General features: G+C 32.8%; 1 protein-coding gene across 1 annotated transcript; it reads right to left on the reverse strand.

The window, feature by feature from the left end:
- Window positions 1–28,728: 28,728 nt before the first annotated feature.
- Window positions 28,729–45,250, reverse strand: LOC114332593 (uncharacterized). The gene is made up of 7 exons (XM_028282416.2): window positions 45,221–45,250; window positions 40,046–40,134; window positions 39,790–39,918; window positions 38,545–38,580; window positions 34,164–34,275; window positions 30,175–30,242; window positions 28,729–28,837 (listed from the first exon to the last, which is right to left on the reverse strand). The coding sequence occupies exons 2-7, from the start codon at window positions 40,115–40,117 to the stop codon at window positions 28,820–28,822; spliced, it is 435 nt and encodes a 144-aa protein (XP_028138217.1). The 5' UTR covers window positions 40,118–40,134; window positions 45,221–45,250; the 3' UTR covers window positions 28,729–28,819.
- Window positions 45,251–60,948: the final 15,698 nt, after the last annotated feature.

Genomic DNA, 60,948 nt, shown 5'->3' on the forward strand with positions numbered 1-60,948 from the left:
TTTTTTTTAAGAATATGTACCTGCAGTGAGAAAATTTCAAGAGAAGAAACTGGAAATGCCGCCGAAAGAGGTGAATTGTTTATTGATTTTAGACAACACTCCTGCTTATCCCCCTGAAAATATTCGTCATTCAGAAGATGGTAACTTTAATTGAATCGTTTTCAAAAAAATAGATAGTTTATTCAACTCATGGATCAGTGAATAATTTTGGCAACCAAACGAGTATATTGTAGAAAGTTTTGAAATGAAGTCGAGAAGTAAAAAAGTAGCAAACAAAACTTAATTCCTCTCTTAACTTAAAGATTTGTACCCAGTATCTAAAGTACTACGGCATATATTAAAAAAAAAATTTTTTTGGTTGATTTTAAACCTATTTTTATATAACGGACTTTCGGCTTTACCGGACATACCGTCCCCCCAATTAGTCCGTTATATAGAGGTTTTACTGTACAGTATTGCCCAAAATAAACAGTACTGAAACTGAAACACAGATGTATCTTTATGCGCGCTCTCATATTCAAATTAACTAGTATAGACCTGTCGATTAATCTTTAAATAATTACCTATTAATGCCTAATTGTTAAAAACGGTGTTAAATACAGAGGAGAAAGTGTTTCTCGTGGAGCATTATTTTCGCTCATACGGAATCGGCCGACGTAATAGTGCAAGTCTGCTATACGTGTGTGATCAACTCACACAACAGTTTAATAAACGTTGTCCAAGTAATGCTGTAATTTTGAAGGTTGTTGAAAATTACAGCATTAGAACGTTTATTAAACCGTTGCGTTGTGTGAATTGATCACACACGTATTGCAGACTTGCACTATAAGGCAAGCCGCACACCAAAGAAACTTGAAACGAAAAACATGAAAGATGAAACGTGAAACATGTTTTATTGAAATAAAACACTGCTAAACAAAATCTCAAAGTCCGCCTACCAACGAAACGAGTGTGATTCATGCTCATGGCATATTTTTATTTTTGGAGAGTTTCATAAAACGCCGGACGTATATTTGTTTAGCAGTGTTTTATTTCAATGAAACGTAATTTACGTTTCATGTTTCTTTGATGTACCGATCGTCGGCCGATTCCGTATGAGCGAAAATAATGCTCCACGAGAAACACTTTCTCCTCTGTATTTAACACCATTTTTAACAATTGAAGACCTTGGGACCAGAAGGAGACATGCCACCAAACAATACTTTGGTGAAAACATCATTTTAAACTTATTTTCAAATCCTGAAATCCAATTTTTCTCGGAAGTAAGGCCCAGATTTGGAAATATGTTACTAAATTCACAATAAAAGTAACACAAATGTTTATTTAACGGTTTTTGAATTTTTCAACGTTTTTTGAAAAAAGTATGAGGCTTATCCCCTTATGTATAAAAAATTATATTCTAAAAATGAACATAAAACTCAGTAATAAAATAATTAAGTTGTCAATATTTTCAATAGCTGAAAAGGGGTCCAAATGTTCAGTGTCTTCCAGCGGTTTATTATTCTCAGAATCTGGTAGAATCTGTTGGCAAGCACCAATTTCTGTCTACACTATTTTGTGCAACCGCAAGGTGCACCTAATTTTTTTTGTTCTATTTTCTTCCCTTTTGTATTTATATATTCGTAACCTATATTTGTTTTAGTCTTACGCTTAATTTTTTTATGTCATTGGCTATCCTTGTGTCTCCATCTAGAAGGCGCCTTCCTTTCTGGAGTTGGCAAGACACCTGGAGAAATCTAAGGGGAATCAACCTATTCATTTTCCTACAAAAAAGTATTTTACTAAAATGGGATAAGCCACAAAAAAACTTTAGAACAATCCTAATATTTTTAGATTCGAAAAATATAACATAAGGGGACAAGCCACATATTTAATAAATATACCGTTCCTAAGTTTATGTTTTAGGAATCGCTGCTACTTGCGCATACTGTACAGGGTGAGGCAGATAAAGGGCCTATTAGAAATATCTCGAGAACTAAAGCTAAGAGAATCTTGTAAATTGTAATACAGGGGTTTTGAGGTATGAACTATTTAATGAAAATATTTTCTTCTCTTTGCTACCTCCGGTTATACCGGAAGTTGATTGTAACTTCGTTTTTTTAAAGGGGACAACCTATATATTTTTACATTTTTGGATTCTCCTCGATTTCTTCTTTCTTAAAATATAAGGTTTTGTAATATTATATAGGGTAGGTTAAAAGATAATTACGTTTTCTTATTAATTTCGTAGCAATATTAACACCCTGTAGGATTGTATGAGATTGGCATAATAAACTCAATTAATGTTCAAATGATTTTTAATATAGTCTACTATTGTTAAGAGTTATTGGTATAGTTAAATTTTTCATTTTAGTATACATGGTTGGTCGAAACTCGGAATGAGTATTTTCTGAGTTTTATTAAATAGAATACCCTGTATTTTAGTATTGTAATGAAATGCTATTTTATGGTACTTTTTAATTTCTTAAGCATTCCCTATACTTAACTTCTTTAATTTGTGAGGTATTGGTGATTCAAGCCAAACATTAATTGCAACACAAAATAGGTGAAACTGTATTAGGTTGGCCGTGAAAGTATTTAGTTACAAATAATTTTTTGGAAATAAATACATATTAATCTATACTGATACTTAAAATTGCCAATAGTGGTTCAGGTTTCAAAATACCTTCGAAGTTAAGATTGTTGGTGGGATTAACAATTAAGCAAAAACTAAGGCAGTTAGGTATAGGGAATGCTTAAGAAAGTAAAAAGTACCATGAAATATCATTTCATTACAATACCAAAATATAGGGTGTTCCATTTAAGAAAACTCAGAAAATACTCATTCCCAGTTTCGACCCACCCTGTATACTAAAATTAAAAATTTAGCTACACTAATAATTGTTAACAATAGTAAACTATATTAAAAATCATTTGAACATAAATAGTTTATTATGTCAAACTACTACAATCCTACAGGGTGTGAATATTGCTACGAAATTAATAAGGAAACGTAATTATCTTTTAACTGACCCTGTATAATCTTACAAAACCTTATATTTTAAGAAAGAAGAAATCGAGGAGAATCCAAAAATGTAAAAATATACAGGGTGTCCCATTTAAAAAAACGAAGTTATAAGCAACTTCCGGTATAACCGGAAGAACCAAATAGATGAAAATATTTTTATTAAATAGATCAGTCTTCAAAACCCCCTTATTCCAATTTTCATAATTCAGTTGTCTTTAGTTCTCGAGATATTTCTAATAGTCCCTTTATCTGCCTCACCCTAGTCTTTGGCATCTTCGCTTTCATTTAAAAACGGATCTTGGTCACTGTGTTCGGAATCAAATTCAGAAACGTCTATTTTCCATTTACATGCACGGGAATGTTCCGCCGCCATGTTGATTACTACTGTGGCTTGTCTCCTTCTGTTGCAATATAAAGTTATGGTGACATAACGGGACTTACTACAGCGGCGCCATCTATGAGAAATCAGCTGAAATTTTCTGTTTGTGACATTAATATGGTCTTAAAATGTGCGATTTCTACTTTAACTCATTTTCGACGAAATTGTGGCTTGTCCCCTTCTGGTCCCAAGGTCTTCAATTAGGCTTTAATAAGTAATTATTTAAAGATTACTCGACAGGTCTATGCTAGTTAAATTTGAATATGACAACACGTACAAAAATACATCTGTGTTTTAGTTTCAGTACTGTTTATTTTGGGCAATACTGTATTTTCGCTGATGTTGACTTTTAGTAAGCTAAACAAATGACATTTCGTCTTATTCTAATTTATTTGTAGAAAAATTGGTCACAGTAAACACATTCATTATACTTTCACTATTTGCAACAACATTTTTCTCGGCTAATGAAACATGAATTTCTAATGGAAACAAACTTAAATAAGCACAAAGTACCTCATCTTAATCACTGCACTTAATCTGGCTTCAGACGCCGATAAATTTGAATTTTCTAACTAGCTTAAGAGCGTTGTAAATATGACTCTAATCTAATACTGTTTGATTTATTTACGAGAAGAGCAGAGTAGTGGAATAACAAGCATGATGGAAAAATATGGTTTCGCATTATTTCAGGCAAAGTCTCGCCCAATTATTACATAATGTGTATGAGTAATTCATAAAAGGTTGTATCGTTTTAAACAAGTAATACCGTTGCTTGATGGAAATTCATTTTATCTAACAATAAAACATTGAAAACTTTTGGCTGGAACTTTCTTCTTCTTCACGTGCCATATCAGAATTATCCGACGTTGGCGATCACTATTGCGAAGGCTTCTCGATTTTCTGCAATATGGAATAACTGTCCTGCATTTGATATCTGAGTCCATTCACGAATGTTTTTTAACCAAGAAACCTGTTTTCTCCTTGACCTCTACGGCAATCTATTTTGCCTTTAAGAATCAGTTGTAAGATTTTGTATCCACTTCTTCTCCTTAGTACTTCTTCATAAGTTTTTCTTGCTGTCCAGGGTATCTTCAGCATCCGTCTATGAATCCACATTTCCAATGCTTAAATTCTTTTCATAATCGATACTTTTAGCGTCCACACTTGTGCACTATACAAAAGTACGGACCAAACATAGCACTTAACCATTGTTTGTCTTAGTTCTAAACTGAGATGAATATTGCAAAAAAATTACTTCATTTTCATCAAAGTAGTTTTACGTTGTATTTCTGTCTCATCATCCAGCCTCAAAAGTCCACTGCTGAACATAGGCCTCCTCCCCTCATTTCCAACCCCATCTATCCTGCGCCGCCCTCATCCAGTTTTTATTTACCTTTCTTAAGTCGTCAGTCCATCTTGTAGGCGGTCGACCGACGCTTCTCTTGTCTTCTCTTGGCCTCCATTCCAATAACCTCTTCGTCCATCGCCCATCTGTCATTCTGGCTACGTGTCCTGCCCATCTCCACTTCAACCTGGCTATCCTCTCGATGACGTCAGTCACCTTTGTTCTTCTCCTGATTTCTTCGTTTCTGATTTTGTCTCGCAGAGTTATTCCTAACATTGACCGCTCCATTCTTCTCTGCGTGACTCTTAGTTTGGTAGCCGAGGCTTTAGTTAAGGTAAGTGTTTCTGATCCGTACGCCAAGACTGGGAGGACGCACTGATCGAATACCTTTCTCTTTAGACATGTGGGTAACTCACTTTTAAAAGTTTCTCTCAGTTTTCCAAATGCTGCCCACCCAAGACCGATTCTTCTCTTCAGCTCATAAGTCTGGTTATCCCTGCCAATCGTAATTTTTTCTGTATTTCTGTCTGGATCTAGTTAATCTGTTATCACAGTTCCTAACTATGTCATTTTGTAAACTTTCTCTACTTGGACTCCGTTTAATTGAAGATTTGCATCGGAATGTGGGTCACTACTAAACACTGAAAATTTGATTCGGTTTGAGTTTATTTTAATGCCCATTTCCTCTCCTACCTTGTGAATACGATCAAGTAGAATTTGGAGACCTTCAATATTATCTGACTGAATTACTGTATCCTCTGCGTATCTAATCACATTAAGTAGTTCCCGTTTCATTTTTATTCCATATGGCTGTCTCTCTAGTGCCTTTTTAATTAACTGGTCCGAGTAAACATTGAACAATGTTGGCGACAAAATGCAACCTTGTCTGACTCCTTATTGTATGGAGATTTCATCGGTGTAGTTATCTCCAATTTTTATGATAGCACTTTGATTCCAGTACAGTTTGATGTTGGAACATCATTTTCATTGGTTGGAACACGTCCACAATATTTGTTAAAATTTATTTTCATTAAGCTGTTTCTGCAGAGTGTCTTAATCAAGTGATGTATTTTTACTATGTGTCTACACGTTATAGTCTTTAAGTGAATACGTTGTGTAGTAGGGATGGCGGTTTTTGACAAAACACCGGTTTTCGGTTATCCGGGTTTTTTTGCTTACGGTTTAACCTGGCGGTTAAAACCGGCCAAAAAAACCGGTTTTTCCAAAAACCGGATTTCAGGTTTTTTTAATCCAATAGGTTATAATGTTACATTTACAATGCACTTTAGTTCGCGATACTCCACTAGACTCGATACTCGATATAAATGTGATCAAAATTAGTACTATCGAAAGAACATCAATATCAATATAAATAAAACACAATTTTTAATAAAACCATTTTATTTAATTAATTAATATATTTATTTATTATTTTATTATTAGTATAGATTTTTGGATTATTATTAAATTATATAGCGTGAGATTAATATATACATATTGCAATAATATACAATTTAACCCAACCATTTCAACTTATAAAAAATTTCCCAGATTCTTTTAAATGGGATTTAAAAAAAATAATATCAACATAAATATTTTACTTAGAAATAAATTGGATAAAGCAATTTATCTTTTATTTTTACTACCATCAAAAATATTATCATCTATATCTTTTAACACGTTTGTATATTTCGACACCTGATATGAAAAACATTGTATCTCCACTTACAATGTTTTTCAACTATGGCTTAAATAGCATCTATAAACGATAACCTTCAATTTGGTCTAAGAACTTTTATCCTATCTTATGTAATTATAAAGTTATTTAACAAAATAACCTCATTGTAAGTGCAAATTTTTGATCACTGGGTGGAAAAAACATTGTAACCAATGTTACAATATTAAATTTTTTTATTATTGATGAAAATTTTTTAATAAAACATTGTAACATGGGATACAATGTTTTTCTTGAAACATTTATTGAGTAAGTTTTTATAACTGCATTGTAAGTTGTGATACAAGAAAGCAAGGTAGTGGAATATTACGATGAACAACATTGTAAGTCAATATAGTCAGGAGGTAAATTATATATTATTAACTGCTGAGCATAGTAAGCATGCCTCAAATCGTAAAAACTCACATAAAAATACTAGTTTAGAATTTCAAACAAAAATAATAACACCTATATCATTCACTGCTGAACTAACTTCTACTGATGAAACTCAGATAATCAATGGTCACAGTGGATTGCACGCTCAAGATACATCGACAGTGGAAAATTCTACATGCACCGAAGATACCGAAGTTCACCATTAGATACGTCTGCTAAGAAAAAACAATACCTCAAGAAGAAAAATCTTGGAAGGAAGTAACAAAGGGATCCTAGTGTTTGGAAAATGAATGTCTTGAAGAAACTGAGGAACTCTGGCTAAGAATATACTGGCAAAACTGGAAAATTATCGAAAATTAGAGAACTGGGACCTGGATGTAACGATAAATGTATCAGAAAATGTAAATCGAAATTATCTGAAAATGACTCAATTTATTTAATAATTTTTGGGCAATGGCTGATCATGACCAACAAAGCGAATATTTATGTAGATATTTTATGTTCTCAGACAAGAGAGGAAAGTTGCAAAGCTAAAAGAGTCCAGAAGACACTGGACATATGAATATAATTTGCAGTTGGCAGAACACCGACTTCAAGTTTGTTAAGAAAATATTTTTGGACACTTTTAACATAACAGATATGTGGTTAACTACAATATTCAAAAAAATTGATAGCCATGAAGGCGGAGGCCGTATACCTGGAGATATGCGTGGTCGCCACAGGAACGGGGCAAATGCTGTAGACGAAAGTATTAAAAATTCGGGTCTAGGACGTTTCATCGCCGCCGTTTCGATGCCGCCAGTTCGATGCCGATGCCGGCCGATTCATCGCCAGTCAATTAATCGCTATCTGATATATTTCCGAATTTTCGACAGTTACAATTATCAGTTATTTTTAGTATTAATTAGGAATTCTAGGAAATGCGAGATATGACGGCGATGAAATGGACTGGCGATGAACCGGCGGCATCGAAACGGCCGGCGATGAACCGGCGGCATCGAAACGTCCCATTCCGTAAAAATTCGATTCGTGCGCATATTAACTCTGTTCCAGCAAAAGAATCCCATTACGTAAGGCAAAGAACAAGTAAGATGTATTTTGATGAGTCTTTAACTTTTCCCAAATTGTATTCACTATTATAATGAATGGATGTTGGAGAATAACCCATGCGATAAACCAACCACCAAAAGTCAGTACAGAAACATATTCAATACTGAGTTTAATATCGCTTTTTTTTGCACCGAAAAAAGATATGTGTCTTACTTGCAATTTACATAACACTAAAGCAGAGAAAGACCAAATAGAAAAAGAATGTGCTTTACATATTGCAAATAAATGTGTTGCACGTGAAGCCAAAAATCGCGATAAAGAGGTTTCTAAGAAAACAGAAACGGTTGTAACTGCCTGCTTTGATTTGCAAAAAAATATTAACTACGCTCCAATCAGAGGTATCATTGTTTTATTATAAAAGGAAGTTTAAAGTGTATGTATAACTTTACTATCTTTGATCTTGGATCTGCAGAAGGCTATTGTTATGCATGGGATGAAACCACAGGTAAAAAGGGGCCTAATGAAATAAGTAGTGCGCTATTTGATTTTAGCTGGTGGAGCATTAGAGTTTAGAGTTTATTCAGATTGTTGTGGAGGACAAAATCGAAATTGAATAATATTTTTAATGTATATTTATGCATCTAAGATCATGAATATTAATATTACACACACGTTTTTTGAGGTGGGCCACTCTCAATCTGAGGGTAATTCAATGCACGCCCTCATTAAGCGAAGAAAAAAGAACCAAGTTGTTTATGTACCACAACAGTGGTATACACTGATAAGGTGTGCTAAAGTCACAGGAAAACCATACGATTTGAAAGAACTGTCAAAATGACATCTTGGACTTTAAATCAATGTTAAAGAAAATGCCGAATTGGGATTTAGATATAGATAAACGCCAAGTTTTCTGGTCAAAAATACAATACGTAAAAATATATAAAGAAGAACCATATATTATTAGTTTTCAGTACGATCTTATTTCTGATCAATTATCGTTTATAAACTTAGAATGCAAACCAAAATCGAGCAAAAGGGCTACCAAATCCAGGAATAAAAATATACACGATTTATGGGAAGTACAAATTCCTTTAGCATATAATGGGTTACTTCCCATAACCACTTCAAAATAAAAAGATCTTGTGGCTTTGTGCTCTGGTAAAGCTATACCAGAGCAATATTGCAGTTTTTATTTAAATCTTCCCCACTCTTAACAAACGGAATATTCGGATGTTGACTCTGAATAAAAGTTTGCAAGGGGTAAATTTTATTTATTTTTTAATAGAATATAAACTGTTTTATAATTTGTTAATGTTCATTTTGTAATAAATAAATCTAAAAGATATTATTTTATTTACCTACTTCTTGTTAGTATGTATGACGTAAATTCTTAAATACTACTTGTCTGAGCAAAAAAATCACGTTTCAAGTAAAACCAATAAAATAAATTAATTATAATCTCTTTATTTGGATATTTACTGATTAGTTACAATTTATATCCACCTAACCAAAGAAACATACTGTGTTGAAATATCATTGTATGAACCACTTACAATGATTTTCACCTAAAATTCTGAAAAAATTTGCTATTGTAACTCGACCTAAATCAGGACCAGTAATGTTGACAACAATGTGATATGTAAAAGTGAAAAGCTGAGAAAAAGTTATAAAATATGGATTAAGAACATCACAAAAAATGTAAAAGCTGACCCAGTAAAAAAATAAAATGTTTTGGAAATTTCTTTAAATCGCTCTCCTGTAAACTAAGCAAAAGTGAGTTACAATGTTTTTCATATCAGGTGTCGATTTGTAGGTACATTTTAAGTCATTTAATACTTCCTGTATGGGTGTATCGTTTTGAAAACGTAGGGAAATCCTTGGAGATTCGTATTCGTAATCGGTAATTTAATATTCATAGTCAGAACATTATTTTGGTAATCAGAAAAAGTCATTCACCCACTTTCAATGTCAAGTCGAGTGTGAAAAATAGATGATGCTTGCGTCTATTTAGTTCGACCAGATCACGTCTTATGTAAATATTATGATTACAAATACCTTTTCAATGAAATATTATAATAAAACTTGATTGTTTCTGGCTGATGTGAGTTTGCACTTTCAGTTTGCTTCTGTATTTATAAAATAAAATTTGAATCATGGTTTTGTTTGGAATAATTACTTGATAATAATAATTATGATTGGAATCCAAAATAATACCTAACCTAATCCTAATCACTCTAAAAGCCTAATAACCGGTTTATACTTAAAAAAAAACCGGTTATAACCGAGACCAAAAAAACAACCGGTAAAACCGGTTATTGCGAAGTAAAAAACCGGTTTTAGGTTTAAACCGGTAGGTTTTCCCATCCCTATTGTGTAGGGAAGATCTGTTTGTGTCAAGTTGGTCATTCAGGATTAATATATTATCTGTATTTTTCAACGAAAACTTTTCGTTTATATATTCATAAAATCTGTTCGTTCGTTCGTTCGTCGTCGCTCCTGCAATACTTAGCGCCGACTTACCGATGGATTCTCATGTAGTTTTATCTTCTGAATCCAAATCTGAAAACGGCGTTTCGATATCTCTAACCATCTTCGAGAAAACCGACTTCAAAATCAAAAATGTGACGTCACAATCCTTCTTCAAATATTTCTTTCCTGCTGACATAGCTAAACGTCAACTCAAATCGCTGCTAGTAGACTAGTATAGTAGTTTTACAAATGTTTGACATTTTCCTTCCAGAATTGAACGAGTGCAGTCGTATTTTTTTATTTAAGCTGTTACCAAATGATATGTATTGTATATAGATATAATACATATCATTTCACTTAAGTTGCACATATATATTATGGAAAACTTTTTTATTTTTAATTTTACGAAAAAAGTAATTTTTCATAAAAAGTTGTGCATGACCTAAAACTTAAGATTGGTCCATCATATATCAAATTTTATCTACGAGGTATGTGAAAAAATATGAATTTCCCTAAAGAGTAAAATATCTTTATTTATTTCACAATAATGAAAATTGTAATTATGAAATGTTGTTTGGACTAAAAAATATGTTCTAATGTGCAATTACATCCTTCGAGTAAAAAATATTTGAAGATTTTTCTCAAATTACGGATATTAACATCATTTTCATTTGTTTTTTTTTTGTTTTTCATTTGTTTTTAATTTGACGAAGAGAAGCTCTTCGTGGTCTAAGATCTAAGAATTAACCATAATTGATTAAATTTTATTAATTTTATACGAGGTACGTCAAAAATATGAATTCCGATCAATACCTAGTAGGTTAAGTACCTTTTTTACGACCGTTTAATATTATTCTCATTATTCGCTATTTTTTAATAGATAATAGCACCTATTATTTTACCCGTGAGTAATATTTCATTAGGTACACACGGGCTGAAGTGAGATTAGACTAGATTATGTGAGGTCGTTAAGGCTATGGAGCCTCTCAGCACTTCGACCTATAAAGATCTTTTGTGCATACATTAATCTAGTTAAAATCTAAGATGCCAATACTTCTGATGAAATTGATTAGCATCCTAGGCGACTTGTTTCCTATGACAGAGGGCGTTAGGGTGACCTCTTCTAGGAGTTTTAGTCGTTTGCAGAACAGCGCTACGCAATTGCATAGAATGTGTTTTGCCGTTTCTTTTTCGTTGTTACATAGACAAGGCGAAACCGCCGGGTTCGTTGGAAAAAATATTGCCATGAGATTTTTTTGCATAATCATATTCGTGAGACATTCCGGAATAAGGTTTAAGAAGTCGCCTACGTGAAAAGTGGTCCACAATTTTTTTTTTTCAATTTGTTTTAATCAAATTGCAGAAATCAATATTTTCGGCCCGTACACATTTTTTTTTAGATTTTTTGGACCATTCTGGATAAAACAGGTCTCTTATAATTTTTCTCTCAAGTTGCTCGTTTTAGAGTTATAAGCAATTTAAAATGGGCGATTTTTAAGGCTTAATAACTCGGTTAAAAGTTATTATTATGAAAGTCAGAAAGTGATCAAATAAAAGTTTAAAACCCGCCCTACAAGATCCTGAAGAAATTTTTGTCATTATTTTATCACTAAGCTGTTATTTTTAAGTAAAAATAATGAGAGAGATGCCATTCCGGCAGTCAATGGTGCATCTTACTCGCACTCACATTTACAGACGCGTCAATACGATCTTACGGCTCATTATTAACAATTAAAAATAACAGCTTAGTAATAAATTAATGACAAACGTTTCTTCAGGATCATGTAGTGGAGGCTTTAATCTTTGATTCGGTCACTTTTTGAATTTCATAATAATAATTTTTAACCGAGTTATTAAGTCTTAAAAATTGCCATATTCGCATTTTTCAAATTTTAAATTACTTATAACTCTAAAAAGATCAACTTTAGAGAAAAATTACAAGAGACCTTTTTTATCCAGAATGGCCCAAAAAAACACAAAAAAATTTGTTTGGACCGAAAATACTTATTTTTACTATTTTATTAAAAAAAAATGTTAAAAAAAAATTTGGACCAGTTTTCGCGTGGGCGACTTCTTGAACCTTATTTTGAGGTGTATTACAAATGATATTATGCAAAAAAATCTCATGAGAATATTTTTTCCAACGAACCCGCCGTTTTCGCCTTGTCTAACAGAAACGACAGTTCTCACTATCTGATTTGCCTTTTTTTGAGATGATATCTCAGAGGGCAGTGACCAGTGAGAGCGACGGGCTGAAGCTACTTACGGGTCAATACTCACGGGCTGAAGTTAGATTCAAGTGGCGCATGCCACTTTTAATATTAATCGTATATAAACTGCAAATAAAATTACTTAAACTTGTTTATTTAATACAATAATTATTGTAATTTATATCAGTAATTAACTTGGAAAAATTTTTAAAGGAAATTTAACTGTAACAAGATATAAACATAAAAAATTTGACGTTTTTCATTTATTTTAGTGACAGTGACATTAGCGTATTTTGTTTGTGTTAATTGGAATTTATAACTAATATTGTGTTTATTTTTAAGTTGTGTTGTGTTAAATATGTTATAGCATATTATAAATAGTTATATTAATATATTATATTGTATAGTTAAATGTAAATATACATAAAACTTTACGTCCACCGATAATAGCCATTTCCTATTTATTATATTCCTTAACAGTAGGTACAAATGTATGCATATAATTTTTCGGAAACGAATAGAACTTGGATTGACTATTTCCGGTTGTACTTTTACAATACATAAGAATTTTGTAAAAGTAGGCAACCAATTATTCGCCTACGTACTAGGGGTAAACAACATTTAGGCATTTTTGTAAATTATTATAATTTAAATCTCGAGTAGTTGGTAATTCTATTTTTTACTAATTAAAATAAAAAAAGGTCGTAGAAAAAGTATAGTATTCTAGTTCCACGTAATGGCTATTACTTATTTTGATGAATTTCATCATCGTTACTAATAGCCATCAGTACTTGCTCGTTAAATAATATACTATTATAGTTAACAATATTTAAATTAATATTATATAATTTTTGCACATTACAGCATAGTTTTTAATTCTAAACATCTTTTTAGAATAGCAATTTTCCATGTTATGAATTTAAATACGTAAATAAAAGAAGTTTTCGTTATGATAATTCTCGCATTTTCAGCTTGTTAATTTATCAATTTCCATTGACTCTAATAAATATGTTCCTTTAGTATTTTGCTATACATTTGCTAAAGGTTCTAGCAGTTCGAACGATATAATAAGATTTTAAACAATCACCCCATATTATAAGTTTGACTACAGCACTGTGTAAGTGATTTGTCGTTTTGGCTCTTATTGTTCTTAATTCCTTAAGTTGTTTTTGTCTGAAAGCTGGTGTTATTCCTATCTATCTATGTGGCGTGACTGCATGACTATTTTAGTTGGTATCTTGCCTGTATATCTTCTGATCGATTACATAATAATATACATTCAATATTCATGACAAGTAAATGTGTTTTAAATAAAAAAAAATCGTCGATTCAGAAAATCTGTTATAAATCTATTATCTAAATTATATACATTACGACGTTCAGCGTGTTAAGGAAGCTCTACAAAAGACTTAAGATTAAAATTGACCGATTTGTTTAGTGTGTAGATTATCTTATATAATTTAGGTAAATTCTATGGTTACACTTCATCCACCTTCATCAGCATTTTGAATGTCGCTCTACCTTCTCTTTGTCAGCATATACTTCATAGTCTTGTTGACGATTTGTCTCGGCTCTCAACCCTTCTGTTTGTTTTATTCTGCTAATATTTTTATTCGAATCTATTTTCCCGTTTCGGACCGACCATTAATGTCGTCTTCCTCACATGTATTTCTGTTGTTTTCTTTTGTTTCTCTGTTTATCATTTCTATCACAATTTTTGTTTACACAGATAAAAATTATTTTCTGGGTAATATATTGTTAAAATATTATACTTATCTCCCTCGAATGGTGGCTAACGGACCGCGTAAACAAAAATCAACAATAATTTTTATCGGCGTAAACAAAAACTTGTAACTGAAAGGGTAAAGAGAGTGACAAGTGAAAACAAAGAATTACATGTGGGTAGACGACAGTAATGGGTTGGTCCGAAAAAAATGTGGCTAACGGACCCGCATCCAAGCCATCTTCTCTCTCTCGCTCACACACAAACCTGTTGATTTATTTTTTTAACTTTCTCCCCTAGTACATGAAAAACAGTGTCCACAATAAATTATTGACTTTGGCAGCCAATGAAATAAATTTTAGTATTTATTGAAAAATAAAAATATAGTAAAAATTTAAATAATATGTAAGTAAAGCACGACCAGACTCACTTTGTATTTGAGATTTGGATGCACACTGGTGGTAACGTTCGGGTTTTCCACATTTTCTTAATTTTATTTTGGTACTGTGCAGATATTATACTTGGAGGGACTTTACCAAAATAAAATGCAGACACCAATTCAATTCGGATGCACACCAGCAGGCGTGGATCTAGAAATTCATAATAGGGGGGGGGGGGGCAGACTTACCTCAAATAAGTCAAATATTATATTTTCTAGATTTAGCGATACGACTCACACTTACTCTAAGGATAAAATACACTATATAATCCCAGATACTTACGGTATCAAAAGGATTGATAGACAATTCACGACTATTAATCTCACTGGTCGTTCTTTATTATAAAGATTAACCTTTCTACCACCAATGAGGTACACATGGATTATCTAGTAAAATACAAATTTTTATATCTTTATTGTATCGAAAATTTGAAACGTGACTTTTCGTGAGATAAAGTTTATTCCCAGTGTAATATATTTGCATTTTAAAATATCATTTTTGTTATTCTTTGAATTAAGAAAAGTATTTCCGTGGTTTCTGGTTCCACCGATACCCAAACAAATGCGCCTGCAGATTATTTTTCAGAGAAGGGTGTTTTATTAGATTTTATGGCGTCTTTCAATTCTTTGGAAGCGGTTGTCGTGTAATTTAGTGTTGTACTGACGGTTTAAAGTTTGGAGTTAAAAGAAAAAATAATAAATAATAAAAAATACTTATAATAGACTAAATACAATAGGGGGTCCATGGACCCGTTGTCCCCCCTTGAATCAGCGCCTGCACACCAGTGTGCATCCAAATTTCAAATACAACGTGAATCTGGTCGTGCTGTAAGCAATATAAATTGTATTTGTTTATTTTTAATTTTGCTTAAGGCACAAATGCACTTTGAATTTAGTGCAAGTCCACCTATACCTGCCCTTGCAGCCAACATTATTGTATCGTTCAGAAAGGGGTACCCCAGTGTGCTGAAGCATATGGTTTATATTGTCCAATCTTAGTACTGCAAGGGGCCTTACTTCAGTCCTAGTTCAACTCATTTGAGCAGAAGTGAAAGGTTTTGAACTGGCTGTTCTTCCAAGAACAAACTTTTGATTTAGAATTTGACATCCTGTATCCATATGATTTGATTTGTTTGGGATATATGTATATCCACAATTCAATAAATATCTTCATTACCTTCAGGATTTGGAATCGGATGTTCATGATCCATAATTATTTCCTCGATAAAATCATGGAACTCATCTGGTTGTTCAATTATATTCTCCATATCACCAGCTGAAGGTAGCAATCCATTTAAGAGATAATTATTAAGCATTTCTAAACTTTGGTCCACTCCTTATATGTTTTTCACAATTTTGGTTAGTGATTATGTGAAATTTGTTTTATGTTTTGTCGTAAGTTTTAATGTGCTAAAAAAGCTTACTTCTATATAATTCGAGGGAAGCTGGTCATCTCTCGTTTTAAACATCATTGTGGTGGTACCAGCTAGTCGTTCATTTAGGATTATATGTATTTTATGTTGGTAGAGGATTTTCTGAATTGAATGTGTTGTATTAGATTCTCTCCTCCACGTTTTAGTAGTCCATTTGGTATTCCGTCCTGTCCGGGGCTTTTTCTATCAATTTATTTCTGGAGGGCCGATTTTAAATCTTGGATTTCTATTTGGATATATTTATTTATTATTATTTCTGGTGTGCTCAAAAATTCTTCCGTGTCTTCTACCTTCAGTCCAGTGAGATAATTAATTAATTCTTCCTTAGGTATTTAATTCGTGGTAACTGGTTCATAGGGTTCTATCTCATAAATCGTCTTCTTCTTCTTCGGCTTTTTCTAATTATGAGTTAGCCGTTGTCGTCCTCCATAGCACTCTATTCTTCCAGTCCTCATCTCTGAGGTTTCTCTCTATCATAGCATTTCCTATGTAAGTTTTCCATCTCAAAGTAGGATTTCCTCTCCATCTTCTTTGTGGCATGTCTCAGTCCAGTATTTTTTTCGGCCACCCTGTACTCTGACGTTCTTTGTAAATGCCCGTACCATTGCATGACTCTGTTTTATAACTAGTTTGTAATTGGGCATTCTACTTTTATTCTGTTCCATATTTATTTCTCTGATGATTTCTAGGCATCATCTCATAAACACCAACTCTTTTTCTTCCTTTTTGTACGTAGACTTTAAAGCCTGTTTCTTCTTCAATATTAGCCTTCTAAAGTGTTTAAGTTTTCGCACCATCTTTTTTTTGATCTGCCAATACTTCTTCGTCCATTTGGTAACTTATCTCATGCTATTCGTACTATCCTATCCTCTGCCATTCTACTAATGTGTTCGCTCCACTCCTGTTTCCGTTTTGTCACCCATCCATTTATGTCTTCTACATTGCATGATCTCCTTATGTTTTCGCTTCTCTCCCTATCCAACAGACTTTTCCCTGATGCTCGTCGGAGTATTTTCATCTCTGTTGTTTCTAGTAGTCGTCTCGTTTTAGATGTGTCAGGTCTTGTCTCCGCCGTGTATGTCAATATAGGTCTAATTGCTGATTTATAGATTCTTGCTTTTGTGTCTTGTCTTAGGTGTTTGTTCTTCCAGATTGTGTCATTAAGAGTTACAGTTAAGAGTTAAGTCTGTTGGAATTTTATTTCGTATTGTTGTTGTCGTTGGGCATACTTCCGCTTCATGTAGGCTAATATTCTGTAGGTACTATGCTCTGAAAAACTTCTTTTTTGTTTTCTTGGTTAGAGTGTCGTTCCATATGGAGTGCTTTCGTGGCTTGTTTTGCCCATTCTTTTTTCATTTCTATATCTTTTATACAAGTATCTCGGCTTGTTATTGACTTTAAATACTTACACTTAAGTTCACTTTTAAACACACAGTTTTAAACTTAAGTTCAAATCTGCAACCTCGGTTCCAATACGTAAGTATTCGGTCTTACACATTTTTATCTTGAGTCCCCATACCTCATAGCTCATCAATCTCATCATAAGGAAATTAAAGGAAGAGAATGAGCTATCTCATAAATAAAAAATGAAATGTTTGCCCCTTTATTTAGATTTAACCCGGGAACAGTCGCGCTCTTTTCTGTCACGTAATCGGTCGCACGTTAGATTTTGTCTAACAATACGAATTTAGAAGCGAATTTACAACAAATCGTTATGGTATAGTATTTTTATTTACTTGTAATGTTATAGTATATTATTCAACGAGCATGTAATGATGGCTATTACTCACGATGATGAAGTTTGCGACACGAGCCGTAGGCGAGTGTCGTAATTCATCAGAGTGAGTAATAGCCATTACATGCGAGTAGAATACTATACTTTTTCTACGACCTTTTTTATTTTAATTAGTAAAAAATTTAATTATCAACTACTCGAGATTTAAATTATAATAATTTACAAGAATACCTAAATGCTATTTACCCCTAGTACGTGGATGAATAATTGGTTGCCTACTATTACCAAATTATTATGTATTGTAAAAATACAACTAGAATAAGTCAATATAAGTCCTATTCGTTTCCGAAAAATTAGAAGCTTAAATTTGTACCTACTGTCAATTAATCTAATAAATAGGAAAATGGCTGGTGTCGGTGGACGTATTTCAATAGTTATAATGTATATTTACATTTAACTATATATATAATATAATATTATAACTATACATAATATGTTATAACATATTTAACACAATATAACTTAAAAATAAACACAATATTAGTTATAAATTCCAATTAACATAAACAAAATGAGCTAATGTCACTGTCACTCAAATAAATGATAAACGTCAAAAATTTTAGTAAACAAGATATAATCGTAAAAAATAGACTCTGACATTGTTACAGTTAAAATTCCTTTAAAAATTTTTCGAAGTTAATTATTGATATAAATTACAATAATTATTGTATTAAATAAACAACTTTAAGCAATTTTATTTGCAGTTTATATACGATTAATATTAAAGCTGGCATGCGTCACTTGAATCTAACTTCAGCCCGTGAGTAATGACCAGTGAGTAACTTCAGCTCGTGAGTAATGAAATATTACTCACGGGTACAGTAATGGGCGCTATTATCTATGAAAAAATAGCGAATAATGAGCATATTATTAAAAGGTCGTAGAAAAATAGTATATTATTCAACGAGCATGAAATGATGGCTATTACTCACGATGATGAAGTTTGCGACACGAGCCGTAGGCGAGGGTCGTAATTCATCAGAGTGAGTAATAGCCATTACATGCGAGTAGTATACTATACTTTTTCTACGACCTTTTTTTATTTTAATTAGTAAAAAATTTAATTATCAACTACTCGAGATTTAAATTAGAATAATTTAAAAAATACCTAAATGCTATTTACCCGTAGTACGTGGCTGAATAATTGGTTGCCTACTATTACTAAATTCTTATTTATTGTAAAAATACAACTAGAAATATTCAATATAAGCTCTATTCGTTTCCGAAAAATTATAAGCTTAAATTTGTACCTACTGTCAGTGAATCTAATAAATAGGAAATGGCTGTTGTCGCTGGACGTATTCCATATATAATTATAATGTATATTTACATTTAACTAGGTATATATTATACTATAATAATATAACTATACATAATATGTTATAGCATATTTAACACAATATAACTTGAAAAACAAACACAATATTAGTTATAAATTCCAATTAACATAAACAAAATGCGCTAATGTCACTGTCACTAAATTAAATGATAAACGTCAAAATTCTTAGTAAACAAGATAACCGTAAAAAATATACTGACATTGTTACAGTTAAAATTCCTTTAAACATTTTTTGAAGTTAATCATTGGTATAAATTACAATAATTATTGTATTAAATAAACAAGTTTAAGTAATTTTACTTGCAGTTTATATACGATTAATATTAAACGTGGCATGCGCTACTTGAATCTAACTTCAGCCTCTGAGTAATGACCCGTGAGTAATTTCAGCCCGTGAGTAATGAATTATTACTCACGGCTACAGTAATGGGTGCTATTATCTATGAAAAAATAGCGAATAATGAGCATGTTATTAAACGGTCGTAGAAAAAAATATTATTTCTAACAATTATTAAAGCTAATTTCTTCTCACCAAAGCCATAAATTCCAAAAAAAAAGAAGAAAAGAAGAAAAAAAAATAAACCTACGCATTACTACACCCTTCCTTGAGGCACATATGAGTGGAAAGTTATGTTGCAAAATTTTTCATCAAGTTATCAGGAAAAAAGGTAAAATGTTAGATTTTTTCAAACGGCGCGACTGCTCGCGGGTTAAACATTTAATCATATATTATCTGTTTATACTTTTGTTCTGCGTTGAACACCTTTTCCCAAATTAAATTTTTTAATAAACTATTTGAAAATAATCTTAACAAAATTTGAGTTTTTTTGGTTAAAATTTTATATTATCGAAGTTTCTGTAGTATATTTATACTTTAAGAATAACAAGAAAATAGCACTCCCGGTTATATCCTTCGGCCTGGTTTGTAAGTAAGAAAGTAACATAATTAAAAATTTGCTTAAAGTCATATGGTTTTCTAGCAGAAACCTTCCGATTGCCATAATCTCAAATGCTCAAACATATTCAACCTAATGCGAGAGAGCAATGAAATCTATATAACGCTATTGATTTTCCTTTACTTGATATACCGTTTCCTCCCTTTATCAAAAGATGGCCTTGTAGTCGGGGATTGGAGTGAATGGGGGCGATTTAAATTGAAAAAGTCTTTATGATACGGATATCAAAGAATGGTGTATTTCAAAAATAAGAGTGAAAGGAATTTCAGGACCTGAGGGACACATTGGGCAGGTGAAAATAATAGTTTGTCGAACTTTTAAATTAAATCGAAACCCAGAAAGGGATGATCTAACATCAATATATTGAAATATGAAGAGCTAATATTAGGTACCTACTATAACAAAAATTACTAAAAGATACCTAGAAATCAAGACATAACCAAAAATTATTGAAATCAAAAAAGATTTGGTAAAATCATTAATCAGTTATACAGTGAAACGAACCTTCTGTTAACGCAACGGCTATGATGACGTGCATCCTCGTAAAATTTACCATACTCTTCAAATAGTTAAATATTACCCAGGCAACCAAATAACGTCTACAAAACGTTGAAAAAACGTCATGATTATCACCAAACGACGTCAGTTTATCACGTTTTTTAGACGTCGAAAATCACGTGAATATGTCCCACCATAATTCACGTCATTTTTATCACGTTCTAAATACGTGATATGAAAAACGTAGATTTTACGTCGTTTTTAGATTTATTTTTCATTTTATGGTTTTAGAAATACACAATAATTAAATGGGCCCGCCGAGTAACGTTGTAAGCGCCACATGGTTTGTTTTTGAAAAGTCAAAGAAAAAGTTTTAATATTGTGATAATGTTGAGTTTATACATTTTAAAGGTGAGTAATACAGTTTGTATTTTGTATTTAAAAACTGTATCACTAACACTTAAAATATATAATTTTTCTTTGACTTCTCAAAAACAGACCATGTGGCGCTTATAAGGTTATTCTGTAGACCCATTCAATTATTCGTATGGGCATTGTTGGTATTGCAATTTTTTCATTTAAGTAAAACCAAATGTAAGGTTCGTTAAAATGTATAGAAATAATTATATATAATAATAATTAATAATAGAATAAAATGTATAGAATTACAATATCCTCAATGCAACATACAAAAAACATAGAATTTTCACTTTTTATATTATATTTACTGTGTCAAAACTGAAACAACATATAAACTAATAAATCATTTATTAACAAATTAAACATTTAAGTCACAATTTAATAACAAACTTAAGTTTAAACGTTTTAAGTTATATAATATATATGTATAATTATTATAATTATACCACACACTTTAAAGGTATACGATTCCGACAACAACTGCAGACGGCAGTTACAGTTGTCACCACGACAGACGTCATTAGTTTGCACTATTAATTTGCATAATTATTAGCAACTGACGTTCTGTCGGACAGCAGTTGCAGTCAGATGTCGGAATCAGTCTCATACAAATAAATAGTGCAAAGTAGTAACGTCCGTAACACTGACAACTGCAACTGATGTTTGCAGTTGCCGTCTGCAGTCGTTGTCGGAATCGTACCTTTAGTCAGAAACGAATACATACAAATAAGGCAGGCCGCACATCAAAGAAACATGAAACGTTAATTACGTTTCATGGAAATAAAACAGTGCTAAACAAATCTACGTGCGGCCATTTATGAAACTCTCCGAAAATAAAAATGTGTCATGAGCATGAATCACACTCGTTTCATTGGTAGGCGGACTTTGAGATTTGTTTAGCAGTGTTTTAGTTTCATGAAACACATTTTTCGTTTCATGTTTCATGTTTTTCGTTTCAAGTTTCTTTGGTGTGCGGCTTGGCTAAGACCCAATGTATTGTATTTCAATGAAAACTATCTGCTTTATATTTATAAATTTTAAAGAAGAGGATTGAATGATAAAAAATAGGACAAAACTGTAATAGTCTGAGTTCTCACATATTATATTTCCATACTCTTATAATCCTCAAATTGATTTCAAATAATTATTACACATTTTTGCATACAAAAAGATCTACAGACACATGAAAAATATATTTTTTGATTAAGGGACTGTAATGACCAAATTAAAATGATAAAAAGGATTTACACGTGATATCTGATAATATACACTTAAAAAAGACTAATACCCATATAGCACACAACGTCCGATGTACGTCCATATAACGTACATTTAAAGTCCAAACGTCCATGGACCAAAATTGGACGTACTATGTACGTACATTACGGGACGTCCATTGGACGTTTGATTTCAACGTACATTGGACATCCATTTGTGGTCCATGGATATTTTACACAAAACGCGACTATTATATTAAGTCCCAATACAAACTAAATGAGAATCTTCTTGACAACGTTGTCGCTCTTCGTGCTATCGGTCGTGAAAAGCAGTATTAGGCAGGTACTTTTGGGGGATTATCGCTGTTAATTGTTGTGGAATACTGAAGGATGGTTTATTTATGATAATTCACAGAATGGCAAACGCGCTTGTAATATACAACAACGGTACTGACTCTAAAAATAGTTTGGAACAGAAACAGAACAGAGATTAAACCTCTTTTAATGTGCATGCTTCCTAGGGCGTCATTATCTGAATCTCGTGTTTTCTGTTTATCGTGCAAGTGCAGTCGTGCATTAATGAAGTTCCTAGTTCCTATAATAAAGTATATATTATAATGAAGTTACAGTAAAGAGAAATAAAAAGATCTTTTGTGTAATATTTTTAAGTATAAGTTTAGTATTATAAGGAACTATTTCCTATAAAGGCTTTTTGCTATGTATTCACAAAATTATGGATACTAGATTTCTTTCTGAAAAGTGCCCTACAAATGTCCATAAGACGTACATTGAATGTGCATAAGGTGTACACTGAAAGCTTCAATACAACGTACAATGTACGTTTGTAGCGGACGTTCTATGGACGTCCAATTTTGTGAACTCTGGACATTCGTTGGACGTCCATCGGATGTCCATTGTACGTTAGCGGGACGTCCATTGGACGTTCCAATGTACACAGATGTACGTCCATTGGATGTCCATAAAACGTACTTGTGCTATCTGGGTACATCAATACTCATGATGAAGAAGTGCATTATAATTAAAAATGAATAACCATTTTCATATCGCTGCAAGATGAAGCCAAAGCCGTCTTATATATCAGTTTATTTAGAGAGCGCAACAAGCACTCTGACTAAACAGTTTCAAAACTCATTAGTTTTTCATCAGAGAATGTACATAGCTGTAACAACTGTACATGCATTGGGTTCTTTTTCTTCTGTCTTATTGTGGGCATACTCAGCTACAAATAAGATGGCTGCAATATGGCTGCAAACTTCACTATTACCGGCCAGACACATACAATGTGCATTTGCTATGCCATTGGAACTGGCTATCACCCAAGCACCTAGTGGTTTAGCATTGGCTTTTTGGGAATGCTTCACCTAAAAAAAATATTTTACCTTTGTGGGAATGCTTCAACTACAAAAATTTATTTTTATTAGAGTATTTGCGTTCTTTACAATGATTGAGAATATTTTAAAATCAGACATTCATATAATATAATTTTAGAACAAACAATCATGACTGTTTATTATTCTCTTTTCTATCATAACAATTATATGTCGTCGACCTAATCTGTAAACTGCGTAACTCCATTTATCCAAATTTTACAGGAGACACAAAAAACTATTTCTCTAAATATGACTAATGTGAATACAACTTATCTCCCATTTTAAAATATAGGATGCTAAAATGGAATATTTTATAAATAGGTACACATATCACTAACATTTCGCCTTCTGGCAACGGTACCAGGACAACTCAAAAAACCGTGTTTCGAGAAAATCGAGTTGCAAGTTTTTGTCACTTTGCACAGCTATTGTATGGTTTGAGTTATATTCGTTTTTAACTAAAACTATGTTCTTTGTTTCAGTTGATATCAAAGATTGTTTTTCAGTTCATTTTGGCAATCTTTTGGTACCACTCGATTTAACAATTAGCAATTAATTGAAAAATTTTTGAATTGTCCCAGTATTGTTGGAAGAATCATTTCATTATTATGAATATTTTTGTGATCATTGTGGCACACACACTGAGACAATTCAAAAGGTTCACGACGGATTTTAGAGTTAACCCACTACTCGCGCTGCGTTTACCTCCTACCACTCTGAATGTAACAGTGGACCTTGTGCCCTCACTTGGAGAGTATTGCACTTAAAAATGTCCCAGCCGTCGCTTATTATAGAGCTTAAAATCCTCTATATGTTAGTGTAGACATCTCAAAAATGACCACCAATTTTGAGTTGTCCCGGTATCGTTGCCGGAAGGCGATTTGTACCTATATTGTTTAATGAATATTTAATATTATTTACCACCAACTTTTTCTTGAAAATATCACTTTCTAAACAGTGAGATCAGTCGTGTGGTATGACAAACTGGGGATTTACATATTTTTCATACTAAATTTGCCGCAAGGGAGATACGGTGCATACGAGGAGGTCACTATTTACTCTTCTGGTAAAAATATGCCTGTGCATCCATTTTTAAACGAGTAGGGATTTTTTCAAATAAATGGCAGTAATAACTCATTTTCAAAGAAATATGGAGTTATACAATTTACAAATTAGGACGACAATATGTCTGGTTTCATACAGATATATAAACGTAAATAAATCTAATATTTAAAACCAATTTATCCAAAAGACACTAATACTCTTATCCATATATTTCTTAATGGTGAATAAATAAAATAAAGGCATACCTTTCCAACAATAATATAGAAATCATTAACAACTTTTACTCCAACTTTCAAAACAAATCCAGTGGTGAAGGCTTTTATGTGCCTGAAGGCTTTTATATGCTTTCATCTGCTGCTTAAAGTAGTAATTGGTGGAATATGCACTTTACTGTAAAATCCAATTCTGTTGACTGAATTGTATATGGCTCTAAATCTCCAATTATTTTCAGCTTCAATGAATATCTAAAACAATGAAAGAAATGTTATTGCTTGCAAAATTCATCATTATTGATAAATATCAGGGAAAATGTACAGTAAATAAAAATTGTTTCGCCTACCTTTTTTTCCAACATTTGGAGATTCCAATAATAATTTCCTTAAATAATCACTTTGCATTGCGCTAAATTTATAAAATTCACAAATTAAAAAGTTTTAAAAAATATACAAAAAAGACAAACAACATCCAAATGAATCCAAAATATGAAACGACGATACAAACATAACCTATAACCGTTGTTTTATAACTTTTAAGCTTCTCACAATTTCGTGACGTCAGCCGTCAGATTTCGGCTGTCTGAAATGAAAACGTCTTTTAAACGTATTTTAACGTCATTAATTTTACGTATTTAAAATCACCTACAAAAGACGTCTGTATGACGTAATGTTCAACCACGTGTGTATATTCAACCAAAAACTAATGTTTCCTCGACGTTATTGACGTCTCTTGGTTGCCTGGATATTCCAAACTTTTACAAAGATTTGCAATCCTAGAGAACGGTAGTTCTCGCCAGTGGCGCATATCCTCCTACATGCGACACTATATATGCGCCAAGCTTTCGATTCTGGCACTTGAACGAATTAAGATGGGAAGGGGTACCCCATCTTAAAGTTTAGAAAAATACCCATCAATCCATATATCATCCATCCATTTTGCATGTGGGTTTTACAGCCCTCCCCATTTGGGGTGTGTTTTTCGTTCTTGTCCCCAAAAATTTAAAAAATTGTCCGATATTTACGGCTTCTGATAGTTTTGATCACTACTTTTCCATCGAATGTCCAATCTTTGAAAATCGGTCATACCATTCAAAAGTAACAGAGCTCAGAAATTTGACTAAATTTCTATTTCAAAAGGGGAAAAGGTTTGTGGTAGGAGAGCTGGGGGCTGGTTGGAACAATTTCATAAAATCAAATATATCTTGACAGCGATTTTCCCAATTATCACTTCTTCTTCTTCAGGTTCCTTCCCCTATCGGAGGTTGAAAATCATCATAGCTATTTTAATTTTATTCGCCGCACTTTTGAATAATTCTAATGAGCTGCAACCGAACCACTCTCAAATTTCTTAGCCAGGATATTTTGCGTCGTCCTGGGTTTCTCTTCCCTTGTATCTTCCCTTGTATAATTAACCTAAGTAATACGTACTTCTTGCCCCTCATTATATGACCCAGATATTGAATCTGTCTAATTTTAACAGTTTTTATGACTTCACATTCTTCCTTCATTCTTTGTAACACCTCTATATTAGTTACTTTTTCAGTCTACGATATTCTGTGGATCCTCCTGTAGCACCACATCTCTAAGGAGTTTCATTTTTTGATTTCAGACTGTTGTATTGTCCATGCTTCCATGCCGTATAGTAAAGTAGAAAAAACGTAACAACGTAGCATTCTTGTGCGGATCTCTAGATTAAGGTTACAGTTGCAAAGTAAGTTCTTCAATTTTATGAACGTGTTTCTTGCCATTTCTATTCTAGATCTGATTTCTTTTGTTTGATCTCCATCTTCGGTTAGCCACGTTCCTAAATATTTATATGTTGTTACTCTTCCGATCGTTGTATTATTGATGATCAGGTTATCTACACTTTGTGGTTTTTTTCAGAATATCATTGATTTCGTTTTCTTGAGATTCATTCTTTCACATGCGTTGTATACATGTTGTATTATGTACTGTAGATCTTTCATGTCACTTGCAAATATGACCGTATCGTCCGCATATCTAATATTATTAATGCTATTTCCGTTGACCAAAATACCTTCCACAATATCCAATAAAGCTTCTTGAAATATCACTTGTGCAAGTGCTGCCTCTGTGGGTCACAGAGGAGAGACGAATTCATTAAGAATAAAGTCAAATCATCCCTTTTAATGCCTAAATTTCATACTAAGAGAGACTATCGTTCACAATGTTATATTGACTATTTTTCTTGTTTTTTTTTTCTTCATAATATAGTCCTAATAGCTTAAATAAATGAAAAAAACATTATCGTTGACTCTAGTTGACTCTACCGAGTTTTTTTTAGAAAATTTTTTTTTACAAAATTCCAAAATTTCAATCACTGTGGGGCACTTTTCAGACTGAAAATACGAAAAAATATCATCTAAGTTTTTCATTCGAAAATGAAAGACGCATCAATTCCGCACCCCGCGAAAATGAAATTCGAAAAAATAAATTTGCGCTCCACCCTATGTACATCGCATAGTCATTGTTCTTGGGATATAGTGTAGTTTCTCCTTGCTTTTTACACCGCAGTTTTAAAGCCGATTGAATAGATATTGTGCCTAGAAATGTGTGATATCAAATCTATGAGGATTATTTTCCTTCAGCCTTTAGTCAGTAATGACATAGCTGCTGCCCTATGACATAAACTCAGTTGGTACACGGGCGCTTATTTGATAACACATTATTCACATCTGTCCTAAATATTCTTCTTCTAAAGTGCCTATCTTCTGGAGATGTTGGCGACCACATTGACCCATCTTATTCTATTAACAGCAGCTCGAAATAGATCAGTTGAAGTTAGACCAGTCCACTTCCTAAGGTTGGTCAGCCAGGATGTACGTCTACGTCCAAGGCCTCTCTTGCCCTCAATCTTGCCTTGTAGAATCAACTGTAGCAGTTGTTCTGTAGTAATTTTTCTGTTCTTTACGGTGTTAATTATTTCTTTGTATTTTATTGCCTCTGGAGAATAGTTATGTTAGTTGTGTGGTGTATATATGAGACACTCATCATACGTCGGTAGCACCACATTTAAAATGCCTCAAACCGTTCTATGGCATCTTCTGTAAAACTCCAGCTTTCAACTCCATAGAGGAGGACACTAAATATATAACATCTAAGAATTCTTATGCGTATATTGATACTTCAAGACAAGTTACAGATAATCGTCCTAAGACTGTTAAAAGAGCTTCTAGCTTTTTCAATACGATTTTATTTTTGTAGCTATAATCCCAAGTATCTTTAATGTTGCAGCCCAGATAGCATATTTTCTGTACTCTTTCTAGGGGGGTATTGTTTACGGTAATTTGGGCGTTTATGTTGGGGTTCTTTCTAATGATCAATATTTTTGTCTTCTTACAATTTAGTTTTAGGCCATATTGGTTACATGCTCCTACAACATTATCCATGATCTTTAGAGCCCCTGCGCACTATCTTCCTGAAATCTGCCAATAATCTGCCCTAAATATTTGTAGGGCATTTCTCTATCAGCAGTGAGATGCGCCATGTCGGAGTTGAGAACTTGCCGCAATTCTATATTCCGTAAAGTACAGAACAGCCCTTACTTAATTCAGAACTCCCAACTCGGCGCAAGCTGGAAAGGATAGGGATGGATTCGAACTCACGAGCACTATAATTATTTTAAAACTAATACAAGAAATACATCTTTCTGTAATGTTTTATTATTTATTTTATATTGAACATAATATATGAACAAAATCAACTACGTATCCATCATATATACTCCTTGGATCGCTTCAGAAATAGATGTAGTGCTAAAAAACGTAATTATTAATAGAACAATATTTTTAACAGTTAAAAATACGTATTTTAATAGTATATTATTCACCGAGCATGTAATGATGGCTATTATTCACGATGATAAAGTTAGCGACACGAGCCATAAGCGAGTGTCATAATTCATCAGAGTGAGTAATAGCCATTACATGCGAGTAGAATACTATACTTTTTCTACGACCATTTCTATTTTAATTAATAAAAAATTTAATTATCAACTACTCGAGATTTAAATTATAATAATTTACAAAAATACTTAAATATTGTTTACTCCTAGTACATGGCTGAATAATTGGTTGCCTACTATTACCAAATTCTTATGTATTGTAAAAATACAACAAGAAATAGTCAATCCAAGTTCTATTCGTTTCCGAAAAATTATAAGCATAAATTTAACTATATACTGTCATTTACTTATATACAGTGTCATTTAACTATATACAGTGATGAGCGTGCTAATAACTGGCAAAATAGCGCAAAAGATGAAAAACATACTAAATTGTAAGATAAAAAGAAATAAAACTAGTAGAGTTGTTAAATTTAGCGATAGTAACATATAAATTGACATTATATCGATTGTTTCCCACCTTTAGACGTATCAGAAGGGTATGTCAACTAAAAACTGTCACTGTGACAGTGGCATTTCTCAAATTCGTCCGATACGTCTAAAGGTGGGAAACAATCAATATAATGTCAATCTATAAGTTACTATCGCTAAATTTAACACCTCCACTAGGTTCATCTTTTTATCTCACAACTTAATTATGTTTTCCATCTTTTGCGTTATTTTGCCGGTTATTAGTGCGGTCATCACTGTATAATACAATAATATAACCATATAAAATAATTTGCTATAACATTTTTAACACAATATAATTTAAAAAATAACCACAATATTAGTTACAAATTCCAATTAACATAAACAAAATGCGCTAATGTCACTGTCGCTGAAATAAATCATAAACGTCAAAATTTTTAGTAAACAAGATATAAACGTAAAAAATATACTGACATTGTTACAGTTAAAATTCCTTTAAAAATTTTTAGCATTAAATAAGCAAATTTAAGTAATTTCATTTGCAGTTTATATAGGATTAATATTAAAAGTGGCATGCGCCACTTGAAACTAACTTCAGCCAATGAGTAATGACTCGTGAGTAACTTCACCCCGTGAGTAATGAATTATTACTCACGGGTAAAGTAATGGGTGCTATTATGTATTAAAAAATAGAGAATAATAAGCATATTATTAAACGGTCGTAGAAAAACAAAATTATCTTGTTTTACTAGTTTGATGTTTTAATAATCTACTCACTTTGTCATCAATATTTTTCTGGATACATTTTTGCATATTCCAAATTTTTGAGACCAGATCGTCACCAGCTGCAGGTAAAACAAAATATCATGTAGGTGTAACAAGATTTTAATAAAAATTCATTAACAAGCTAATCACAAGCGTAAACATTGAATTGCGTTCTGAGTTTGGTCTAGATCAAATTTTGTAATAAGACCGAACTAAATAACTCTTGTAAACTGTAAAGCACGAACTGATGGTAAAATACTTACAAGAGTTGGGACTGGATACCAAGCAGTGGCGGCTCGTGATTTTTACAATAGGGGAGGCTATACCTAACTGTAAAATATCTAGACAAATTTGCACTAGCAAAAAAATGCGCCAAAAATGTAATTTAAGGCCCCATATTTTGACCATTTTTATTTACATTTCACAATATCATCCTAATTCATAATTTCATTATATCATTTTAAAAATAGTTAGTCTAATAGTAAAAGTTTAATACCAAAGTTTTGTGTCGTTTATTTGTTAACAATTCCATCTATTTGTAAATAGATACCTATGCATATCAAAATAAATACAGATTTGAAGTTTTGCAGTCCATACATAATGAAGCTTCAAATTTTTTAAGATACTCAACTGAATTTTTTTAATTCTAAACGCGGCCTACTGCGAATTCAAAAACACGATAAATTACCGATATTTTGCTTTGAGTTAGAGATATCGGAAAAAGTTATTTGAGCAAGTTGTTCCAAATATTATTATAACCCCACATACCAAATTTCATAACAAAATTCGCACTTTTAGATTTTTCATTATTTTTAGTCAGGACCCTAAAATTCGTTGTCCCGAGACGCACCCAACCACCCAACGGAGTTGAGAAGCTACACTGCCTCCCTTGGTATATCTCCGGGCAGCGTGTGATGGCGCCGTAGATGCCACTGTTAGGAGACCGGCTCTCCTTAAACGCCTGCTGCGCTGCATGGAGCATTAGCAACGGAGAATGCTGGGCTTCTCGGCTCCGTTCGTGCATCTCGGGATAACCCAGGGTCCTGCCTACAATAATATGTAATAAAACTGAGACGCGATCATGCGTTCTAATGCTAATGCTACGTACGTATGGATAATTAGTGATAATATGGAATTTACACGTTGTATAATAGTGAGAGTAATTGTTGTTTTCGCGATTCATGATAAACAAAACAGTATAGAGTGTGTAAAAAATTTATGGGGAGGCTGAGCCTCCCTTGCCTCCTCTGACGAGCCGCCACTGATACCAAGGACATAAGAATTATCGCCAATCTGTATTGGAACAAGACAGCAACAGTATGTCTTCAAAATTTCAACGAATCCGAAACATCAGAAACCAAACAGAAAAAGGAGTAAGGTATACTGTTTCCAAAGTTGTTCAATTTATACGTCGAAAAAGCCTTCACAGAAGCAGTGTCAGACTCTAATAGGGGTATTAAAGTTAACAGGATATTTAACATCAGGTATATCGATGACACAGCCATAGTGGCAGATACCATCGCAGATCTCCAATGCCTTTTAAAATTTAAATGACCTAACTCTCGCAAGTGAAGCTCGAGGTTTGAAAATAAATATCAAGAAGACAAAAGCAATGATCACAAGTAGAAATAATTACCCCAATGTAAAGATATATGTCTTTGGAGAAGAAATCGAAAAAGTCAGACAATTTAAATACTTAGGCTGTCTGCTGAACGAAGGTTACGACCATGAGAATGAAATAAAAAACAGAGTGGAACAAGCCAGAAATGCTTTTTTGAGGCTTCGTAAATTACTGACTGATCGCAAGTTGGAATTTAACCTCCGATACAAGATGCTAAAGTGTTACGTTTGGCCTGTGTCCTTGTACGGAATGGAAGCATGGACGTTAAAGGTCAGTTCCATTAACAAACTTGAAGTGTTTGAAATGTGTTGCCTGCGTAGGATGCTTAGAATATCATGGACGGACAGAGCCAGAAATGAGGAAGTACTAAGGAGGGCGGGGTTACAGGATAGGGAGCCTTTAAATTATATTAAAAGTAAGAAAACTGCATACATGGGGCATACATTACAAGAAGAACGATACACTTTTCAGCAACTGATACTCGAAGGGAAGATAGAGGGTAAGAGGGGTCTGCTAAAAACAGAATTATTTAATTCTGAATATATAACATCTCACCAGACAAGACAATGTACGGTAGACCCCTTTGTGTTCGTTATTGCTACCATTATTTGTCTTGGGGATTAGCCGAACTACCTCTGAGAAGAGGTAGAGATCTCCATAATTGTCTTTGTGGTGACGAAGTGGAGACACTTTAGCTAAGGTTGACCTCTTCACGATTCTAAGCCAATTGTGGATTTCAAAAAGGTATAACCCATGTGGTTAGAACTTTACACAATGGTAATACGCAGAAATGCACAGCACTTTAAGAAGAAGAGAAACAACTCTTGTTAAACCGCTAATTTATAGAGATCTGATGAGCTTTGCTAAATTGACCGATTAGTTAAAAATAGCACAAGATATTTAAATCAACAAAATTCAAAGATGAATAATTGATATACGATAGAAAAACAAAAATAATAAACTTAAAAAAGAAGGATAAAGCAAATTATAAGGCATTTGATATTACAATTGAAATCACATCAAAAATCTAAAGAAGCAATAGCTTACTTGACTGTTGGATCCACAATTTGTATTAATTGTTACTTTTTTTATTTTTTGACACGTTTTTTTATCTAGAAGATTTTTAAACTATTAACTATTCTAATTGGGAAATAAGCCACAATTTAACTTGAAAAACTAATTTTATTAACTATTCGACTGCCACTTGGGACGTCGTTGTCAAAATAGAAAATAATAAATAATAATAAGTTAAACAAAAATGTTGTTGCTTAGTAAAAAAATTCTTCTAATAATTTAATTTAGTCTGACTCATGTATATCGGCAATTCAGACATATATTACACATTTTAAAGTAGAAGACTTTAAAATGATATTGCCAATATCTATGAGTTGCGTTCCTGTAATGACTTTATTGAAAAATAGTTCATTCGGTTACACGAAATCAGCTCTGGATTTCGGAGGTAAACTGCATTATGTCATTTCGAGCAACTGTGTTTAGCGTGTGTTTGCAACAAAGTTTAGAGCACTTAAAATGTTAATAAAAATCTGATATATGCCATAATGGTTTGATAGAGTATACGTATGTTAATGATAATATATAATATTATCATGTTCTATGATCTAACTAATAAAACAAGTGGATTAAAAAAATTCTTAAAAAACACCATGTCGACATAGTGTAGTTTACCTCCGAGGTCCAGAACTTTAACTCAAGGATATCCGTTACAAAAAATATTATTAATTATTTTATTATTAATACATAGATAACAAATAATAATAAAATATAAAATATTATGTACTATGATTTAAAATAACATTCATAATAAAGTCAGAACATTGTGTTAATTTTGAGAGTAAACTAAATGAATGTAAGACCAAATACTTACAATGTCGGGATAGTATCACGAAGGTTACTATGGCGTCACTAACACGAGAATTTTACTGTCAACGTTGCATGTGGTTGTCTTTGTAAAGGCAAATCACATGCTATGATTTTTTTGTGACGGATATTCTTGAGTTAAAGTTGATTTCATGTAATCTAATGAACTATTTTTCAATAAAGTCGTCCCAGGAATGCAACTAATAAATATTGGCAAAATCATTTTAAAGTCTTCTACTTTAAAATGTATAATATATGTCCGACATGCCGACAACAAGATTTTCGTTTAATTTATTAATATTTTGTATATTGATAGCGATGTCCGAAGTGGAAGTCGAAACGTTAATAAAATTAGTTTTTCAAGATAAATTGTGGCTTATTTACCAATTAGAAATTAGAGTAGTTAATTACACAAATGCCACAAAGAAATAGCTTCAGAAGAATAGGTATTTTAAACTATATTTTAAACATTTTGTTTCGATATGTTCTATTTTTTACTCACGTAATTTTCTTGCTTCTTCGTTACATTTCATGTAAACGACTGCATCTTCCTTGTGCATATCAGGTACGTAATACCACAGTTTTCTCGAATCCAGGACTAGATCTTCACGCAACTAAAATGTGGTCAATAATATGGATGTAATGCTACATGTGCTAATATTAACAAATATGTATAGTCCAGAAAGCCACTGCGCATCCGCTAGGAAAAATATTCTGATTCGGATTTTTTGCACAATCTTACTCAAAAAGGACCCCTTTTAACAAATTTGCATGTTGCCAGGACCAAAAGTGTGTCAAACATTTTTTAAAGGTTTTTTTTCCTAAAATTATTATTTTTGCATGGAACAAAGCTTTTTACGTTTTTTGGATCATTCCAAACAGAAAAGGTCTGTGGTGACATTTCTCTAAAGTTGATAGTTTTTGACATATAAAGCGATTAAAAATTGAAAAACTGCGAAATTGGCCATTTTTAACCCTCAAAAACTATGTAAAAAACTGAAAATTTGAATGTTGCCAAGGTAATTAGATATTCTATAAACATCAATTGATGGAATCCCGAAGAATTTTTTGCAATGCAATATTCAAAACTCCTCTTTTTTTTTAATTGATAATCAAGCGTGCGCGACACTATTTTCCACCGACAGTATGGTGCAAATGAAAGGAATAAATTCGTTATTTCGTAAACCGGCGACTTTAAGGAAAAATCCCGAAACAGGCGATTTTTATTTTTAAGTTATGATATTGCGGCATATATAGTATTCTAGTGACGTCATCCATCTGGGCGTGATGACGTAATCTATGATTTTTTTAAATGGGAATAGGGATCGTGTTCTAGCTCATTTGAAAGGTTCTTCAATTCTCTATTCAGTAATATAAACATTTATATAATTATTTATACAGGGTGTCCTTCTACTTCTCTTTTGTCAAATAATTTAATTTAATAAACATTTTTTCGACACCCTGTATAAATAAATATGTAAATGTTTACATTACTGAATAGAGAATTGAAGAACCTTTCAAATGAGCTACCACACGACCCCTATTCTCATTTAAAAAAAATCATCGATTGCGTCATCACGCCCAGACGGATGACGCCACTAGTATACCATATATGCCACAATATCGTAACTTAAAAATAAAAATCGACCTATTTTGGGTTTTTTCCTTAAAGTCGCCGGTTTACGAAATAACGAATTTATTCCTTTCATTTGCACCATACTGTATACACATGCAACGGTGGAAAATAGTGTCGCGCACGCGTGAGTATAAATTAAAAAACAAAGGAGTTTTGAATAATGTATTGCAAAAACCTCTTCGGGATTTCATCAATCGATGTTTAAAAAACATCTACCTACCTTGGCAACATTCAAATTTTAAGTTTTTCACATAGTTTTTGAAGGTTAAAAATGGCCGATTTCGCAATTTTTCAATTTTTATTCGCTTATATGTCAAAAACTATCAACTTTAGAGAAAATTCACTAAAGACCTTTTCTGTTTGGAATGATCCAAAAAACCTAAAAAAAAACTTTGTCCAATGCAAAACAAAATAATTTTAGGAAAAAAACAAAAAAACAACGTTTAAAAAATTTTTTACCCACTTTTGGTTCTGGCAACATGCAAACTTGTTAAAACGCCCTTATTTTTTTAAATAAGATTGTGCAAAAAATCCGAATCGGAATATTTTTCCTAGCGGATGCCCAGTGGATTTCTGGACTAGTCATAATAAATCATTTCCAAGAAATACTTTATATGTGACATAAAGATTTCATGATCAGAAATAACAAAATCAGAAGAGAATATAAGAGAATCCTCTATATTTAAGATCTGAATTCTTTTATTATCAATTAGAACAGTTTATTTAGTTTTTAGGATTCTTTTAGAGTATAAGGAAAAATGTGGAAGTATCTAACAAGATATTTAACCTGATAAGAAAGCTGTATGATAAAAACTCAGCGAAACTTAAAATACACGGAATATATTCAGATGAATATATGCAGTATCAATATAACTATTATCATAAAATATAAATTCTGAATATAATGAGGAAAGTACTATACAACTGGGATAGAGAAGTCACTATAAAACGTAGAAAAATCAGTAACCTGCGTTACACAGATGACACACTTCTTATACTATCAGCGAATGAAGCCAAAATGATTACCATTACCGAACGAATAAGCCGGAGAAGCAAGAATTTCGGATCTCAGATCCACACCGCAAAATCAATAATAATGCTCGTAGACAGGCGAAATAATAATCTACCTCACACTCACACACCAACTGGCAAATTTTGAAATAGTAGGTGCCTATACAGATTTGTATATTTGGTCTTCCTCATGATAACCAACAATGGATCTCAACAGCTGAAGTAATTAAAATATTGCAAAATATTGAAATCTCAGAAAATAACAAGGAATACTAAGCTCAAGTGGGTCAATGCCCTTATTTTTACCATCGCTACATATGCAACTGAAACATGGATTCCAAAAAAAAATCGACAGAAGTCAGATCGAAGCTTTCAAAATGTGGCTCTATAGAATAATTCTATGTGTATAAACATTTACAATTTTCAATTTTGTAACCAAAGAAAGTATTCCACCTGTTGTCAATCTGGTGGTATGAGAACGATATTTATTGTCGTTTTCTGTGTTACTTCGATGGATAACTTACTTTGTTAATTCTCTGTGTCTTTCACAGGACGCAGAATCAACCTGTTAATTCTGAAAAAAAGTTTCATATAAAAGCTACTAACAAGTAAACCGAGCAAACCTAAATTACTTCGGCCACATAGCTAGAAGAGCAAGAACTATAAAACTATTGATAGTAGACAGAAAAGTAGCAGGCCGAAATCCAAGAGAAAGATCTCAAACACAATGGGCACACCCAGTAAAGATTCCGGTAGCACGATCCCTACATGAAGCCGTCCATCTGGCACAGGATCGCCAGATTATAAACGAGAATAAAGACCTCTAGAATTGAAATCAGGAGTAACTGAACAACAGTTAACCCTTATCCGGGCAACAGATTTTACGTAACCGTTAACTCGGGACCGTTGGGCCCACCATTGTTCTTGAATGTACTATTGATATTTACCCATTTATTTCTAATATTCTTTTTTGATTTTTTATTAAAGTTAAATTTAAATTGTCTAAATTAAAAAAAAGGTGCTACTATAGTATTCGGTCTACCTCGAGGGTGCGATCGAGGGCACTCAGGTGCCCTGCAGTTAGTAGTAGTCCAATTAAAGCATTTAGCTCTGTAGAGTCGCAATATTTCCAGTTCTCTATTCCCAGGACTTTTTCGGCTTCTTTATTTGTACACTTCAATTTCGTTCACAATTTCTTCGTCGACAAACAAACAAAAAGAATCAAAAGGATCATCTACACTTTGACCAGGGCTAACATTACTTTGTGAACTTTGCTTTTTATTACGTCGCAGGATCGCATACGTCCTGTCGGTTGTGGTTGACTTTTCCAGTTAATTCCATCCTTAGTTTCAAAAATTAGACACTCTGAAATCTGGGTACTTTTAGCTACACATTCTTCTTCATTATCACTCAATACTACTTGCTGATCATCCTCTTCACTTGCTTCCGAAAGATGATCTTCAATTTCAGAGTCACATTTTTAATGCCACATACTTCAGGAGATTCTTTGTCATTGGAATCCCATAAATTATTAGCTATATCTTGCAGTTCTGCAGCTGATAATGGTTTTCGGGACATTTTATTCGCACTATTTACTTTCACTGTAATTCAATATAATTTTAGGAGCTTAGTTGTCGACACTTATATCGATATTAAACGACTGATAGAAGATGCATTATTTATTTCAAAATATGTATAGGTACCTACCTAACAATATTATGGCATTCCAACAATGATTATCAGTTTTTAAAATTCATTTAGAATAGATATAACACCTATTGTAAACATCTCTTTGATGTTCACATCAAAGAGATGTTTACATTGTTTGTAACACGTTTAGACTTTATTATTGGATTTTGGGAATTACAAAATTGGTTTAGATTATCCACAAAAAACATTATTAGACATGGTGAAGAAATGTTTCAATTATCAGAAGACATGTTCTCTTCGAAGGTCGGACTCAATATTTTCAAGTACTTACTCGAATTTAGTTTTGAGTAATCAAGACTTATAAAAAACTGTATGATAAAGATAATTTCAGATACAACAGTGAACAAAATGGAGAAACGTTACTCGATACCTCCTGGAAATCCTGAATGTGACACAGAACAGTAGACTTGCTTGGAAATGTTTGCAGAATCTTAGTCAAGATTCCACCGAAAGAAGTACTTTCTAAATTGTAGTAATTTTTAAGTAAAGCTTATTATATTTACAATGTAAAATAAAATATACTTACTTTCATAATCAACATCCAGAGACAGTAAGTGTACCTCTAAAATATAAACATAAATATATAGACAAGGCGAAAACGGCGGGTTCGTTGGGAAAAATATTCCAATGAGATTTTTTTGCATAATTACATTCGTGAGACATCCCAGAATAAGGTTCAAGAAGTCGCCCACGTGAAAAGTGGGCCAAATTTTTTTAACAATTTTTTTTAATCAAATTGCAAAAATCAATATTTTTGGCCCGGACAATTTTTTTGTAGGTTTTTGGACCATTCTGGATAAAAAAGGTCTCTTATAATTGTTCTCTAAAGTTGATCGTTTTCGAGTTATAAGCAATTTAAAATTGAAAAAAACGAAAAACAGCGATTTTCAAGGCTTAATAACTCGGTTAAAAGTTATTATTATGAAAGTTAGAAAGTGATTAAATCAAAGTTTTAATTTTTATTATTGAAAAAGAGTTTTTTTTATTATAGATAAATTATATCTATAATTTATATCCCCCCCCCCCCCTACAAGATCCCGAAAAATTTTTTATCATTGTTTTATTACTAAGCTGTTATTTTTAAGTAATAATATTGAGCGCTATGCACGTGGTAGGCGGCCGTAAATGTGAGTGCAAGTAAGATGCCCAATTGGACTGCCGGAGTGGCATCTCTCTCGCACTCAGCATTTACAGCCGGCTACCACGTGCATGGCGCTCAATATTATTACTTAAAAATAACAGCTTAGCGATAAAATAATGACAAAAATATCTTCGGGATCTTGTAGGGGGACATTAAACTTTGATTTAGTCACTTGCTGACTTTCATAATAATAACTTTTAATCGAGTTATTAAGCCTTGAAAATCGCCATTTTTCGTATTTTTCAATTTTAAATTGCTTATAACTCGAAAACGATCAACTTTACATAAAAATTTTAAGAGACCTTTTTTATCCAGAATGGTCCATAAAACCTAAAAAAATTTTCCGGGCCAAAACTATTGATTTTTGTAATTTGATTAAATTTTTTTTTTTAATTAATTTGGCCCACTTTTCACGTGGGCGACTTCTTGAATCTTATTCTGGGATGTCTCACGAATGTAATTATGCAAAAAAATCTCATGGAAATATTTTTACCAACGAACGCGCCGTTTTCGCCTTGTCTAATAGTGATTTAATTTAAATTTAGTTAAAATTTTTTTGTAAAACATATCATTAAATTTAATATGTTAATTTAAATCTAACCGTAGTTTATATTTTGTAGGATAACAAACCTTCATAGCTATATCTTCAGGAAAACTTCCTTTTTTCATTTCATCAATAAGAGCTTGACTGGCCCCAGTAATTCTTTGGCACTTGTCATGAGTAACATCAACTACTTCAAGCAGATGTGCTCCAAAATCCTAAATATAAAAATGTAGATCATTTTAAATTATTCTGACCTCTTTTTGGATTGCAAATTATTAATTACCAGTTCTAACTAAGCTTACTAGGAAAATTATAACACAATTTTAGTCACCAAGTACTCACCTTTTTATCCAATTTGCAGTTGGCTACTGCAAAAAAGCAAATCGAAAGGGTGAATATTACGGGAAAATTCATTCTTTGTCTCTCTGACCCTAAAAAAAAAATTACAGGTGAATACGAAAAATCAAGAAGCCATAAAAACTCCAGACATTCTTCACCAAACATATCGCCAACTATACCGTAAATTGGGGTGATTTTGACCGATTTTGTACTTTAATCCTATAAAAATCATATTTTAAATTTTGCGACATTTTTCTATATGCAAATATTTTATGGGTTTAGGCGTCTGCTTTCAGTAGCTTAGCTTATAATTACAAGAAAATAATCATGACTTAGAAAAAAAAATAAAAAATGCCTTTAGTCAAGTTCACCCCATCTGGGGGAAGTTGACCGTATATGCATTTTGCTTGTAAAATTATTTTTCTTGTAAGTGGGGTTAATTTGACCGTTTTTTAAACCATTTTTTCTTAATTCGTTATATCGGTGGATTTAACAACCCTTGGAATATTAATTCTTTTTTTTTAATTAAAAATGAATTCTTAGATATTTATAAATTTGAATGGTTAAAAATAATTTTAAAAATTATACAGGGTGGCTGAAGTATATCACAATAGGTATTTTTCTATGTTTTCGGTCAAATTCACCCCAGCGGTCAAAGTAACCCCATTTTACGGTACTTTAAAATTGCACGAAATGGGCTGAATGATCTTTTAGATCCAACTGAACATAGAACTTTTAGATCCAAAATATTTTCTACTAGAAATGTGGTAAAGAAATGCTACAGACTTCCGCAAAAAGAAAAGAAGAATGGATGAACGACGAGATGCTCAAACTAATTAAACAGCTGAGATACTAATATAAGAATAAAGACAACAATAAATACAGGGAGATTGACCACAAAATTACGGACATGATAAAGCAGGCAAAACCAAAACCTTTTAAATAGAAAGTCAAAGAGATCCAGGAACTTAAAAAAAGATACTGTATTTAATCTATACAAGATGGTCAAAGAAATAGCAGGAATAACAAAACAGAATCTCACTGGTGCACTTCTGGATAGGGATTACTATAACACAAACATGAGAAGGTACGACGCTGGGCAGAAAACATTGACGAACTGTTCGATGATCAAAGAAGGAACAGGAACACATAGAACTTACTTCAGAACAAATAGGTCCAGATATTACAGAAGAAGAAATAGTACACACATTAAAAAACAGAAGATCGGGGAAAGCCCTGTAGCTGATATGCTTTCTATCGAACTATTAAAAATTTTAGATAAGCAACATATTGATATTTTAGTGATACTCTTGAACCGAATTTATAGCTCAGACGTATTACCCAAAGAATGGTAAACGTCGATCTTTATTGTCTTTACAAAAAGAAGCACGGAAGAGAATGCGGCGATTACCGCACCATTAGTTCGATGGCCCATGCGCTAAAGTTGCTACTGAAATAACTGAATACCATAAACTGGACATAGACCGTAACGATACACAATTTGGATTTCGCAAAGGCCTAGGAACGCGTGAAGCTCTTTCTTCACTTAATAAATGTACTAATACAAACGTGCATGGACGTCATTCAAGAATATCAAGATATACGTATGTGAGTGTTTTATTGACTATACTAAAGCATTTGATAAAAAGTACGAGACGAAAAATACTTTGGTGAACGTCCTGAAATGAAAGAAGACAAAATGTACGAGAATATCTCAAAATCAAAGAAATAACTAGAATCTTCTCATAAAAGGAACCAATGTCGAGCGGGTAGACCAATATGCACATCTTGGAACAATGATCAAGTCCACAAATGATTACTTCCAGGCAATTACCATTAGAATATAAAAGGCTAGAGAAAATGGACTCTAAAGTCCAATCCGTAAAAAAATGTAGGCATTCGAAATGTGGCTATATAGTATAGGCGTATTCTGGAAACTACTTGCACTGCAAAAGTCTCAAACGAAGAAGTGTTAAGACGAATTGTACCTGGCAAAAAGCTTATGAACCCAATTAAAATAAAAAAAAACATCGTATTTGCGCCACATACTTCGAAACGATAAATACTCTCTGCTACACGCCGTCATGCAAGGGAAAGTAGAGGGAAAAAAGAAGAAATCTTGGCTAAGGAATATCAGATATTGGACTAACCTCAGTGTTTCAAGTTGCAAAAGATAGAGAAGCGTTTAAAGAAGTGATCGCCAACCGTCGTTAGAAAACGGCACGGGAAGAAGAAGAATTATAGGGAAATTATGTTAAAGATTATGGAGAAATAATTGCGAACTTCAAAACAGAATGGTTTCGTCGGAATCTATTCATCTCTAAAATAGTTCATAGAAAAGAAATAGCATTAAACACTCAACTGCACATTGTCCCAGTCAACAACCTACGGAAAGTAATGGAAAATCAACTAAATTAGGAAGACAATAAAACAAATGTAGAATGAAAGTCAGACAAGCCTACTCAGAGCCGTCTAAAGTTGATGAAGGACTTCGACAAGGATGCTGCCCGTCACCAACTTTATTTAAACTTTATAAAGTTGGAACACTAAAAAAACTGCAACAAAAAATACGGTAAGATGGGAGTAAGAATTTACGATAATAACATTGTCTATATGATCAAAAACCTGGAAGAAAAGTTTAGAATTTGGTGTTTGGAAATATGATAAAACGCAATACTTGCTCATTGGAAACACCGCAGAAGACTTCCAGGTCTTCAGGTGAGATAGGGATAATATAGCATTAAGATAAAGAGAAATAAAATGATGATAAAATCTTCAAACTTTATTTTGAGCCTAATCTCCTTATTTTTAATGCTAGAAACCTTTTTTAAAAAACAAAAATATAGCTTTTTGAAGTTACATTTCTTTAGGCGCGATTTCATTGAGGGTGAAATTTTATTGATCTGCGCGCATGCGCACACCGACAGTATGGTATTAGTCGTTATACGGGCTCTGATTGGGTGTTGAAATAATCTGTCAATAATTGTTCAATATGGAGGTTATCGGTAAACAAAAATATTGTATATATTAGTTTTTATTGTTGTGAGAACGGAAATAAAATCAAATTTATAATTATAGTGACTTTTTAAATAGTTTTGAAAAGCCGCAGGTACGTAATTCTAAATGTTTCAGTTGTATTCCAATAAAAAATTATCTTCATACCTATCTATTTGGAAAATGTAAAAAAAAATAATATAGTTACCTATTAGTAGGCAATGCTTTAATTTACATAATCTGATTACGAACAAACTTTCTACAAATCTTCATCTAATATATCGTTTTCTTACTCTATATTTTGTTGTATTTTAATTCGACAAAAATCAAACTAATAATTTGATTCATATAAATAAACAAAATGTCAAAAAGTTTATGTGATGCAAACGTTTAGGTTGTGTATATTCCCACATGACGTATACGCGAATGTGGTGTAGTGAGAAATCGCTTCAACTCTCGTACGGCGCGGTAGACGTGAGGGTTCAAGCCCCAAGCAAGTTGTTATTTTTTTATTTTTTTTTTCATATATTTTATGATTGTAAGTATATTATTATATTTTTTTTTTCAGAAAATACGTATTTAATTAAAATTTTTAGCAAAAATTATTGTTCAGAAATCACTTGTGGCATTTTTCAATGTGTTTGTGTGTGTTTTATTCTTTTATTTTTTTAATTTTTGGTATTGTTTTAATAAAAATTTCGGAAAGTAGTAGAGAAACTGTTTAAAGTATATTGATTTCGTTGAAACCATATAATAGAAGTATAACTTCTAACGTGCGTACAAAGTACACACACATTCTGTTTTTAAACACTTTAACAAAGTTGAAATGAGTTTTCCCTAAAAAGTGCTTCATTTCTTTGATATTTTACCAAAACCTGGCGAGTACTTCGAACTTTACCAGGGTAATCCTAGAATTAACCGTTTACCTAACTTTACCCCTAATATATATAAAGATAACATAGCTATGGTAAGATGTAAAGGAAAACTATCGCAACTTGTCAGGTATGAAACTGGCCATAGACAAGGAGATTCGCTGAGCCCATTAAAATTTATCTGATAATGGATGAAATCATAAAGAAAGTTAAAAAAGGAGAGAATATACAAAGGGAGAAAAGAAAATTAAGATAATGTGCTACGCCGACGATGGCATAATAACAGCCGAAAATGAAGATGACCTACAAGGATTAATTAAAGAATTCGAAGACACAGCGCTGGTATAAAACATGGTGATCTCAATAGAGAAAACTAAATCAATAGTGATATTAGCGGAACCGAGACGATTTAAACTGGTCGTAAATAATAAAATAATAGAAAAAGTGATGGAAACAAATTACTAATGAATCAAACTGTCAAGCTACGGAAAAGGGAAAGAAGAAGTACAAAAATAAGTGAACATGGCAAACAGAGCAGCAGGATGTCTCAATAACACAATCTGGAGAAAAAAATATCTCACAATGTAAACAAAAACCAGGATAAGTCATAAATAAGACCGATAATGACATACACACAGCGGAAACAAGAGCAGATACGGCGAAAACAAAGAGACTGCTGGAAACAGCAGAAATAAAAGTCGTACGGAAAATAATAAACCAAACTCTATAAGACAGAGTAAGGAGTGAGGAAATACAAGCGAGATGTGGTATAGAGGAAATAAACATGTGGACAAAAGAAGAAAAATAGAATGGAATCAACACAGAGAAATAGAAATGACAGAAAATAGAATAGTACGAATAGCAAGAGACAAATCGCCAAATGGAAGAAGATCATTGGGACGACCAAGGAAAAGATGATAAGACAACGTTACTTGGGGGTAAAAACCGAAGTAAAACAGGCTTGAGCCTATTTATAAAGTAGGAAGAAGAGAGAAGAAGGTAAATTAATATTGTCGGCTTTACGACATAAATATACATGGAAAATTATTCAAGAAAGACAAACTTGCGTAGATTTAAAGAACATAGACCATCGAGAGCAGACAGTTCAACTCAACATTTACAATAATTGTTACTCTCCATTAACTGAATAATTCTGCATAACTACTTTTAGGATACTTATAACTGATTATCTATTTAATTACCAACATAACCATAGAACAAATATTGTGGAAGTACAATGAACCAAAATAATTATTTATGGAGAAGGTTCATACTAGTGTAAATTGTATGTAAAAATTTAAGTCATACTTACTGAAAAGGCTCTTGCTGTGTAATTTTAGCAACTGAATGTAAAATGCAAACACATTGTATTTATAAGAACTGATAAAAATGTTTTTTTACAAAATGCTTTTTAATTAATGTGTTTCTAATTGGCTGCATGGAATTTAAAGACGTTGATTGACACATGTGATAATAAACATCATGTTATTTTTTTTAGTATTTTAAACAATTAGTAAGTCAATGATAAAGAAGCAACTTGGCAAAAGGTAAGAAAATAGAACTTTTACTGCGAAAATGTGCCTAGTTATTTTCCGAGATTAAAATAATATTCACGTCAAAACCGAAAATTTTGACACAAAAACCTTCTTCTTCTTCTGCTTCTGGTTCCTATCTGTTTCGAATGTTGGAAATCATAATGGAAATCATAATCTTGCTCTTTGCGGCTCGAAACAATTCCTTTGAGGTCTTCTTAAACCATGTTCTCAAATTCCGCAGCCATGATATTCTCCTTCTGCCGGGTCCTCGCTTACCTCTGACTTTACCTTGCAATATGCACTGCAGCAGAGAGTAACGGTGATGATTTCTCATAACATGTCCCAGATACTTCAGTTTTATGCGTTTGATGGTAAACACTATATTAGAAAACTACTGAGAAAATGCTACAAATCCTTAAATAATAACCGTCGAGAATTTAAACCACCATTAAAAATTTGTATAGACACTAACGGTGAAATTCTACATGACAAAAACTTAGTTCTTAACAGATGGGCACAACATTTCAGCGAATATCTAAATATAAACGATATTGAAAGAGGTTACAACATAGGAAATCAACAAAATCTACATCATCAACTACACAGTGAAGACCCAACAAGAGAAGAATTGTCAAATGCCATCCTAAAACTCAGAGAAAATAAAGCCCCAGGGATCGACGAAATCTGTTCGGAAATGTTTAAAAAAGGTGGTGATCAACTTTTTGCAGCAATCCATAAACTGATAGTTCTTATATGGCAGAATGAATTGGTACCAGAAGAGTGGCTAAAGGGAGTAATATGTCCGTTGCATAAAAAAGGTGATCAAGTGGATTGCAAGAACTATATAGGCATTACTTTGTTAGCATCTGCATATAAAATATTCGGCAATGTATTGTTTGAACGACTTAAACATTTTACAAAGGATATTGTAGGTCAATACAAATGCGGATTTACTGCTGGAAAGTCAACTATATATCAAATTCAAGCACAAAGGCAGATTTTAGAAAAGTCACTAGAATATAACATAGATACCCACCATCTCTTCGTCGACTTCAAAGCAGCCTATGACAGTGTTAAGAGAAGCGCATTATATACTGCAATGATAGACTTTGGGATCCCACCTAAGTTAGTTAAGTTGACCCAACAAACAATGCAAAACGTAAGCTCGTGCTTTAGAATGCAAGGAGAAAACTCTACGTTCTTTGACGTTAATAATGGTCTAAGACAGGGAGACGCACTGGCGTGTCTCCTCTTTAATATTGCCTTGGAAAAGGCAGTCAGAAAATTAAATATTAGAATGAATGGAACTATTTTAATAAATCGACGCAAATTCTCGCATTCGCTGACGATATAGTTATAGTGGGCAGAAGTTTGGGAGACATGGTGCAGTGTTTTACAAGGCTTGCGGACGCGGCAAGTGAATTAGGACTTGTGGTAAACGAGAAGAAAACCAAATATATGTTGGTTTCTAAAAACTCCCGAAATATCCAACAGAGAATTCAAATTAACAATCACACCTTTGAGCAAATCAAGGAATTCACATATCTTGGATCGCTAGTAAACTCAATAAACACGACAAGCGATGAAATAAAATGACGCATAGCAATAGCAAACAGAACTGTTCACGGTCTCCATAAACATTTAAAATATAAAAATATAAAACGTGCCGTAAAGCTCAATATATAATAAGACCTTAATAAGACCGGTTTTGATATATGGAGCTGAAAAGTGATCTCAAAGTGATGAAAGACTTTTTGGTATTTTTGAGATAAAATTCTTAGAAAGATTTTTGGGGCAGTAAATGAAAATGGGCTATGGCGTCGAAGATACAACTTTGAACTGTATCAGTTATATACCAATCCAGATATTGTGAAATTCGCTAAAGTGCAGAGACTTAGATGGGCTGGACACATTGTTAGGTTGTTAGACCACGAATACACTAAGAGATTTTCAAAACCAGAGGATATAAGAAGTAGAGGACGACCACGAAGAAGATGGATTGATGATGTTGAAGAAGACCTAAAAATTCTAGGGGTCAGAAGATGAAAGGAAGTTGCCAGGAATCGACAGGAGTGGCGACTTCTTTATGAGCAGGCCAAGATCCACAACTGATTGTCGAGCCACTTACGATGATGATGATGATGGTAAACACAATCTCCGGTTCCTTCGTCATTCTTTCTAGAACTTCCTTGTTCGCGATCCTTGCTGTCCAGGATATTCTCAACATTCTTCTAGATAGCCTCATCTCAAATGCTTCAAAATTTTTAATAGTGGTGTCTGTAAGCGTCCATGCCTCCGCTCCGTACAATAATATCGAGAAAACATAACATCTCAAATGTCTCATTTTTGTTTTTAGGAATATGTTGTAGCTTTTGAAGATTGCGCTCATTTTGTTAAAAACCGTTCTTGTTTTTCCTATACGGCACTTTATTTTCTGTACATCACTCCACTGCTTATTTATAATAGTTCCCAAGTAGCAATACTGTTTTATGCGCTCTATCTGCGTTCCAACAATGTATAGATGAGCCCCGTTTATATTCTCCTTGCTGATAATAATCATTTGTTTTTTTTTGGTATTAATGTTTAGTCCGTACTGTTGACACCACTCATGAAAACGAGATATTTTCAATTAAATTTGAGAAAGATAAAGTCGATTGAAATTACAAAAATTAAGAATTTCCTGTAACTTTCATAAAGTAATTGAAAGGTAAGCTGTGACACAAATAAAGAAAAATAAGGCTTCGGGTCCCGATCTAATACTTGCCGGAATGTTGAAGTAGGGTACTGAAATTATTGTCAAGGAATTGAAAAATTTTTTCCACGAAAGCCTTCACAGAGGAGAAGTCCCAGATGAGCCACGCGAGATCTGAAGAAATATAGGCCAATCTCCTTGCTGTCCCAAATGTACAAACTGTTGAGAGACTAATAAACTAATAACTAATAGGTCAAGGTCGAAGCTTGATAGCTATCAACCGGTAGAGCAGGCAGGATTCCGAAAGGGTTACAGTATAGCGGATAATCTCCTTACAGTCAGAACGCTAATAGAGAAAGCAAATGAATATCATTTGAACTTATATATTGGATTCCGGATGGTCATCCACAAAGACATAAATTTGGAAACAGTTGGCGAATGCATCTTCCTGTGACAGACAATAAAAGTTAACAAAGAAAATCAAACTGCCGAAATTACCGAAAGAATAAGGTTGGCGTAGGCAGGATTTGGAAAACTGAACTGGATCTTGAAAAACACTAAAATAAAACAATATTTGAAAACTAGAGTTTACGATCAGTGTATCCTCCCTATACTCAAGTATAGTTAACAGACGTGGACACTCATTAAGGCCAATATGGATAAAATAGTAAAGGCACAAAGAGCGATGGAAAGATCAATGCTCGGGTTGAGATATATAGACAAAAAAACCAAATAAATGGATTAGAAGCAAAACCAAAGTAAAAGAAGCAAGAGAACGTGCTGCCAAATTAAAATGGAGCTCTTCAGGACGCAATTCCTGACTGAAGGATAAAAGATAAAATCATGAAATACAACAATGGAGACCATGATTACGAAGTAGAAGCAGAGAAAAGCCACAAATGAGATGGTCTGATGACATTAAAGAAGATTTGAGGATACAACTGGACGCAAGTGGCGCAAAATTGAAAACACTGGATTGGATTGGGTTAGGCCTATGTCCAAAGTTGGATTACTTAAGGATGAAAAAGAAAGTAATTGAAGGGCTTAATATACACTCACCGGCACAAAATTCCGCCACCTAAAAATTTTTGATTAAGTTTGACAGTTTATAACTTTATTATTTTTACTCCGATTTTCAAGATTCTTGCACCAGTTTGTAGGTACATATTATATTGATATCGTGTTAATTTTAAAATATTCTGTAGAAAAATGGAATTGCTGATTTTGTTTTATAGTTCTGTCATATTATCCCGGAGGCGTCGCTAAAATTTTGTTTTTTGAATTATCCGAATATCTCTTTTCTTGTAAGGGATGTACCATTTTTTGTTAATAAAAACACTGATTGACTCATGAAATAGAGGTTGAATTGATAAGATTAGAATGGCCCGCATTCGGACCAGATCTTAATCCTATTGAGCATTTACAGGATGAATTAAAAAAGCTATTCGACGTCATCCTAGGCCTTCAGAAAATTTGGTACAGTTATGGCCCTGGTAGAGGAATATTGGGCTATTCCCCAGACATTGATAACACATCTTTATTCGATGCTAAACAGATTACAAGCAGCATTTGCTGCAAGAGGTGGACATATCCGCTATTGAGTTGTTTGTTTTTTTTATTTATTTAAAAAGACAAAGTCGCATCCACCCGAAGGTTATTAGCGACATTTCTGTAATTTTTGTAACAATATTAAATTAAAAATTGGTAAAAATGAATTAAAATTTGTAGACAATTAAACCTTTGGAGCAATAATTGCATTACACGCACTAACACTTTATTTTTAAAATGAACTTTTAGATCGCCAGCGACACTCGGACACTCTCTTCCTGATGCATTATTAGTGATAGCGTTACGCGCACAAGTATCTGCTTGTTCATATTTCCTTCTATGCCTATGTGGGATGGTATCCACAGGAAGTGGATTCTTCTGAAACTTTCTTATGCTTCCGTTAGTTCGGCCTTGGTTCTTTTCTCAATGGGGTGTTTATGGTATATATTTTGCATAGCTTTAACTGTGCCAAGAGAGTCGGAAAGGACTGGACAACAAGGGAGGTATTTAATTATACATGTTTGATGGCTTTAAACAAACCAAAGAGCTCTGCAGTATAGATGCTGGAATTCAGAGAAAGATGTAGGAGCGTAGCAAGGTGATGAAAAAATCTATCAATATTCTTTTGAAGTAGAAACTTGAATCTTAATGTTGGATTAATTGAGATGTGTCACTTTCCCAGTCCCATGCCTCACTGCCAAGATAACTATGGATTTTTTTTATGGACGTGAATTTTCGTTTTATGGAACTTTCCTTTAAATGGGAGTAAACTAGACTGAGCATATGGGACAAAGCTGATAGGTCTGTGGTATATTCTTGAATTGTGGTTATAGGATCTGTTGATCACGTGATATTCGTTAGGAGCATGTTAAGTTGATCAAAGTTTAGAGGGAAACGTAGGGGGTGATTTTCTATGAAGTTTTTAGCAGGGTCAAGTAAGAGAGAAAATGAGCATTCAAAAGTGCTTGCTGAACTAATTTTAGCTTTTTAGATTTTGCTTGGACTTTAGGTGTTGGAAAAATGTTACATTCTTTTGAAGATGGATCTGCTTCAGGTGAAATAATTTCATCTAAGTTACGTTTTGGTTGATTAATTAGGTATAGAGGAAATAAAAAATGTAGTATATCAAAGTGTGTAAATAATTTATTTCTTTAGCTGAGCGCTTTTGACATAAACGTCATCATCGGAGCTAATGCTAAAATAAAAAAAGAGGTCTTGTAAGAAAAAGAAGTACAAAACTCTTTTTTTACTTACGTCAATTGTTAAAAAAGTACCGCTACAAAATTGAGGTGTTAACATTTGCATCTTGTGAAAATAAATTTTGGTTGAATATGCTATGTCCTCCGTACAACCCCAAACAGCAAAAACAGAAAAACGGCCACATTACAGGTTACACAAACACAAAAAGAATTTTTTCATGGTATAGGTATCACCCATCCATTGTTGGCCTAGTAGAAACAGCTGACTGACAAAGTCGGATATTTAAATCTGCTTTTATCTGTTCTGCGTTGACGTATGACATCTGACATTAAATTCTGAATATTTTTAACATTTTTGAAAGAAAAATTAAAAATTTTAAAAAAATTTAAATTGATAAGGAAATGTACCTTAGATGTTTGTACTAATCAACTAATAAATTAATTGATAACATGATTGATTTTAAAACTAATTGGCCCAACATACATACACACCTTGTCAGATAAAAATAAAAACAGGAAGTAATGAGGAAGATCAGTTTGTAATGGTGAATTCTCAAATTCAATATTCTAGGAGATATTAGATCATTGAAATTAAAGATTGAGATAATATTAGATTGTTGTTGTTATTCATCTTTTGTAAATTATGTAAGTCAAAAGATATGTTACAAAAGATGAATAACAACAACAATCTAATATTATCTCAATCTTTAATTTCAATGATCTAATATCTCCTAGAATATTGAATTTGAGAATTCACCATTACAAACTGATCTTCCTCATTACTTCCTGTTTTTATTTTTTATCTGACAAGGTGTGTATGTATGTTGGGCCAATTAGTCTTAAAATCAATCATGTTATCAATTAATTTATTAGTTGATTAGTACAAACATATAAGGTACATTTCCTTATCAATTAAAATTTTTTTAAAATTTTTAATTTTTCTTTCAAAAATGTTAAAAATATTCAGAATTTAATGTCAGATGTCATACGTCAACGCAGAACAGATAAAAGCAGATTTAAATATCCGACTTTGTCAGTCAGCTGTTTCTACTTGGCCAACAATGGATGGGTGATACCTATACCATGAAAAAATTCTTTTTGTGTTTGTGTAACGTGTAATGTTGCCGTTTTTCTGTTTTTGCTGTTTGGGGTTGTACGGAGGACATAGCATATCCAACCAAAATTTATTTTCACAAGATGCAAATGTTAACACCTCAATTTTGTAGCGGTACTTTTTTAACAATTGGCGTAAGTAAAAAAAGAGTTTTGTACTTCTTTTTCTTACAAGACCTCTTTTTTATTTTAGCATTAGCTCCGATGATGACGTTTATGTCGAAAGCGCTCAGCTAAAGAAATAAATTATTTACACACTTTGATATACTACATTTTATATTTCCTCTATTCATTCAAGTGTGTACAAACTTATCAGTCTTTCAACTATTGATTAATTATGTGACTGTCCTTATTTGAAGCATCTACTTTGTTCGGTATCTCCGGGACATTAGAAATATACATTTGTTCACATTGAGAAGGGTTTGTATCACTGGGTGCTTGCAAAGATATATTTGTTGCGCTGGATACCGATGCTTCATTGTTTTGGTTGGGGTTTAGTTTAGCTAGTGGTTCGGAGTACTGTGATGCAATGCAACCTGGCTTCTTGCATCTAAAGCAAACTAAACTATCTTGAGAAATGAATATTCTATATATCGTGTTGTCAAAAACAAGAGTAAATGACTCTGGTAGTGTTAGACTGTGAGGACTGTTATATATTTTTCTTTGAAAACTAAGGATGTGATTGAACTCAGACATATAAGCACTAATTATGAGGAATGTCATAAGGGAGAGAGGAACTATGCCGATTTTTTGTAACTCATTGATTAGCAAGTCGTGCGGTATTGAAGGACATACGCCGGAGAGCACAAGTCGTTCCGCTGGTGTAACTAAACTTCTTGCTCTGACAATTTCACCTTGTATTTCTGTTTGACCATGATTATTCATAAAATCATCAACTGTTTGTTTATTGGCTCAAAAATACATACACATGGGATTATTAGATAATCTAGAAGAGAAGATTATATTTTTTGCAAAAAATATAATGCCACCTGCAAAAGCGGTTATTTTGCTGGTAAAACTGGATTTGTTTATTGACAACAATAACAAATAATTGCAGTTTGCTGATTTTAATGCTAATTTTACTGGATATTATGTAAAGAGTTTGTACACTTACAGTTTATTTCAATATATGACTGAGATTCACAATTTATAACTTATGTTAAACTTTGTTAATATTAAAAATATTCGGAGGGCACATTGAATACAACATTATAGTTATTAATGCCGTTTTGTTTTGTGTTGTTAATTGTGTTTTGTTTAGTTACTTTTAGTGCGTTTGATATCTTTAATTAAATAAACCTTCAGAGCCGTGTTTTTATTTGTAGCTTTTGTAACAAAAGAGATATTTTGATAGTTCAAAAAACAAAACATTATTGATATATTAAAGGAAAAAGGAGAAGGGAAGAAAAGGAGTATGACATAAAATCAGCCCTCCAATTTTTCCACAGAATTTTAAAGTTAGAAGAAAAAACAACGCCTCCATTCACCACCGTATAATTCCATCTACAAAAACATTTTTGTTACCGGAATAATAACAAATGTCATCAATACATGTACCTATAAACTGATGCAAAAATCTTGAAAATCAGAGTACAAATAATAAAGCTATATATTGTTAAACTTAATCAAAAATTTTGGGTGGCGGAATTTTATGCCGGTGAGAGTATAAATACATGAGTCAACAAAACCGACATAAATGTAGTGAAAATAGCCAGTAAAAAATTAAAAAATAGAAGACGAAGTAACTTTATAAATAAATGGTCGTTTGTCACTGCCATCCGTTGATATAAAATTATCACTGTTTTTTGTGTATTATTCTGTATTTGTATATTTGCGTAATAAGGTTCTGAAACTGTTGTCTTGTGGCATGTTTAGGTTAAGTATTATGTTTAAATGGGATTAGCCACAGTTTGGTTGTAATGAAAATTACATTATTACCTAAAATGTACTGACGTTTCGATTTCCTCTCCGGAAATCGTCCAAAAAGAAAGATGAAAAAAGACTTTTGTTCGAATCTCTGTGTAACCGCCAATTGTTAAACAGCCATGGCGCGCTAGTTCAAAACAAAATCAAGTATTAAACGGACTTGGCTTGATTGGTGTAAGCAACAACCAGCAACATCTGCAAGATACCATATACATGGAGAAACAGTATATTGATACCAATGTTCAAGAAAGGAGACAAAGAAGACCCCAACAATTATAGAGGTATAAATCTACTTAACACCGCACTTAAGCTAACCACAAAAGCCCTAACCAACAAAATCAATAAACTAACAACTTTATTAGATGAACAACAAGGATTCAGATCCGGAAGATACTGCGTAGACGCCGTATTTGTACTGAGACAAATCATAGAAAAAGCCATTGAGTACAATAAACCAGCATACAAATAATAAAGTATCTATGTATCTATGTTTTATAGAACTGACAAAGGCTTTCGATTGCATCCAAGTCGAAGACGTCTTATATTTACTGTATAGAAGAAACATACCCATCAATATTATACAAACCATCGAAAACATCTATTTTCATAATCGAATACAGGCAAAGATAAATGGAAAACTAACGCAGTTTATACCAGTACAAAGCGGAGTCAGACAAGGTGACTCATTAAGCCCACTGCTTTTTAATATACAGTGGAACCTCGATTATCCGTCAGGGCACCGGACCAAGGGTATGACGGATAATGGAAAAGACGGTTAACAGAACATTAAAAAAAATTGAAAATTGATAGTACAACTCTGGAATTTTATTTACATATAATATGTTTTATTTTGCAAGACAAGAGGAATTCTTGTTCGTACAATCGAATCAATTTGGTTTAAAATATTCTGAAATCTTTGTTTGTTTTACTGATGCTTCACATTTTCTTAATCTGCGTAAGATCATGCAATCTACTTTATTGGCTTCTTCTTGTCAAGAATACCACACAATGAATTGTTGCATGTGCAATGCAGCTTCTCTAGCTTCTTTACGCGAATCTTTGTCAGTATAACAGTAATAATATCATCGACATTTCCACCATCAAATTCTGAGTTTGTGTCAGCTTCTGAATCTGTTTCGTCCGCCTCTTTTGCCATTTCAATGATTTCATCATCTGTCAGCAATCGATAGCCGTTTACATCCTTATCACAAATTAACGATTTGTTTATGTCATCTATAGCCAACGAAAACAAAACAGGTGATTCAGCCATAACTTCATTTGTTACTGCGCTGTACATTTCAGTGAATTTCGTTTGGCTTATCGTAATGCTCAAAAAAATGAATTGATGACCCAATTTTTGCTTATGTAGTCAATACAACTTATGTACGGACCCTGACGGTTAACAGAGGTGACGGTTAATAGAGAGACGGATAATCGAGGTTCCACTGTAATAGAATAGAATAGAATAGAATAGAAATATGCTTTATTGTCATGAAAAATTTAACAATTTTATAGACAAAGCTTACAAGAATCATAAATAAGAACAATAACAAATAACAAATACAATTTACTAAAATGATATAAATCGTCTATATAAATAAAAATAATGAAGAGGAACAAAAAAAAAACAGTAACAATCTATTGCAAAATTTAAAAAAAAAATTTGCAAATTGCATATTCTACCTTAAGAAATTTAATAAGTTAATAACGGACGAAATAATAGAAGCAGTACGTAAATGTCATAATTACAGAATGGGGAATAAAGAAATCCAAATATTATGTTATGCAGACGACGCCGCAATAATCGCCGAGACAGAAGACGATCTCCAAAGATTAACACACATCTTCAATACAACAGCCAAGAAATACAATATGATAATATCAGCAGAAAAAACCAAATGTATGACAACATCTAAATACCCACTACGATGTAAAATCGAAATTGATGGGAAAATAATAAAGCAGGAAGAAAGGTTTAGATATCTGGGAATAGATATAACCAGTTACGGAGATGTTGAAGAGAAAGTACGACAACAAAGCTTAAAAGCAAGTAGAGCGGCGGGATCCCTTGACACAATCTGGAAGAACAAACACCTAAGACAAGACACAAAAGCAAGAATCTATCAAGCAGCAATTAGACCTATATTGGCATACACGGCGGAGACAAGACCTGACATATCTAAAACGAGACGACTACTAAATTTCATGTTTTATTTATGAGATAGCTCATTCTCTTTCTTAAATTTCCTTATGATGAGATTGATGGGCTATGAAGTATGGGGACTCAAGATATATATGTGTAAGAGGGAATACTTACGTATTCGAACCGAGGTTGCACATTTGAACTTAAGTTTAAAAGTGACTATTAAGGATTGTAAGCATTTAAAGTCAATAATAAGCCGAGGTACTTGTATAAAAGATATAGAAATTAAAAAAGAATGTGCACAACAAGCTAAGGAGCCAACTCCATATGGAACGACACTTTAACCAATAAAACAAAAAAGAAGATTTTCAGAGTACCTACTAACTGAATATTAGCCTATATGGAGCGGAAGTATGGCCAACGACAACAACAATACGAAATAAAATTCCAACAGTTGAGTTGGTGTTAATGACTTAACTCTTAACTGTAACACTTAATGACACAAGCTGAAAGAACAAACAACTAAGACAAGACACAAAAGCAAGAATCTATAAATCAGAAATTAGACCTGTATTGAAAAACACAGCGGAGATTAGACCTGACACATCTAAAACGAGACGACTACTAGAAACAACAGAGATTAAAATACTCTGACGAATATCAGGGAAAAGTCTGTTGGATAGGGAGAGAAGCGAAAATATAAGAAAATCACGCAATATAGAAGACATAAATGGATGGGTGACAAAACGGAAACAGGATTGGAAAGAATACGTTAGTAGAATGGCAGAGGATAGGATAGTACGAATAGCACGAGATAAGTCACCAAATGGACGAAGAAGTATTGGCAGACTAATAAAAAGATGGTGCGATAACTTAAATATTTTAGGAGGCTAATATTATAGAAGAAACAGGCTTTAAAGCTTACATACAAGAAGGAAGCAGGAGAGGAAAAACAACCAGATTCGACTGGAAAGGTATCAGGGTAGATGTTTTTATATGTAACCAGCCTTAAGGTACATAAAATTCTGATTATTCCGTCTATTTATGTCATACTTCAATATGTTTAGGGGTTCTGTGTCTGTAATAATGCGTTTTCGTGTAAAATTGTTAATTGTTTTATATGTGTAGTGTGTGTATGTAGACATGCGTTTTACATTTTCGTATCCTCTATTTTTGTAATGTTCTTGTTCTTCATCCCTTCTTTACTTAAAGAGTTCGACTTTCTTCACAATGTAGGTGTATAATCCTTTTCCAAGAGATAGAGGAACTACATCTCAAACACTTGTCTTCAAAATTTATCACCAACAGCAGATATCGATTAGTCACTTTGGGAGGCCACCAGAAAATTAAAATATCTACAGATCAATAAAAAGCAGAGATATTTGGAAAATATCTTAAAGAAGTTTTTCAACCTCTACCCTCTGTCAGTGCTGAAGAAAATGAAGCTATTTATGAAAGTCTAGCAGCAACCTAACAGTCAAGTGAGAAAATTAAACAAGTATTAAGAAGAGAAGTAAAAAATACTGTTAAATATAGATCAAAACCCAAAAATCTTCAGGCTGTGACCTTATCACAGCGACTATCTTAAAAGAGTTACGAGATTAAGTTAGAGTTATGATATGATGGTATGTAGTAACACAATTTTTCAACGCCTCACTAAGGATCATAATTGTACCAGCGCAATGGAAAATTGCTGATGTAATAATGATCCGTAAACCTGAAAAACCAGCTCACATAACCCTTATCGTCCCATTAATCTCTTACAGGTACTAGCTAAACTATTTGAGAAACTATTAGAGACAAGACTTATGAAGATAATAACTAGTAATACGCTGTCTCCGGATCATCAGTTTGGTTTCAGGGAAAAGCATTTAACAATAGAACAAGTACATAGAGTCGTTGATACAGTGAATAAAACATTTAAAGAACAAAAATACTGCTCTTCACTTTTTCTTGACGTCAGTAAGGCTTTTAAAGTCTGGCATTTATGGTTGCTCTTTAAAATAAATACTAACATTCCAGTGTCAATATTTACTGCACTGAAATCATATTTAGCAGGAAGATACTACTGTGTCAGGTATGAAGCAAAAACATCAAAAATATACCCCATACGATCTGGAGTTCCTCAAGGTAGTATTCTGGGTCCTATATTATATTTGATATTTACAGACAACATAACAACAAATGAAAATGCAACGACTACAACATTCGCAGACGACATTGTTATATTAGTCACAGATGAAAATCCTGTGATGAGGAAACTGGAACAAGAATATACAAAGAATGGGATGGAAATACACCTAAAGAAAACTGAATACCTAACAACTGAGAATACAGAAATTAAACAACTGGAAATAGACGATGGTAAACAAATCAGAGGAACAGATAAGTACAAGTATTTAGGTTTTATAATATCAAACAAAGAGACAATTATTGAGGAAGATATAAAAATCGACTAGGACAAACAAGAGACTGCATACTAAAATTGAAACCGATACTGTGGGATAAGAACATTAGCACAAAAACAAAAAGAAGAATATATAATACCATAACAAGAAGTATCCTCATTTATGGCTGTGAAAATTGGACAATAAATAAGAAAACCAAAAATAAAATAAGAGCAGCAGAGATGGAATCCCTAAGGAGAAGCTGCAGAATAACAAGGAGAAATAGAATAATTAACATAGAGGTAAAGAGAAGAATGTAAGTCAACTCAGACATAATAGACTACATAGAACAAAAGAGATTAACCTGGTAAGTACGGACATGTCCATAAAAGCAGACCAAAATCGGTAGTTAAATCGAATAACAGAGTGGAGCCCGATAGGAAAAAAGAAGAATGTCACACACCGAAGATTCCTCAGAGATAAAGTGGATGAAGCAGTGGAGAGAATAAATCTACAGGAAGGGGACTAGCAAGACAGAAAGAGCTGGAGAGAACGGTAGAGTGAAGGAATACAGTGAAAACTGTGGAAATTCTTAGTATATATACGAGAACCCTGCAACAGCTAACGAATCTCTTCAAAAGCTTATTAGGGCCATTGAAAAGTGGACAAAGAAATGGCGAATTAAGATCAATGAATCTAAATCACAACATATCATATTTACAAAATGTCGCAAAATATCGCCTAGTATCTAAAAAAATAAATATAATTGTCCTTCACGTTACATTTCGAACATTTGTACTTATGGTAGTGGTATTTTCGGGCCGCTGATCACAGTTTAAAGAAGCAGAAGAAAAAAAAGAAGATTATCAAGATTCTTGACAAGTGACGTCCGCGCATCACTGTTTTTTCTGTGTCTGATCACAAGTATTTTCCAAAGAGTTTTATAAAAATTATTAGAAAGTGTTTAAAATACCAAAAATGTCATCAGAGAATAATTATGTATCCCGAAAAAGGCGGAAATATGAAAAGTTGCAACAGAAACTGGTAGAGTTAAGGTATTTATATGATATTTTTGGGTTTTATTTAAAAAGACAGAAAGTATTTATAAGATATTTTTGAATTATTTTATGTTAGATAAATTAAGTTATGTGTGAATAGATCGAACTATAAATATTTAGTGTTTACGAAATGACAATATTAATCAAATTCAAAGTTGAATTCCTTTTTTTTTTGTTGTTATCAATGTATTTCTCTGTTGTCATAGTTACTACATATCGCCACCTTCCTATTTTCGAAATACTCAAAACACAACAGAGATGTAACAGGCGCTATGTTGCCACACTGCACTGGTTTTCCTATTAATGTTTATTTTGTAGCAAAATGTCCGACAGACATGATATTATGCAAAAATTTATATTGTTTGTGTCAATAAGGGTACTATAAGGTAGTCCAAAGTAATACAGACTAAATTATTAGGGGTTTAACAGTAAAATTAGAGCAGGATATGCTTTTTAGTAGCCCAAAAAATCTTTATCATTATTTGCCCTGCTTCTTTTTCTCAGAGGTTCTCTACAGCAGCCCAAAAGTTTAAAATAGAATAAAATAAATGGTTTACCAATAAAATTAGAGCAGGGGGTAATTTTAAGCAGCCCAAAAAATCTTTATGATTATTTGACCTGCTTCTATTTTTCAGAGGTACTCTACAGTAGTCCAGAAGTTTAGAATAGAACAAAATATATTAATTTAATTGCTTTTGTAAATTTTACTTCGATTTCACGTTACAAGCAAGTTTACTTGCACTAAATTATTTGTTTGGTTTTGTGTTCAAAAAATACAACTAGAGCAGAGGTATTTTTAGTAGCCTAGACAATCTTTATGATCATTTGATCTGCTTCTATTTCTCAGAGGTACTTTACAGTAGTCCAGCAGTTTAGAATATAATAGAATTATATTTATTTTACTACTTTTGTAAATTCTACTTCGATTTAAGATTACAAGCACCATTTAATTACACTAAGCTTTTTGTTTGCTTTGTCTTCAAACAATAAAACTACAGAAGAGGGTACTTGCTAGTAGCCCAGACCATCTTTATGATTATTTAATCTGCTGCTATTTCTCCGAGGTACATTAATGTATCCCAGAAGTTTAGAATACAATAAAATATATTTATTTAACTACTTTGCGCACATTTTGCCTTGATTTCATATTACGAGGGTAATAAGCTTACTGCTTACACTAAGTTTTTATTTGGTTTGTCCTCAAACAATAAAACAAGAAGATGGTACTTTTTAGTAGCCAAAAAACTTTATTTTGAGCTGCTCCTATTTCGCAGAGTTACTTATAGAAGCCCAGAAGTTTAGAATAGATTAGAATATATTTAACTACTTTTTGCACATTGTACCTTGATTTTTATCATCTACCTTGATATTACACAGTTAGTAAGTGTCCTGATAATAAATTTTTGTTTGGTTTTGTTAAAAATATTAAACAGAGATAC

Source organism: Diabrotica virgifera, chromosome 2 (assembly GCF_917563875.1).
Source record: "Diabrotica virgifera virgifera chromosome 2, PGI_DIABVI_V3a".
Classification (NCBI taxonomy): Eukaryota; Metazoa; Arthropoda; class Insecta; order Coleoptera; family Chrysomelidae; genus Diabrotica; species Diabrotica virgifera.

What these genes read in the sequence shown, in the direction of transcription:
- LOC114332593 (XM_028282416.2), bottom strand. Translation starts at nt 40,117, where the DNA reads ATGAATTTTCCCGTAATATTCACCCTTTCGATTTGCTTTTTTGCAGTA. An exon ending in TCTGGATGTTGATTATGAAA is followed by an intron (nt 34,276 to 38,544) that starts GTAAGTATATTT and finishes ACCACATTTTAG; the next exon opens with TTGCGTGAAGATCTAGTCCT. An exon ending in CGAAGAAGCAAGAAAATTAC is followed by an intron (nt 30,243 to 34,163) that starts GTGAGTAAAAAA and finishes TTTTACCTGCAG; the next exon opens with CTGGTGACGATCTGGTCTCA.